This window comes from Carex rostrata, chromosome 35 (assembly GCF_964058835.1).
Source record: "Carex rostrata chromosome 35, lpCarRost1.2, whole genome shotgun sequence".
Classification (NCBI taxonomy): Eukaryota; Viridiplantae; Streptophyta; class Magnoliopsida; order Poales; family Cyperaceae; genus Carex; species Carex rostrata.
Genome location: NC_135952.1, coordinates 2,600,934 through 2,673,022, shown reverse-complemented (window position 1 = coordinate 2,673,022; position 72,089 = coordinate 2,600,934). Strand labels below are relative to the sequence as shown.

The 72,089-nt window shown below is 33.4% G+C and overlaps 2 protein-coding genes, 4 long non-coding RNA genes and 1 pseudogene across 6 annotated transcripts; 2 read left to right on the top strand and 5 right to left on the bottom strand.

Moving 5' to 3' along the window:
- The first annotated feature begins 5,798 nt into the window (after nucleotides 1-5,798).
- On the top strand, nucleotides 5,799-6,404 carry LOC144549603 (uncharacterized). The gene is made up of 2 exons (XR_013509724.1): nucleotides 5,799-6,019; nucleotides 6,206-6,404. It is a non-coding gene; the product is annotated as an uncharacterized LOC144549603 (long non-coding RNA).
- A 6,334-nt stretch (nucleotides 6,405-12,738) lies between these two features.
- On the bottom strand, nucleotides 12,739-16,421 carry LOC144549339 (putative disease resistance protein RGA3; annotated as a pseudogene).
- Nucleotides 16,422-24,638: 8,217 nt separating this feature from the next.
- Nucleotides 24,639-28,499, bottom strand: LOC144549281 (putative disease resistance protein RGA3). Its single transcript, XM_078298001.1, has one exon. The coding sequence runs from the start codon at nucleotides 28,443-28,445 to the stop codon at nucleotides 24,639-24,641; it is 3,807 nt and encodes a 1,268-aa protein (XP_078154127.1). The 5' UTR covers nucleotides 28,446-28,499.
- Nucleotides 28,500-36,813: 8,314 nt separating this feature from the next.
- LOC144549481 (uncharacterized) lies at nucleotides 36,814-37,412 on the bottom strand. The gene is made up of 3 exons (XR_013509693.1): nucleotides 37,268-37,412; nucleotides 36,975-37,076; nucleotides 36,814-36,943 (listed from the first exon to the last, which is right to left on the bottom strand). It is a non-coding gene; the product is annotated as an uncharacterized LOC144549481 (long non-coding RNA).
- Nucleotides 37,413-38,227: 815 nt separating this feature from the next.
- Nucleotides 38,228-39,378, top strand: LOC144549585 (uncharacterized). Its single transcript, XR_013509715.1, has 2 exons — nucleotides 38,228-38,631; nucleotides 39,178-39,378. It is a non-coding gene; the product is annotated as an uncharacterized LOC144549585 (long non-coding RNA).
- Nucleotides 39,379-45,036: 5,658 nt separating this feature from the next.
- LOC144549338 (disease resistance protein RGA2-like) lies at nucleotides 45,037-48,920 on the bottom strand. The gene has a single exon (XM_078298048.1). It carries the CDS (start codon nucleotides 48,652-48,654, stop codon nucleotides 45,037-45,039), a length of 3,618 nt encoding a protein of 1,205 aa, XP_078154174.1. The 5' UTR covers nucleotides 48,655-48,920.
- Nucleotides 48,921-65,043: 16,123 nt separating this feature from the next.
- On the bottom strand, nucleotides 65,044-67,566 carry LOC144549633 (uncharacterized). Its single transcript, XR_013509738.1, has 3 exons — nucleotides 67,179-67,566; nucleotides 66,277-66,392; nucleotides 65,044-65,307 (listed from the first exon to the last, which is right to left on the bottom strand). It is a non-coding gene; the product is annotated as an uncharacterized LOC144549633 (long non-coding RNA).
- Between the last annotated feature and the right edge of the window lie 4,523 nt (nucleotides 67,567-72,089).

The window sequence follows — 72,089 nt, the reverse complement described above, 5'->3', positions numbered from 1 at the left end:
TCAGCTGCAGTAATATTAATGCCTGTAATTTGTTACCATTAGAGATAAATTCTGACACATTAGCATTTCAAACCCTATAGATTATAAACCCTGACTTCACAAATTCTGACACATTAATTCAGATCAGAACCATTCAAAAGGACTGCAAAAAAATTAAATAAAGAAAACAGAGGACCAAGTAAGTGTAACAAAAGATAAAGATTCCACCTACATAGAAGGTATTAAATGAATAATTTTTTTCATAAACCATAATTAATTAATTCAATTTTACTGAACCAGCATGATTGCGTTTTTTTTTTTTCAAAAACCATAAAGACTGAATTGGCAATTCGGTCTGCCCCTTTTTTTTTTCAGTTTTTTTAACTTTCCGCATGTGGCTGTTCGTGTAATAACTTTTTCCTATACACCGAAATGGCTATTCGGTCTGTGAGATTTTTTTTCCTCCAGACCGAAATGGCCATTCGGTCTGGTTTTTTTTTTTTTTTTTTAAATATAAATATTCTTCTCTCCCCACGTCTAATAGAAACTCAGAAACTTATTCTTCTCAAACTCTTCTTCCATTTTCAGCTGAAAATCAAGTTTCAACGAAAGATTGTGTTTTTACAGATCAGCCTCTTCATTGTGTTGGTAGCTTTCATTTAAAGATTGTAGTAAGTTTTTTTTTTTCAATTACTGTCATAATTTAGGTTGTAAAATTAAAAATAATATCGACAATTGATTGTGATTGAAATTGTTTGATCCACCTATAATTATGCTGCTCTTCATCGAGCATTCCTGTCAAATTGGTACTGATAGTGCAATAAGATGCACTTCTCCATTTTTATTTAGAACCCCCTCAGCAGTACTCGTATTTTTATACGAGGTCAATTAAAATATATCTAACTTTGAGGCAATTTAGATGGCAGCCACAACCCACTCTCTAATAGTATAAACATCAAACTTGTAAATATCAATGACAAGTGGGACCCACTTAGAATAAACAACACCCTTTGTAAACTTAATCCAGCATGTCAATATCAATCAATCTGTTAAAAAACTATGGCAGCCGGTCTGGAGAATTCAATTGTCAAGACCCTCTGCTACTTTCGGTCTTCAGAATTAAATTATCAGACCCCTTGCTCCATTCGGTCCCATGAGTTGTGGGATTTTCTGTGGCCGTCTCACATCGAAAGTTAAAAAATTAGTGAGACCGAATTGCCAATTCGGTATGAGGGAAACGCATATGGGCAGACCGAATTGCCAATTCGGTCTTTATGGTTTTTGAAAAAAAAAAAGCAATCATGCTGGTTCAGTAAAATTGAATTAATTAATTATGGTTTATGAAAAAAATTCTTAAATGAAGCATATAATGAAGCATTTTTTTTTTCTTATATATGAGTTGAACTAACGTGCTCTTAACCTCACCAAGCTTTTTGTGAGCTTAACTCCAAAATTTATTGAAATGAATTTAAATGATAAATCTCCAAAATTTATTGAAATAAAAGTTATCTACAAAGCTCAATAACTAGTTATTTAACAACGTGCTTTCCTATAACTAGTTTATTCGGAACAACAATATAAACATAACTGAATTAATCCACACAAATATATCAGAATATGCACGCATATTTAACCAGTTGGGTCTAGGTTTTAATATTCCACAGTACTCACACAGTTAAATCTCATGAACAATTTCAAATTCCTAGACTCTCAATCCCGTTAAATATACCCTCATAATCCAAAATAAAGATACAATACAGTTCTCATTATTCCAACAGATCAAAACAAAAACAAAAATTATAGAGAAATTTGATTACCATATAACAATATTCGAGAAATAAAATTAGACTTTAATTAGCTGTTCATGAATTTCAATCGGATGGATTACAATATGTTTTTTTTAATTTTCTATTTCCCTTTTCTATCCTTATTATTATTTCCCTCGGTTTCCTTCTTCTTTTTTCCTCTCTTTTACCAAGTGTTAAAAAAAATGAGGAGAGATGTAAACTTTTATAAATAGATTACGGTAAAACCAAGAGGAAATGGAATTTGCATGAATGAATATTTTTATATTCCAATTTAATGAATAAATTCAGAAATTAAGTTTCAAAATATAATTAAAATTGTCTAATACTATTAATTTTATCGGGTGTTACAACCTTAAAAGTAACTTAAAAATCTTTTTTTTTTTTGGTTTTATACGAATTGAATTTATACTAAATTAAGTTCAAAATTTATAAACCCAGAAGTTCAAAATTTATAAACCCAGTGCTTTGAATTAGCTAATCATAATTATACAATCTCTCTCTTGCACTTGACGCCTTTGAAAGAACTACCAAATGATTTTCTTGAAGAAAGGGCAAGCCAAGCCCTGCTTAGGTCCATTATTTTTGTGCCAACCAAGTGAAACAAAAAAGGACATGTATAGGGCATGCTTAAGTAGCATACACAACACTATTGAGTTATTAATGTGGGCTTCTTTGGGCTAATATTGGGCTGCTCTTAGTAGGCCGATTTTTTTAAAAATATCAATTTAATAAATAAATTAAATTAAATTAAAATGCCCAGATCTGAGCTGAAATTTTAAAAATACCCAAACCGCGGATTTTTTCCGCGCTCCGGAATTTTTATTCCGGGCCGCGGAAAAAATTCGCGCCCCGAAAAAAAAAAAAAATTAATTTTTGAGCCCGAGCGCGGATATTATCCGCGGGCCGGATTTAAAATTATTATTATTATTATTATTATTATTATTATTATTTTTTTTTTTTTGGAGAAAAAAAATTATTTTTTTGGTCCAACTTTACACCTCTGGTTAACATATCAAAACACCTTCAAAAATCATGAAAATTTACCGACATGCATTCTTGACTTCATAGAATAAGACTGTAAAGTTTCATACAAAATCTCAAAACAGATTGTGAGATATCGGCTGTCAAAAATTGCCCGAACTGCTGAAGGAGTGCTTCTGACCCCAACTTTGCACATCTGATTAACATACCAAAACAACTTCAAAAATCATGAAAATTTTCCGACATGCATTCTTGACTTCATAAAATAAGACTATGAAGTTTCATACAAAAACTCAAAACAGATCGTGAGATATCGGCTCTCAAAAATTGCCCGAACTGCTGAAGGAGTGCTTCTGACCCCAACTTTGCACATCTGATTAACATACCAAAACAACTTTAAAAATCATGAAAATTTTCGGACATGCATTCTTGACTTCATAAAATAAGACTGTGAAGTTTCATACAAAAACTCAAAACAGATCGTGAGATATCGGCTCTCAAAAATTGCCCGAACTGCTGAAGGAGTGCTTCTGAGCCAAATTTTTTTTGAGAGCCGATATCTCACGATCTGTTTTGAGTTTTTGTATGAAACTTCACAGTCTTATTTTATGAAGTCAAGAATGCATGTCCGAAAATTTTCATGATTTTTGAAGTTGTTTTGGTATGTTAATCAGATGTGCAAAGTTGGGGTCAGAAGCACTCCTTCTGACGTTCGGGCAATTTTTGAGAGCCGATATCTCACAATCTGTTTTGAGATTTTGTATGAAACTTTACAGTCTTATTCTATGAAGTCAAGAACGTATGTCGGTAAATTTTCATGATTTTTGAAGGTGTTTTGATATGTTAACCAGAGGTGTAAAGTTGGACCAAAAAAATAATTTTTTTTCTCCAAACTAAAAAAAAAAAAAAAAAAATTAATTTTAAATCCGGCCCGCGGATAATATCCGCGCTCGGGCTCAAAAATTAATTTTTTTTTTTTTTTTTTTGGGGCGCGAATTTTTTCCGCGGCCCGGAATAAAAATTCCGGAGCGCGGAAAAAATCCGCGGTTTGGGTATTTTTAAAATTTCGGTTCAGATCTGGGCATTTTAATTTAATTTATTTATTAAATGGGTATTTTTAAAAAAATCGGCTTAGTAGGCTCCATCACTAACCTTTTTGATTTAAGAGTTTTGTAGCTAACAAGTGACAGGGCTATTCATAGTGTCACTGTTTTGGATAAAATGTCACAATGTATTAAACATCAGATGTTATTTTTTACAGTACGTATACAATGGATTTCAGACCAGCTGTCTAGAATTTTCTGTAGTTCATCTATCTATTCATGCTTTTTATAAGAAAAAAGGCCTTATGACTTATGAGAAAGCTGAAAATTGGAGATGGAGAAAAAAATAGGGTAGATCCAAACAATGAGCAAAAATTGGCACAAAATTGTCTATTGTCTTACTAAATCATTCTTAAGAGGAGACAAACTGAAGAAAAAAAAACAGTATTTATAGGGAAAAAAAATACAAAATCAATGAAAATATATATGCCACCATAAGCAAAGAAAATTCTTATGATTTATTCATTCAAAATTTTTTTTCTTAAGATTTATTACAAATCATATAATAAATTGAATAGTAAATTCATTTCTATTGAGGGTTTATGAGGGGATTTCGTACTGTTCCTTGTGTGTGAAGAAGACATCATTGAAAAAATCTGTAAAATAATTGGAGAAGAGCTTATTTAGCAGCAACAAACAACTAGTATAGAAAAGAAATGTTCATCAGTACGTTGACAAATCCTGCCAAACCTTATTTTTACAGAAAAGTAAAAAAAAGTTCAGTGCACTAAATTATAATTTGATTACAAACCTGATTTGATTGATTGCCAATGTTTAATTTCAAGGTAATTAGGACAGCCACAACCACAAACACACACATAACATGGTCCAGATGGAATCAATCCATCTGGAATTACACAAAGCAAACCACAGTTTATGATTTTCAATTCTGTAAGTCAGGAAATGCTTCGTCGGCTGATACCAAATGACACGGTCCGGCAACGGAGAGATTCACAAGGACACCAGCGAGTTCAACTAAATATCACTCAAGAGGAGCAAAGTTCAACCCAATAGTGGATAAGAGGAGATAAACTCAACTCAAACAATAAAATTCGTATATATTCAATAGTTGTTTTACAAAATAAGCATGGCTTCTCTTATAGCCTTACAATGACCTCCAAAAGTCACCTAAACATTAATACAACTTCAACTACTTTTTATAATACCAAAATGCAATTAATAAACTCCTAGAAACACTCAAAAGACACTCCTAAAATCCCACAAAATAAAACTTGAAAACAGAAAACAATTTATAACTCTCACAGACTCCAACCAGATCAGTTGACTTAACACGCCCTTTAGACCAAGATAATTTATTTTTCTGGAATAAGTCCCAACATGAAAGTTGTAGAAAATTCTCTTATCTTTCCACAGAATTTTGAATCACCTTAATTGGACCTCGTATGAAGGAGATATGGCCCAAACACTAAAGCCTGTTTTTCTGTCCAGCAAGCTATCAAGGAACGGGCTTAGTTGTGACTCGGGCCAGGATCGTCTTGGTCCAGAGAAGGTTGACAGGACCCTTGTTGTTGAATGGGTCCATTGAAGCGTCCCATATGACATGTCACTGAATGATGAGGCCTATACGCTTCAAAAGTTTTAGAACGGTGCAATTCGGGCGGTGTCAATATGTGGCATGTCATTCATTGGAGGAATCATTGAAGGCCACAGATGAGTCCACCAACTGCCATCCATCCATAGTTAGTGATTTTAGGGCTTTGCAGAAAGAAATTTCTAGTGCAACTAACATATCCAAACTCCTAATCCAGTAAACAACTCCATGTGGTGATATGAAAGAATCCATAATTTTTCAAGCTGGGAGGGCAGCTGCTCTACCAGCAAGACTCGGATTCTTGAACTGTTGAACATTCGTCAATCTTGAGGCTTGAACTGTTGAACATTCGTCAAATTACGTTTGGCACTACTTAGTGACAGCTTAGTTGGCACTACTCTTGGTTCACCGGAAGATATTTCCAGTGAGCCAAGTGTTCAAAATCTGAAAATCAAAGCATTAGAAAATTCAGTCAGTACCAGTACTTCATCAAATGGAGCTGCTGGTACTGGCTCAATGGAGAACGATTCCCCCTTCTATCAACTGAGAAAAGAAGCGACAGTGCTTGTCGCAAACACTATAAAAAGAGGAATTAGGTAACTAATGGGCCTACTTATACTAACTGATATTACATGATAATTAGATAACATAAAATTGTCACTTTAATTTAATAATTTAGTCTCTGGCAATGTGCATGACATGAGACTTGCTACAGTGATGATAGTCTATTGCTAATAATGATATCCAATGTTATAGTGGAAACCTTTTACTTTCTTGTTCAGGTTGATGTATAAATATGCTAACTAATGCAAAAGTTGGAGATGTAAATGTCGAGCTTTTCAAGGTTTGCTTTCATATGCAAATGTGTGGAGATTGTTCCGACAATATACACACCAAGCATAGAGATTATATTGTAATTAAACAAGTGCTTGATGTTGCTTAAAATTAGATCAAGTACAGAAATCCAAGACCTTTTAATTATGTTGGTTTTACTTTCTTTTTATTTTCAACAAGTGCTTAATGTAACTAAACGATGTACTGCATTGATATGTAAATTGAAAGCCTAAGGGCATTTGTTGGCCAAATTTTTTTTATTTTTTGTTACTTTTGGTGGCGTTTTAGAAGCACCCGGAAAACATTTTTAATTTTTTTTTAATATCAAGACTTCTGGTAGCGTTTCTGACACGCCGGTAATGGTCCTTCCAAATGTCGGGAAAAAAACGCTGCGCTTGGTAAACGCCGAGAATTGTAATATCACTACAACAAAGTAGACACTTTTTGCGAGGGAAAAAACGCTTTTATGACGGTCATCCATCGCAAAAAGAAAAAACTGAATAATAAGAGTAGTCCGTCGCAAAAAGTCACTTTTTTATCCTCGCGAAAAGTGTCTCATTCTTGTTGTGTATCCAGATGGCACTTTGGAAACGCTGGGAAAACATAGACAAAGTGCTAGGAAAGACCTTGAACAGTTGTGTTTCAAGAGGCGTATTGATCTTCTAGAAGGTCATAATGGACAAAATTGTCAGTTGTAAAAAAAAAAAAAATCTTGGATTTGAGGTTTAAATGTTGGAACGTTATAATTTAAATGATAGGTATCAGATGTTTAAATGGTTTGAAGATAAAAATGGACAAGAATGAACAATAATGATAAAAAAAAAACAATGGGTGAAATGAATCTATTCTTCTTTGACTTGAAGATAAAAATAGTTAGAAGTTAAAACTATTCAGATTCAGGATTTAAATACTTATAAATAGAGGTTTAACAACTTGCGAGTAGCATTGTAAAATGTTATAAATAAAATTTTAAAAATTTGAATATAAACGTTGAAAATAAAAATTGGACATTAAATACTTGAGAGGCACACTTGGAGATTTGTTTAGTAGGCAATTATCAGACCCTTTTTAAAATTCAAACTATATAATTTTGTTTACTTAACATTATGTCCATATGCATTAATGTTGATCGTCCCTGATTTTACAATTAATTTTTTAAATATATTTTACGTTCATAGTGTCCATCGCCCGGGCAACAAACTTTACAATTTAACTAATCGAATGATTAAAAAATAATTATTTATTTTGTATATTGACAATTTACATAATATTTTTGAATTACTTAAAGTTTTTTTTTTTAATTATGCATTGTGCTTCATTAGAATTGATAAATGTTTAAGTGCTTAAAATTCCCGTCGTTCTTTCTTCTTCTTCTTAAAGTTTAACCAAAAAAAATATATATATATATATATGATTTATATCAATTTTCACATAACCATGCAAAAATATTATTCATGTATGTGGATATTTTTTTCATACTCTTGATTCCTAACAAATCTTGTTAAGTTCGATCTATAACCTATTTTAATGATAAAAGGAACATCTATATATTTTTTTTACTTTTTATTTAAATAATAGTTGTAATATTGATAAAGATACCAACAAATAATGAGGCGATGATACTACGAACAAATAATAGGCCTGATATTTTTTGTGAAACCAAATTTACATTTTTAAATATTTTTTGAATATGAAGAAATCATTGATATAAAAATTTAGACGTTCTTATTCAAAAGTCATAAAAAGGTCTTAAAATTTTTATAATTTAGTTTCCTACAAGATTTATATCATAAAACCAAATATATGAAATTGAAAGTACAGCCCAAAAGCAAATTTCATCCAGAAAATTAGATTGTAATGGGCCTAAATTCAACGGAGAAAATTGGGCCCTAGAGATCCAATTCTATATAATGGGCCGAAATCATGTATTTTCAAATTTGAACAATACTTTAATCAGAGTAAATATGTTTGGAGGTCTGATTTATTCTCTCATCTAGTGGGAAGCCCTGCGACCATTGATGTATCTAACAATGTTATCAGAAACGGATCGCACGTTGATCCGGCAAAGCTTCGGGTCAGTGGTTTATTTGTCGGACTGGTGAATCAATCGGTTCAACCGCTAATTTTTTAAATAACATATATTAATAAGATATGAAGATTGTGTATACATAAATTTATAAATAATTAAACAGCATGCATGTTGAATGATGCATTACGCATGACATGTATAAATAAATAGAAATTTTAATAACTAACAAAGTTATAAAAGCTACAATTTAGAAAACTCCACACACCTGTTTTAAATTGCATGACTGTGAAAACTAATTCAATTCTCAAGCAGGCCTTAATCATTATATATACATATAAAGCAGAGCTAAAACTGAATTAACGCAAGATACAAAGCGAGATCTGATGCAGTTAGTACGCTATTCAAAAACATTAAACATGGTTTGATGTAGTATTACTCGATTAGTTGTGATTCGGACATTTCATCAAACAGTTTGAGAGCATTGCAATTGTTCAATCCCATAAAAGAATTGATAGTTTTGATTTGGACATTGCATCAAACAGTTTGAGAGCATTGCAATTGTTCAATCCCATAAAGAATAGCGCTGGGTTCGTTAAGATTTAATACCAGACCTTAAGTGATATATATAGAAAGGACTGTAGACTCTGTGTTGTTCTTTCGTTCCTCTAATTTCTCATTTTCACTACTCAAATATAAGAAGTAGAGCACCCGTAGAGTCACCCACTTCTCTGCTCTCCCTAGGCACCAAATTGCTCCCCTCAATTAGAGCCTCTGCTCAGGCTCCTTCTTCATCAAATTCTAACAAGTCACAGAAGATTTGCTTGTGCTGCTGAGGAGGATCTGGAGAGGCTCGTGTGAATTCGAAGCGGATCAAGGCCATGGTGAGGAGAGGAAGATCAGGAACTGATCCATCAAGCCTCTGCTCAAGCTCCTCTCTCTGACTCTATGTACTATGGAGTCGCCCTAGTGGGATTTTGGGGGGTGATTCCCGATGTTATTTGAAGAAAAAAAAAACTGAATCACACTTGTAGAAAACGGGGTTTATATGTGTTGCACGGTCCACAGTTTTCAAGAAAAACCGGTTCTCGTCGGTTCAGCAACATAAGTGGTCTATCTGGAGAGTCAAACCGGAAAGATATCCGGGTCCAGTTTTTTTTCGGTTTAACTGTCGGTCCGGTCCGGTTTTAATAACACTGGTATCTAATACGCGTAGTGTGTTGTGCCGTGCCGTAATGGTGTCGTTCCGTGACAGAACCGGCTCCACCGTGCCATTTCCCACCCTAGTCATGATTCATATAACATCTGATGCCCTGCGACTGGGGTCCGCGTTTAGTAACATACCCGTGACCATTGAAGGCAACAAGTCACTAAGGGAAGGGCCCCACTTCGCCAGAACAGGAGAAGATATGCAAGAAGAAACTGGAGAGCATCCATTAAAACAGATGAGCGTATTCCGCTGATTTGGCTGCTGATCTGTCGTGTCGCTATTGATTTGGAATATTCAGATAACCATTTCTAATGATGGTTGTTTCTTAGTTTCGTCAGCATATAGGAAATCCTGCGATTGAATTTCTAATGGAAGGGGTACTGTGTACTCAGACTCATTAGAGATTGTTTCCGCACTCAAAAAAGGCCTACCAAAAATCAGTGACTGGAGAACCTATGAGCATATCTGGACAGCTTGGAAAATTCAATCGCAGGATTTCAACTGCCTCAATGCTATTCATTGCAGTAGACAGGATTCAAGAATAGAAATAGCTCGTAGGTTAGCACAGCAGGGGAAAATATATGGTTGGGATACCGGGGGTAGTACTGAACCGATTTTTGATTTGCAGGAATTAATGTAGGCCTACGGGTCATGTAAGAACCCAAAAAAATATATATATATATATAGGAAATCCATGTATGGATTCAGTTTAGTCAATTTTTTTTTTTTGAAAAAGTGGTATTTTACCACCGGTTTCATTATGAAACGAAAGAGTTCATACATCAAGTCCAAAATAGAACGCTAGCATACAATCCATCTATACCTAGCAAACAATAAAAGTGTAACAACAAATCAACATAACAAACCAAAATAACATCAAACATCAGAGGCATACTAGCAAAAACATCAGAGGCATACTAGCAAAATAAATGTAGTCAATTTAGTCAATTAATTACTAATTTTATTGTTTCACCTCAGATTTTAATAGTGACCGCGTTCCTGATTAATAAAAATTGATTCGATTCTTCAGTTATTTGTACAATTTACGAATTGCTGAGGGAAATTATGTCTTGAACCTAACAATGTATGTTTTGGTTAGCTCGCCAGAGATTCTTGTTTTTCTTATAATTTTCTTTTCTAATTTGAAATCCTCAAATTTCATCCAAAGTTCCAAAAATTCTCAAATTGCCACAAAATTGAAATTGGATTCATTACAAACACACTATGACACTATGCTTGGTGGCTATTAATTGCTAGAGGTTCACTGTGTAAGGTCATAATTAGGTCTCTCTATTCTTGATCTTGTTGTAATTTGTTTGAGTTGGTTTCAGATTCACTGCACCTGAACTGAACTGAATAATAGCAGTCAAAAACAACATGAGAATACACCAACTTTATATAACTTGATGTTCTTCTTACCTTATCAAAATTTGTAGTTCATCCCCACTTTGGCAGTTTTGTACTTGTATCCTTTAAAGTTTGAACTCAATACAGTCACACTGTATCTTTTAGTCCTTTTACTTGATCCTATCTAATATATTCATTAATGAAACAGATATCATTCCAGTTGAAATAAAGATTGATACTGTTAAAAATTAAAAAAAATTGGCATGGTAGACTATGCCAAAATCTGGGCCTGAGGTATTGTAAAAAGAAATTCAGTTAAGAATCACTGAAGATGTCTCCTAAAAAAACTACAAAACTTCAAAATGTAGTGACTGGTACAACTTCAAAATGACTGAAAACTGAATAAATTGTCATGTTACTAGATAAATTGGTCTCAAGAATTGAAAAATGATATATTGGTCTTAATAAATAAATAAATTGTATCATAGTTAAGCTCAATTCAATCTAAACTACATTTTGTAAACAGCCTCAAAGATTGGAGGATTCATCAAACAAAACTGGTAGCTCACCTATACCAGTAGAGTGGCAATCAAGCTGCAGTTGAGTTTGTGATTAAGCTGGTACACCATTTGTACCAGTAAGAATCCTTAAAAGCTTCATGGACAGGTACTGTGCTTTTAAGAATCATAGTTCATTCTGTGCGTAAAAGCTGGTACTGTGGTTTTTAAAGCAAGCAATACAAAGCAATTATGGAGGGAGAATAATATCATTGTCGACAATACAATTTATTCATTTCTAGACTACAACAGCATCGAAGATTTAATCTAGTTCTTCAAGATTTAAAAAAAAAAAAAAATTACGAAATAGATTTGCCCTAACTGCTAATTTAAATTGCAAAACTTGAAGTGAACAGTTTTGTAGTTCTCCGGCAAATCAAATAAACATTTATATGGCCAAAATATCCAATTAAGGACAAATCTGTAACCAAAAAGGATTAACAAAAACAATTCCAATGGACCTTAAATGCCCTCCACAATCTTAAATTAGTAAACCAGAGTACAATAACTCAACCTTGTACATCGACATGTACCACTAGGGAACAAAAAATGAAACAGAAAAGATCAGATCAAAAACATTTAGTCTAGTGAAAACAGGTTCTTTAACAGACAAATTGCACAACCTTATGTCAATTAGAGTTGTGCTTTAATTAAACCTTAACCCTTTCACTTTGGCAATTTTGCACATTGACCCTTTTGAATTGCAGATATTGTTTTTTATCATTTTGTCTCAATTGGTCAAAAACATCAAATATCCTATTGTTAAAACAAATGTTGTACCCAAATAAAACTTCAAATTTCTATTTCCAAATTATACCATACTTATCTTTCTTGTCATTTTTTTGTTTCACTGTTTCACATTGAATTGTTAATTATTCAATATACACTTTTCAAACTTTTTAAATAACCCTCCTCCTCTTGTCCGGGCTTGGGACCGGCTACATCATTTAGATATAGGCGGAGTTAAAAGTTTGAAATGTTAGTATCTCTCAAACTTAATTTAATTTACAAAGAAACATAACAGAAATTAATAATTGGCACAAGGAGAGATATATACCTTCATGAATAAAACGCAGTGGCAGTTATTTGTATCTCGTACATGGCATTTATGTAATTATATTTTTGCTTTGTGCTTAATGCAGTGGAGCTTCCATTATTTTATCCTCTGCTCCTCTGGAATTTCACACATATGCAACAGCATGCGCCACTTGTTGATGGGGCCACTGTTTGTGTATGCATGAGCCAACGGTAAGAAGTTACACTAATAATCAATTGTGAGGCCACGGAGTGAATTCAGAAGTTGGAAAAGCATAGCGCACGAAATAAGCAAAAACTAGGCATAATAAAATTATAATGATTCTTACATGAGGGTCGAGATATAGTCAGAGAGCTTAGCCCACGGACTTCTGCTTCCTTCCCAAAAATTATTAAGATCACGGCCCCTTATCTGTTGTAATGTTCTTATAAATCAGTGAAGCAGGCATTTCGGGGATTTCTTCCAGTGAAGTGGCTTTGTAAATGTTAAGTTGCTTAAGGGAAGTGAGCATCACCATTGTACCAGGCAATGACCGCAGTGAGTTTGCATTAGAGATGGTCAACCTCTTTAGGGTACTACTGTTTTGTAACAGCCATTCCTCGGGCAGGGCCTCCATCTCTGAACAGTTGCCAACTTGAAGGCAACTAACAAATCTTAGGCATTTGAGAGGCTCAATAAGAAGGAGACAGAGGTGATCAATTTCCAGATTACTAATCTTTAAAGAGACCAAGTTGTTTCCTGGGTTGACAGTGTGTGCTTGTTGCATAGATGAAAGTTCAATGAGCTTGTTGCATCTGAAGATATTCAGATTACTAAGTGAAGTAAATGCATTTTCGGAGGAAGGGATACAAGTAATATGTTCACTATTTTCAATATAAAGAGTTGCAAGTGCAGGGAGCTGTGATGCTGACTCTAGCAACGGCACATCAAGTTCACCACAGTTTCCCATTTTAAGAGATTTTAGTTTGATAGGCAGGAGGATGCTCTGGTTATCAACTATTACCAGATTTGGGATATCCATTATAGATAAGTGTTTTAGTGACACAAAGTTCCCAAATGCACCAGTTGGTAGCTGAACCAAATTCGTACAGCGTACGATGGTTAGATCCTTAACACCTTGTAAATCTAGGTTCTCTTGCTGCATAAATCCATTCAATGATGTTAATTTGGGACAGTTGGTAATATCTACTACTCCAAGCGATGATTTCATACATGACGGTGCTGGAGTTGTAATGCTAGAACCATGGTGCATATCTGGAAGGGAATTAATTCCCACATAACGCACTTCAAATTTGAAAAGAGAAGAAGGAATGGCAGGAAGTTTGGGCAGGTTTGGACAGCATCCGATTACAAGTTCTTTTAGATTTGGAAAGCCATAACAAATGTGTGCTGTTGCCCAGGATTCCCATTTTGTCATGTCGTAACAATATAGCTTTTCCAAAGATGGAAAAGCACAATCAGTTGTGCTATCACATGAATAGCCCACTTCTTTCACATTATTCATATATGAAAGAGAAAGTAGTTTTAGACGTGGTATTTGCCCAAGAAATGGTAATGTTTCCCAATTAGGACAACCAGAAAGTGTGAGGGATGATAGGTATAGATGAGATGAATCCATCATCCAAATTGGAGATATGTGGCCTGCATAATTCTTAATTATCAATTCCTTAAGATTTGAATGGGGTTGGAGGTTATCAATGACTTGCTTATGATTATCCGAATTTATCCTGGAACTCCAATTTAGAGAAAGAGTAATAAGACTTTCTTTTTTAGATAGGTTGGCTTTCTTAGCTTCAATTGGATCCCCTACATTCTCAATGTTTTCAATAGAAAGGCTTCGGAGATTGTTAAGCGTTCCGAGTTCATCTATATGACAACCACACTCTTGCCCAACAAAAAAATTTGACTTTCGGAGAGAGGTTAGCTTGTGCACTCCATGAATGTTTTCCATCACTTGATTGGGAAGGTCCATGTACCGTAAACTAACAAGATTGGTTATTCCCATTGTTTCAACCCCCTCATTATCTGAATTTCGTAAGCTAACAAAATTGGTCCTCCATGTTACATCATTACAGGTCAAGTCTAGCACTTGAATATGATAAAGCTTATAAATTGAATTAGGAATAAAAGCTTCAGATAAATGTGTCACAAATCTGGGATCGAACTTTAGAAACCGAAGGTGGATCAAACGACTAAACTCCTCTGGCAGTTCACATCTACCATGTATGACCAATAAACGCAAAGTTTCCTTAAGTGAACCATTTGGGAGAACAAATCCATCTCCATTATCATGTTCTCCAGATAAGGTTATTACCAAGGAACGTAAATTCCTAAGATTGAATATCCTTTGAATTTGGCTTTCACGAACACACCCATGTTGTGCAGTGCTAGGTATAATATTAGTTTTGCTTTCTGATTCTACTCTGGAACATTCTCCTTTCGATACATTTTGCGCTAGATCATGTAGCAAATCATGCATAACATACACATTGTTCTCGTGAGGATATCGCTCAAAGAAAGATTTTCTTAAAAGGTGATTGAAGTACTCTTCTCCAATATCTTCTTGCCTATCTTCTTCATGAAACTCTTGGCGTATGAATCCCAAGGCCATCCACATTCTGATCAAGTCATCTTTGTCGAATTCATAATCTTGAGGAAATATGCTACAAAATCTAAAGCATTATTGTAAATCTGCTGGTAAATGATAATAGCTCAATTTCAGCACATCTACCACATCCTTCGCTTGCTCTAAATTAATTAGTGAATCATAGCTCAAAATTCTTTTCCAATAATGGAAATCCATGTTAAAATTCAGCAAGCTTCCAATCACCTTTGCTGCTAGGGGGCTACCTCGGAGCTTCTTGACAATATCATTTCCGATATTTTGCAAATCCTTATAATTGTTAGAGTTATAATTATTAAATGCATGTTTATTAAACAATTCTAACAACTCTTGCTCTTCCAAGCCTCCCAACTGTATATTTTCTTGTTCCACATGTAGCACATGAGCAAGCATGTCAGCTACTGATTTCATTCTAGTTGTGAGTAAAATTTTGCTTCCTTGTTGTACAAATTTCAGGGGAGCAATAAGTTTTTCCCAATCACACATTTTGTCATCATTCCACACATCATCTAGTATAAATAGAATTTTCTTTGAAATTATTTTTTCCTTCAAGTTGATCTGAAGGCGATTTAATGATTCATTATCGTGGATTTTTTCTCCTAGTTCCTGTAGAATTTTTCTTGTTATATCTTCGACACTAAAGCTTGTTGAAACACAAATCCAAATTATTTTGTCAAAATGGTTATCTTTGCTAATCTCATCAAAGATTAACTGAGCAAGAGTGGTTTTCCCTAATCCACCCGGCCCCACAATACAAAAGGCGGAGATAGAATTGTGAGATACCGGTTTCTTTAACCAGTCAATTATGATGGCCTTCTCACTCTCACGCCCAAATACTTTGGTTTCAGTTAAAAGGGAAGTAGTTTCTCGACTAGAAGTGTAAACAGGCTTATTAACATCTAGTACAGTAGCTAATTTGAGGAAATGGCCAACATCAGTGGCAGCCCAATCTAATATTTTCACAGCCCCCCTCAACCTCTTCAAGGTATCATTACTAATAGCAGAAATAGTAAATTTTCTCTTCAGCGAGCCTATATTTTTTAATGAGGAAGATCCACTAACCTCATCTCGGTTTTTTACCATGTCAGCCAGCTCCCAGTACTTGAGTTCGTCAAGCACGTCTTCAGCTGCAAAGAACGCTTCCTTGAATTGCGCCAGCCAGGCATCTAAATTTGGGTCTTTCAACTTCAATGCCTCGGCCACACCTATTACAGTTGTGATCTTGGGAAGAGCTGCTTTCAGTCTACGTAGCTCGGATTCAATATCAGCTGGCAACATCTGCTCGGCCATGTAGGAATAAGCCGTGTCAACGAGTTTGCTAATGATAGCAGACCCGAACCATTCACCAACGGTTGAAAGAGCCATCTCGATGGAGATTTTTCTTCTTCTAATTTAAAGTCTCTCTGTTTTTTTTTTTTTTCGCTAAAGTATTGTAGTAGATTGTTGGAAAAGATGAATTGAGAAATTCAAAATACAAGAGAAAAAAGAGTTGTAAGAAGAAAGTGTAAGACAGGGATCGAGAGACAAAAATAGTTTTTCTGTAGATGGAAAAGAGATTCGAAGATAACAAAGATCGGTAACAAAGGAAGTAAATTATGAAAATACTGATTGTGTGAGAGAGAGAGAGAGAGAGAGATTGAGATGATACCAAAGATCGGAGAAACAGAGTGAAAGATAGTAAAGGTATGCAAAGAGATGATAAGCAATAAAGTTACAGAGATGATATACAAAGTGTGCTTTCTTAAAAGCAAAATGCAAAGAGATGATAAGAATTATTGGCGATCATAATCTATATGGCATTCAAAGAGTAAACATTATATGTAGCAAATAATTAATAAGCCTATCCACCTTAAGAGAAACTGAAAGTACAACGTCAGTGACCCGTTACACAGTAAATTAATGTTTTGATTAAAAAAAATCATATTCAGGTCAAACAAACGGTAACTATTGACTCACGGGATATACAAAGTGTGCTTTCCTAGAAATTAGGGTACATTTGTCCCTACTCCTTGTAGCAATTTCCTGCGGAATCAAATTGGGGTGCTTTCCACTCAATTTCTTTTTCTTTGTCAGTTAGAATGGCTAAAACCACACAGTCAAAAAAATTGAAAATTAATTTTATTTGAATCTGCATAATCTCATAATATCAAAAGCTTGTGTTAACGAATTATCATTATTTTATCACCAATAAAAATTATTAGATATATGAGACTATGTAAAATAATCAATACTTTTACAAGGTTCTGATGATAAAATTCTGTTTTTTTTTTCCTCATCTTATTCTTAGGACAATATATCGTGCAGGCGATGCTTAAATATTTAAATGAATTTAATTAAATTACAAACATTTGCTTTAATTAATAAGCATCATCAAAGAAAATTTTCAAAATAATTAGATTTTTTTTGCCTTTTTCAAATTACAATTAATTACGCAATAAAATTGGAATTCTCCAATTAAAATTTCCAGAAGAATAATTGCATAGTACATTAACCATCCTAGAAAATCATCGATTGATAAATAAATGGACTAATGAGTTATATCTTACAAAAATAAACATACCTACTCCATCCAAGGGAAACCCAATTATTTTAAAATGGACAGTGTGGACAAGCAAAAGAGCATAAGGACCTGTTCGTTTGTCACGGGATTATACGAGATGAAATTTGACGGGATCGGAAACCCACTTTATAATTTGCAGGATCCCATATTTATTGGTGTACATGGGAATAGATATAGGAATGTGTTGAATGAGTGTTCGGTTGTTCCATGGGTTTAGTTGTAGGAAATATTGAGATAGAATCTATTTCTATATGACATTTTTTTTAAATATGATTTTTTATTGCTACAATATAAAAATTAGCATTTATTGCTACAATATTTTAAAGATGTCACATATTTTAAGAGCTTTTGATACGTCTATTAATTTCATATAAAAAAATAATAATGGATGAGTAATGTTACCATGCTCTTTAAATTTTATTTATTTAATTAGTGACAAATAATCAAATAAATTTTTATTGTGTTATAATAATTTTTTTATTGACAAGATACAAAAAGAATAGAGATAGAATCAACTTTTATAAAAAAAAATTCAAAAATAATATTTATTGCTACAATATAAAAATTAGAATCTATTGCTACAATAATATATCCATTGAAATATGCTAGTCGTTGGCATCAAAACTTTTTATGTCAAATATAAATGTTCTTCTAGATCTAATTAGCATTTATTACTACAACAGCCTACTACTCGAAAGATAAAAAATGAATTTATATCAAGGTTCTAAATAGCGATTATAGCGGCATAGCGGGGAGACCAAAAAAAAAAGCTATTGCGAATAGCGTAGCTATAGCGGAAGCTATCACACATAGCGATTTTCCCTTTTCAAACTTTATATTCTATATTTCTACTAATTATCAACACAATCAATATTAGAGAATTGATGTAACAACTAAATGACAACTAATCTAAGTCTATACTTTTTATCAATTACGCAAATAAGAAGGAAAAAAATCTAAAAAATTACATTATTTAATAGTTTATACTTCATGGTATTACATATTATAATAGACAAAGGGCAATTAATTTTATAAGGTAAATGAAGTCAATATACATATTTAAACATTTTATAATTATAATAATAATCAAAATCAGCTTTCAATTGAAATGAACGATAATAATTTTACAAATGAATACTATAAAAAGAGTAATCAAAATGAAGAATTAGTATTTGAATATTTCTCGATATAGAATGATAGAATAAATCACAAATAAAAATAGAAGCATATAGTTTGGTTTAGTATACTTATCGTAGAATACCATGTAGCATTAGAAATAAGAATAGAAGTACAAAAGTCCATATAAATTGCAAAAAAAAAAACTATGTAGCATAGCGGTAGCTATAGCGGGTCTCATATAGCGGTAATAGCGGTCGTAGCTGAGTTAGCGCAATTTTATCTCATAGCTTAGCGTTTATGATCCGGAAAAGCTATAGCGTAGCTATAGCGCCGCCATAGCTAGCTATTTAGAACCCTGATTTATATCAAAGCTTTTTAATTTGTACAGCCTACAGAGTTTTAATTTTTTACTGATCCAAGCTTTAATTTGTACAGAGCTTTGTACACAGCTCCTCTGAAAAATATAAATGTGGGCCAAGCCTTTTAATTTCTACATAACTTTAATTTCGGATTGATCAGAAATTAATTTATATCAACTTCTTGCCTAACTATTGCACCTACCTTTTATCCATTCAATTTAATGAAGTATAGCTGTTGATAACTTTCTATGTATATATATAGACCAGATACAATGAAATGCCTCAACCAATTTTAATCATCCTCAAACATCTATTGTGCACGTTACAATACAAAACATAATACACATCTAAATCAATACTTCATATATTTCATGCATTTATTTCAAAAATTTATATCAAAACACTTAGATATTTGCACACCTTGCATAGATAAGTCAAATGATTTTTTTTTTTTTTTTTTGAGTTGAAATAGCCCATGGGTTACAGCAGCTCATACTAGTAACCCCAAAACATAATTAATTATACATATATATCTCTACTCCACCTTAAATTTAAATTAGAGGGTTTAAAAAGAGAATATAAAATAAGTCAAATGAATTAATCCTCACTTTGAACATAGTAGCATCAATCGTCACTTATAAACTTATTTAACTTGTATTTTATCTTTTTCATGGAGTAGATTACTTTCGGTGGAGTGGGGTTACTATGTCTATATGTTTTGATGCTTTTTTTTTGGAGAAATTGTATGTATGAGTGTTCATTGGGTCCGATTTAATCGGTTTAAACCGAACCGAACTAGATTGGATTAAACAGTTTGATTTTTTTAGTTTATTGGATCGGTTCAGTTTACTTTTTAGAACAGATTTAATACTTTGGTTCAGTTCGATTTGAAAATTTTCAGAACCGTTTCCACTAATCGAACAATCCTGCTTCAGTTCATTTCTTAATACAACTATACCCAGTAGGCAGCGTGAATGAATTGAACACAAAGTACCCAACCCGACTTCTCCAGTTCTTCTCGCACTCAGCACGCACGACTAGAGTCTAGCCGTGTAGGGCTTCACGCACAACCCCTTCACCCACTCCTCCTGTCCTGTCGCACCAAGCTTTATTCCAGTTTGTACTGAACCAATGAGGTTAAAAGCTCACAAACTTTCAGTCAAATAGGTTCACAGAATGTGAGCTCTTGTGTTTCTCGCGGGTTCACAAAACAGTCACTTTTACTTTAAGACTCACATGCATTGGTACTGTAGCCTGACACTACTCTTCATTCTTGTACGGATACATGAATGAACTAGGATGATTGTAGGAAGTTGCAATAATTGGAAATTTTGTTAAGGAAATTACTTCAGCTGCAATAATATTAACACCCACTATAATTTGTTACCATTAGAGATAAATTTGACTTGAAGAGGGCACATTAGCATTTCAAACCCTATAGATTATAAACCCTGACTTCACAAATTCTGACACATTAATTCAGATCAGAACCATTCAAAAGGACTGCAAAAAAATTAAATAAAGAAAACAGAGGACCAAGTAAGTAGAACAAAAGATAAAGGTCCCACCTACATAGAAGGTATTAAATGAAGAGTAAAGCTAGCGTGTGACATGCTCACCAAGAAAATTTGGTGACCATAACTCCAAAAGTATATCGAATCGATGTCAAATGTCAAATCCAAACCGTTGAAATCCATGTACTTCATGAGTGATGCATATACATGCAAAATTTTGAAAGTTTCGAGTTTATTTGCTACACGGTCAAGTGGTCAAAGAAATGAACATTTTATTATAAGTTATTTTATATATTCAATTTTTATTATTTCTTTGACCACTTGACCGTGTAGCAAATAAACTGGAAACTTTCAAAATTTTGCATGTATATGCATCACTCATAAAGTACATGGATTTCAACGGTTTGGATTTGACATTTGACGTCGATCCGATATACTTTTGGAGTTATGCTAACCAAACTTTCTTGGTGAGAATGTCACACGCTAGCTTTACTCTTAAATGAAGCATATAATGAAGCATTTTTTTTTTCTTATATATGAGTTGAACTAACGTGCTCTTAACCTCACCAAGCTTTATTTGAGCTTAACTCCAAAATTTATTGAAATGAATTTAAATGATGAATCTAAATTGTTGAAACTGGTCTACTTCACTAGTATTGTGTTTAGATTTTTAAAGTATAGATTTTGAAATTAAATTTAGCACAAAGTCAAGTGATAAAAAAAATAAATAAATAAAAGCATTTGTCATGCCCTAGTCCCCGATCGGGCATGTGCCGATAGATCGACATACTAGCATTCCTCCGATGGTCCATCAACCTATGTCGCAAACATGAAATAAAAGGAAAGTTATCTACAAAGCTCAATAACCAATTATTTAACGACACGCTTCCCTATAACTGATTTATTCAAAACAATAATATAAATATAATTGAATTAATCCACACAAATAAATCAGAATACATACGCATATTTAACCAGATGGGCCTACGTTTTCAGATTTCACAGTACTCACCCAGTTAAATCTCATGAACAAATTCAGATTCATAGACTCTCAATCTCGTTAAATATACTCTCATAATTCAATATAAAGATTCGAAACAGTTCCCATTATTCCAATAGACCAAAACAAAAACAAAGATTATTCCAATAGACCAAATAATTAATAAGCCTATCCACTTTCAGAGAAACTGAAAGTACGACGTCAGTGACTCGTTACACAGTAAATTAATGTTTTGATTAAAAAAAATCATATTCAGGTCAAACAAACGGTAACTATTGACTCACGGGATATACAAAGTGTGCTTTCCTAGAAATTAGGGTACATTTGTCCCTACTCCTTGTATCAATCTCCTATGAAATCAAATTGGGGTGCTTTCCTATGAATTTCTTTTTCTTTGTCAGTTAGAATGGCTAAAACCACACAGTCAAAAAAATTGAAAATTAATTTTAATCAGTGACATGCAAAGAGTACATTTGTGACATCTAATGGTTTATTCAAGGTCAAAAAACTAAAAGTACAACGTCAGTGACCCGTTACACAGTAAATTAATGTTTTGATCAAAAAAATCATATTCAGGTCAAACAAATGGAAACTTTCCTAAAAGTGTGCTGATCTATTGGTTCTGATCTATTTTTCTCCCTCTAGACATTTGATTTGTAATTTGGGCTAAATTTACAGTTAAAATAAAAAAAAAAATTGAATTATGATTGGTAATTATAGTTATAAGTTAAAGAATCGGAAATTACAAGTCAGAATATTGAAAAGTATAAGTCAAAGCATTATTTTTTCTCGAGTACCCAATTAGTTAATGAGATTAAACCTGATTCGATATTTTTTTTGTTCCTCTCTGACGAAAATTCTAGATCCGCCCCTGCAGAGAGAGAGAAAGAGATGAAACACAGAGTGAAAGATAGACAAAAAAAAAAGTTCAGACAGCATTATTGGCAATCATTTTCTATGTGACATGCAAAGAGTAAGTAGCAATGAATTAATTAGCCTATCCACCTTGTGAAAAAGAACTAGAAGTACAGCGTCAGTGACTCATTACACGGTAAATTAATTGTTTCCTAGAAGAAAGATGTATATTAAAAAACTCATTGTAGCAAACTCTTATGGAATCAAATTGGGTTGCTTTCCCTCTAAAATGCATATTTTTCTTTTTCTTTTCTTTTTCAATTAGAATGGCTTGAAGCACGCAGTCAAAATAATTGAAAACTAATTATAATTCATTCTGCACTGAATTATCATTATTACAATATCTTTTTGTTTACAACTTACCATTATTTCATCAGCAATAAAAATTATTAATACGAGAGTATATAAAATAATTACTAATGATAAAATTCTAGCTTCTTCTCTCATTTTATTCTTAGGACAATCGACGACTAGAATATATGGCCATCAATCGTGCAAGTGAGTCCCGAATATATGTATTTATTTATTTTTTAATTCATTAATATAACAAATATTTGTTTCAACTAATAAGCCTCACTAAAAAAATTATCACTAAACTACATTTTGTAAACAGCCTCAAAGATTGGAGGATTCATCACAAAGAACTGGTAGCTCACCTATACCAGTAGTGTCAATCAAGCTGCAGTTGAGTTTGTGATTAAGCTGGTACACCATTTGTACCAGTAAGAATCCTTAAAAGCGTCATGGACAGGTACTGTGCTTTTAAGAATCATAGTTCATTCTGTGTGTAAAAGCTGGTACTGTGCTTTTAAGTTTCATGGACAAGTACTGTCCTTGAGACCTTGAGCAGATTTTTTTGGTGTCCCATTTGCTAAAGAGTTAAAGCAGGCAATACAAAGCAATTATGGAGGGAGAATAATATCATTGTCGACAATACAATATATTCATTTCTGGACTACAACAGCATCGAAGATTTAATCTAGTTCTTGAAGATTTAAAAAATAAAAAAAATTACGAAACAGATTTGCCCTAACTGCTAATTTAAGTTGCCAAAATATCCAATTAAGGACAAATCTGTAATAAGAAAGGATCACCAAAAAAAATCCAATGGACCTTAAATGTCCTCCACACCCTTAAATTAGTAAACCAGAGTACAATAACTCAACCTTGTACATCGACATGTACCACTAGGGAACAAAAAATGAAACAGAAAAGATCAGATCAAAAACATTTAGTCTAGCGAAAACAGGTTCTTTAACAGACAAATTGCACAACCTTGTATCAATTAGAGTTGTGCTTTAATTAAACCTTAACCCTTTCAGTTTGGCAATTTTGCACATTAGCCCTTTTGCATTGCAGATATTGTTTATTATCATTTTGTCTCAATTGGTCTTATATATATAAGTATCAAATATCCTATTGTTAAAACAAATGTTGTACCCAGATAAAACTTCAAATTTCTATTTCCAAATTATAACATACTTATCTTTCTTGTCATTTTTTTGTTTCACTGTTTCACATTGAATTGTTAATTATTCAATATACACTTTTCAAACTTTTTAAATAACCCTCCTCCTCTTGTCCGGGCTTGGGACCGGCTACATCATTTTGATATAGGCGGAGTTAAAAGTTTGAAATGTTAGTATCTCTCAAACTTAATTTAATTTAAAAAGAAATATATAGCAGAAATTAATAATTGGGCACAAGGAGAGATATATACCTTCATGAATAAAACGCAGTGGCAGTTATTAGTATCTCGTACATGGCATTTTTGTAATTACATTTTCGCCTTGTGTTTAATGCAGTGGAGCTTGCATTATTTCATTCTCTGCTCCTCTGGAATTTCACACATATGCAACAGCATGCACCACTTGTTGGTGGGGCCAATGTTTGTGTATGGACGACCCAATGGTAAAAAGTTATACTAATACCAACAGATGTAAATGACAACCTAATCAATTGTGAGACCATTGAGTGAATTCAGAAGTTGGAAAAGCATAGAGCACGCAATAAGCAAAAACTAGGCATAATAAAATTATAATGATGCTTACATGGAGGGTCAAAATATAGTCAGAGAGCTTAGCCCACAAACTTCTGCTTCCTTCCCAAAAATAATTAAAACAACTGCGGGTTATACTCTGTAATCATCGTATAAATCAGTGAAGCAGGCATTTCGGGTATTTCTTCCAGTGAAGTGGCATTGGAAATGTCAAGTCTCTCAAGGGAAGTGAGCATCACCATTGTACCAGGCAATGACCGCAGCGAGTTTGCATTAGAGATGGTCAAACTCTTGAGGGTACTTCTGTTTTGTAACAGCCATTGCTCGGGCAGGGCCTCCATCTCTGAACAGTTGCCAACTTCAAGGTCACTAACAAATCTTAGGCATTTGAGTGGCTCAATAAGAAGGAGACAGAGGTGATCAATTTCCAGATCACTAATCTTTAAAGAGGGCAAGTTGTTTCCTGGGTTGACAGTGTGTGCTTGTTGCATAGATGAAAGTTCAATGAGCTTGTTGCATCTTGAGATTTTCAGTCTACAAAGTGAAGTAAATGCATTTTCGGAGGAAGGGATACAAGTAATATGTTCACTCCCTCCAATTGAAAGACTTGCAAGTTCAGGGAGCTGTGATGCTGACTCTAGCAACGGCACATCAAGTTCACCACAGTTTCTCATTTTAAGAGATTCTAGTTTGATAGGCAGGAGGATGCTCTGGTTATCAACTATTTCCAAATTTGGGATATCCTTTATAGATAAGTGTTTTAGTGACACAAAGTTCCCAAATGCACCAGTTGGGATACAAGTAATATGTTCACTATCTTTAATAAACAGAGTTGCAAGTGCAGGGAGCTGTGATGTTGACTCTAGCAATGGCACATCAAGTTCACCACAGTTTCTCATTTTAAGAGATTCTAGTTTGTTAGGCAGGAGGATGCTCTGGTTATCAACTATTTCCAAATTTGGGATATCATTTATAGATAAGTGTTTTAGTGACACAAAGTTCCCAAATGCACCAGTTGGTAGCTGAACCAAATTCTCACAGTGTGTGATGGTTAGATCCTTAACAGTTTGTAAATCTAGGTTCTCTTGCTGCATAAATCCATTCAATGATGTTAATTTGGGACAGTTTTGAATATCTACTACTCTAAGCAATGATTTCATACATGACGGTGCCGGAGCTGTAATGCTAGAACCATGGTGCATATCTGGAAGGGAATTAATTCCCACGTAATTCACTTCAAATTTGAAAAGAGAAGAAGGAATGGCAGGAAGTTTGGGCAGGTTTGGACAGTTTGTGATTAGAAGTTCTTTTAGATTTGGAAAGCCATAACAAATGTGTGCTGCTGCCCAGGATTCCCATTTTGGCATGTCGTCACAATATAGCTTTTCCAACGATGGAAAAGCACAATCACTTGTGCTATCACATGAATAGTCCACTTCTTTCACATTATTCAACTCGATAAGAGAAAGTAGTTTTAGATGTGGTATTTGCCCAAGAAATGGTAATGTTTCCCAATTAGGACAACCAGAAAGTGTGAGGGATGATAAGTATAGATGAGATGAATCCATCATCCAAACTGGAGATATGTGGCCGGCATAACTATTAATTTCCAATTCCTTAAGATTTGAATGGGGTTGGAGGTTATCAATGACTTGCTTATGATTATCAGAATTTATCCCGGAACTCCAATTTAGAGAAAGAGTAATAAGACTTTCCTTTTTAGATAGGTTGGCTTTCCTAGCTTCAATTGGATCCCCTACATTCTCAATGTTTTTAATAGAAAGGCTTCGGAGATTGTTAAGCATTCCGAGTTCATCTATATGACAACCACACTCTTGCCCAACACAAAAATTTAACTTTCGGAGAGAGGTTAGCTTGTGCACTCCATGAATGTTTTCCATCGCATGATTGGGAAGGTCCATGTACCGTAAACTAACAAGATTGGTTATTCCTGTTGTTTCAAGATTGATCCTTGTATGTGTTTCAACATAACAGGCCAAGTCTAGCACTTGCATATGATAAAGCTTATAAATTGAATTAGGAATGAAAAATTCAGATAAATAATGTTGCACAAATCTGGGATCGAACTTTAGAAATCGAAGGTGTATCAAACGACTAAACTCCTTTGGCAGTTCACATCTACCACGTATGACCAATAAACGCAAAGTTTCCTTGAGTAAACCATTTGGGAGAACAAATCGATCTCGATTATCATATTCTCCAGATAAGGTTATTACCAAGGAACGTAAATTCCTAAGATTGAATATCCTTTGAATTTGGCTTTCATGAACACATACATGTTGTGCAGTGCTAGGTATAATATTAATTTTGCTTTCTGGTTCTACTCTGGAACATTCTCCTTTCGATACATTTTGCGCTAGATCATGTAGCAAATCATGCATAACATACACATCGTTTTGGTGAGGATATCGCGGAGGGTTTCGCTCGAAGAAAGATTTTCTTAAAAGGTGATTGAAGTACTCTTCTCCAATATCTTCTTGCCTATCTTCTTCATGAAACTCTTGGCGTATGAATCCCGAGGCCATCCACATTCTGATCAACTCATCTTTGTTGAATTCATAATCTTGAGGAAATATGCTGCAAAATCTAAAGCATTCTTGTAAATTTGCTGGTAAATGATAATAGCTCAATTTCAGCACATCTACCACATCCTTGGCTTGCTCTAAATTAATCAGTGAATCATTGCTCAAAATTCTTTTCCAATAATGGAAATCCATGTTAAAATTCAGCAAGCTTCCAATCACCTTTGCTGCTAGGGGGCTACCTCGTAGCTTCTTGACAATATCATTTCTGATATTTTGCAAATCCTTATAATTGTTAGAGTTATAATTGTTAAATGCATGTTTATTAAACAATTCTAACAACTCCTGCTCTTTCAAACCTCCCAACACTATATTTTCTCGTGGATCCACATGTAGCACATGAGCAAGCATGTCAGCTACTGATTTCATTCTAGTGGTGAGTAAAATTTTACTTCCTTGTTGTACAAATTTCAGGGGAGCAATAAGTTTCTCCCAATCACACAATTTGTCATCATTCCACACATCATCTAGAATAAATAGAATTTTCTTTGATATTATTTTTTCCTTCAAGTTGATCTGAAGGCGATTTAATGGTTCATTATCGTGGATTTTTTCTCCTAGTTCTTGTAGAATTTTTCTTGTTATATCTTCGACACTAAAGCTTGTTGAAACACAAATCCAAATTATTTTGTCAAAATGGTTATCTTTGCTAATCTCATCAAAGATTAACTGAGCAAGAGTGGTTTTCCCTAATCCACCCGGCCCCACAATACAAAAGGTGGAGATAGAATTGTGAGATACCGGTTTCTTTAACCAGTCAATTATGGTAGCCTTCTCACTCTCACGCCCAAATACTTTGGGTTCAGTTAAAAGGGAAGTAGTTTCTCGACTAGAAGTGTAAACAGGCTTATTAACATCTAGTGCAATAGCTAATTGGAGGAAATCGCCAACATCAGTGGCAGCCAGATCTAATAATTCCACAGTCTCCCTCAACCTCTTCAAGGTATCTTTACTAATTATAGCAGAACTAGTAAATTTTCTCTTCAGTGAGCCTATTAATGAGGAAGATCCACTAACCTCATCTCGGTTTTTCACCATTTCAGCCAGCTCCCAGTACTTGAGTTCGTCAAGCACGTCTTCAGCTGCAAAGAACGCTTCCTTGAATTGCGCCAGCCAATCATTCACCCCTGGGTGCTTCAACTTCAATGCCTCGGCCACACCCATGACCGCTGTGATCTTGGGAAGAGCTGCTTTCAGTCTACGTAGCTCCGATTTAATATCAGCTGGCAACATCTGTTCGGCCAAGTAGGAATAAGCCGTGTCGACGAGTTTGCTAATGATAGCAGACCCGAACCATTCACCAACGGTTAAAAGAGCCATCTTGATGGAGATTTTTCTTCTTCTAATTTAAAGTCTCTCTGTTTTTTTTTTTCACTAAAGATACTGTAGTAGATTGTTGGAAAAAATGAACTGAGAAATTCAAATTACAATAGAAAAAAGAGTTGTAAGACAGTGTAAGACAGAGATCGAGAGACAAAAATAGTTTTTGTGTAGATGGAGAAGAGATTCGAAGATAACAAAGATCGGTAACAAAGGAAGTAAATTATCAAAATACTGATTGTATGAGAGAGAGAGAGAGAGATTGAGATGATACCAAAGATCGGAGAAACAGAGTGAAAGATAGTAAAGGTATGCAAAGAGATGATAACTGATAAGCAATAAAGTTACAGAGATGATATACAAAGTGTGCTTTCTTAAAAGCAAAATGCAAAGAGATGATAATAATTATTGGCGATCATAATCTATATGGCATTCAAAGAGTAAGCATTATAGGTAGCAAATAATTAATAAGCCTATCCACCTTAAGAGAAACTGAAAGTACAACGTCAGTGACCCGTTACACAGTAAATTAATGTTTTGATTAAAAAAAATCATATTCAGGTCAAACAAACGGTAACTATTGACTCACGGGATATACAAAGTGTGCTTTCCTAGAAATTAGGGTACATTTGTCCCTACTCCTTGTATCAATCTCCTATGAAATCAAATTGGGTTGCTTTCCTCTGAATTTATTTTTCTTTGTCAGTTAGAATGGCTAAAACCACAGTCAAAAAAATTGAAAATTAATTTTATTTGAATCTGCATAATCTCATAATATCAAAAGCTTGTGTTAACAAATTATCATTATTTTATTACCAATAAAAATTATTAGATATACGAGACTGTGTAAAATAATCAATACTTTTACAAGGTTCTGATGATAAAATTCTGTTTTTTTTTCCCTCATCTTATTCTTAGGACAATATATCGTGCAGGCGATGCTTAAATATTTAAATAAATTTAATTAAATTACAAACATTTGCTTTAATTAATAAGCATCATCAAAGAAAAATTTCAAAATAATTAGATTTTTTTTCCTTTTTCAAATTACAATTAATTACGCAATAAAATTGGAATTCTCCAATTAAAATTTCCAGAAGAATAATTGTATAGTAGATTAACCATCCTAGAAAACCATCGATTGATAAATAAATGGACTAATGGGTTATATCTTACAAAAATAAACATACCTACTCCACCCAAGGGAAACCCAATTATTTTAAAATGGACAGTATGAACAAGCAAAAGAGCATAAGAGCATGTTCATTTGTCACGGGATTATAGGGGATGAAATTTGACGGGATCGGGAATCCACTTTATAATTTGCGGGATCCCATATTTATTGGTGTACACAAGAATAGATATAGAAATGTGTTGAATGAGTGTCGGTTGTTCCGTGGGTTTAGTTGTAGGAAATATTGAGATATAATCTATTTCTATATGACATTTTTTTAAAATATGATTTTTTATTGCTACAATATAAAAATTAGCATTTATTGCTACAATATTTTAAAGATGTCACATATTTTAAGAGCTTTTGATACGTCTATTAATTTCATATAAAAAAATAATAATGGATGAGTAATGTTACCATGCTCTTTAAATTTTATTTATTAAATTAGTGACAAATAATCAAATAAATTTTTATTGTGTTATAATAATTTTTTTATTGACAAGATACCAAAAGAATAGAGATAGAATCAACTTTTATAAAAAAATTTCAAAAATAATATTTATTGCTACAATATAAAAATTAGAATCTATTGCTACAATAATATATCCGTTGAAATATGCTAGTCGTTGGCATCAAAACTTTTTACGTCAAATATAAATGCTCTTCTAGATCTAATTAGCATTTATTACTACAACAGCCTACTACTCGAAAGATCAAAAATGAATTTATATCAAAGCTTTTTAATTTGTACAGGCTACAGAGTTTTAATTTTTTACTGATCCAAGCTTTAATTTGTACAGAGCTCTGTACACAGCTCCTCTGAAAAATATAAATGTGGGCCAAGCTTTTTAATTTCTACATAACTTTAAATGTGGGCCAAGCTCTGTACACAGTCCTCTGCACCTACCTATTATCCATTCAGTTTAATGAAGTATAGCTGTTGATAACTTTCTTTCGAGTTAGGCTAATATGACATTGGTGTTATTTCAAACTATATGACATTGGTGTTATTTCAAACTAAATAACACCACATCGTAAACCGTTAGATCTGCTTTAATATTCGTACAAAATAAAGTGCTTGAACAGTAAAAGCAGATTGTACGAATATTAAAGCAGATCTAACGGTTTACGATGTGGTGTTATTTAGTTTGAAATAACACCAATGTCATATTAGCCTAACTCCTTTCTATATATATTGAGTCTATGGTACTATGCATATTACAATTTGTTACCATGCTACGGCTCTATATTCGAGTTTTCAAATCCTAACGGTCGATCCGAACCGTTCATCTTGTTCTCCATATTAACATGTGTTTGGAGACCAACTTTTATATTTTTTGAAATTTTTTTACTATTTTTTTAGATTTATTGAAAATCACTGTTTTTGGATGGTCCAGAATTTTCAGATCAAGTTATTTTCTAAATATCTAAAAAAATAGTACAAAATTTTCAAAAAATGTAAAATTTGGTCTCCAAACACATATTAATATAGAGAACAAGACGAACGGTTCGGATCAACCGTTAGGATTTGAAAACTCGAATATAGAGCCGTAGCACGGTAACAACCCGTGATATGCATAGTACCATAGACTCACTCTATATATATAGACCAAATACAATGAAATGCCTCAACCAATTTTAATCATCCTCAAACATTTATTGTACACATTACAATACAAAACATAATACACATCTAAATCAATACTTCATATATTTCATGCATTTATTGTTAGAAATATATTTTGAAAACACAAAATTTATTTAAATAAATATTTATGTTAATATTAACGTTTTAATTTTATGAATTATGGAGCTAATTGTGAATTATTTGATTAAACTAATTTATACACGAAACTCACTATCCACTGCCACAGAAAATCAAATCAAATAGATATGGTAGAAAGCTAGCTGTGCGTGATGCAATTTCTAAATCTTGGCATTTACTCATAATCAATTGAATTAATTGCACCACCTTGCACAAGAAATAAAATCCAATTTCCATTTGCGCAGGATGTGATTAATTACCATTTATTCAAATATATATGACCGTTTCTTTGATTCACATTACATTGTTCAATTTATTTTAAAAGAAACGGTAATATATTGAATATTATTTTAATAGTCATGAATGCACAAATTGATTGATATCTATGGTTTTGCCTATAAATAGCACATACCATCTGAAGAGCAATCATCTAATAATCGATATACTCTCTTCTTCCTGTTAGCTCCATATTTCATAAATTCAATTTCTATTCTCCCTCAAATAAATATTTTCTTTATAGAAAACATATTATTCTGCTATCATTGTTGAAAGAAGCTACATCAACCTCTACCACAGTTGCGCCTGAAGGTAGAGGAATACCGGCGTAAGTTGGGGCAAGCTTAACCGATTAATCCTGCGCTTAGGACGGGAAGTTGTCTTAGGTCCGCATTTTGCAGCTCTGGGTAATAAAGTTTTAATTATATTCTTGATTCTATTTTTAATATAATTGTTATTTATTTTATTGATCAAAATTCAGATTTAAAATTAGTTTGTTAGTTCATATTTTTCCAACATTTATTTCAAAAATTTATGTCAAAACACTTAGATATTTGAACACCTTGCATAAATAAGTCAAATGAATTTTTTTTTTTTGAGTTGAAATAGCCCATGGGTTACAGCAGCTCGTACCAGTAACCCCCAAAACATAATTAATTATACATATATATCCCTACTCCACCTTAAATTAGAGGATTTAAAAAGAGAATATAAAATAAATCAAATGGATTAATCCTCACTTTGAACATAGTAACATCAATCGTCACTTATAAACTTATTTAACTTGTATTTTATCTTTTTCACGGAGTAGATTACTTTCGGTGGAGTGGGATTACTATGTCTATATGTTTTGGTGCCTTTTCTTTTTGGAGAAATTGTATGTATGAGTGTTCATTGGGTCCGATTTAATCGGTTTAAACCGAACCGAACTAGATTGGATTAAACAGTTTGACTTTTTTAGTTTATTGGATCGGTTCAGTTTACTTTTTAGAACAGATTTAATACTTTGGTTCAGTTCGATTTGAAAATTTTCAGAACCGTTTCCACTAATCGAACAATCCTGCTTCAGTTCATTTCTTAATACAACTATACCCAGTAGGCAGCGTGAATGAATTGAACACAAAGTACCCAACCCGACTTCTCCAGTTCTTCTCGCACTCAGCACGCACGACTAGAGTCTAGCCGTGTAGGGCTTCACGCACAACCCCTTCAACCACTCCTCCTGTCCTGTCGCACCAAGCTTTATTCCTGTTTGTACTGAACCAATGAGGTTAAAAGCTCACAAACTTTCAGTCAAATAGGTTCACAGAATGCGGGCTCTTGTGTTCCTGGCGGGTTCACATTACTTTAAGACTCACATTCATTGGTACTGTAGCCTGACACTACTCTTCATTCTTGTACGGATACATAAATGAACTAGGATGATTGTAGGAAGTTGCAATAATTGAAGATTTTGTTAAGGAAATTACTTCAGCTGCAATAATATTAACACCCACTATAATTTGTTACCATTAGAGATAAATTTGACTTGAAGAGGGCACATTAGCATTTCAAACCCTATAGATTATAAACCCTGACTTCACAAATTCTGACACATTAATTCAGATCAGAACCATTCAAAAGGACTGCAAAAAAATTAAATAAAGAAAACAGAGGACCAAGTAAGTAGAACAAAAGATAAAGGTCCCACCTACATTGAAGGTATTAAAGCATATAATGAAGCATTTTTTCTTATATATGAGTTGAACTAACGTGCTCTTCACCGCACCAAGCTTTTTGTGAGCTTAACTCCAAAATTTATTGAAATGAATTTAAATGATAAATCTCCAAAATTTATTGAAATAAATTTAAATAATGAATCCAAATTGTTGAAACTGGTCTACTTCACTAGTATTGTGTTTAGATGTTTAAATTATAAATTTTGAAATTACATTTAGCACAAAGTCAAGCAGTAAAAAAATAAATAAAAGCATTTGTCATGCCCTGGTCCCCGATCAGGCGCGCGCCGATAGAACAACATCCTAGTATTCCTCTGACAGCCCATCAACCTATGTCGCAAACAAAAAACAAAACAAAAGTTATCTACAAAGCTCAATAACTAGTTATTTAATGACGTGCTTCCCTATAACTAGTTTATTCAGAACAACAATATAAACATAACTGAATTAATCCACACAAATATATCAGAATATGTACGCGTATTTAACCAGTTGGGTCTAGGTTTTCAGATTCCACAGTATTCACACAGTTAAGTCTCATGAACAAATTTAGATTCCTAGACCCTCAATCCCGTTAAATATATCCTCATAATCAAATATAAAGATACTATACAGTTCTCATTATTCCAACAGACCAAAATGAAAACAAAGATTATAGAGGAATCTTGTTATCTTATAACAATATTCGAGAAATAAAATTAGACTTCAATTAACTATTCAATCGGTGACGTAGGCTCGGAATTTCAATAGGACGGATTACAATATATTTTTTTTAATTTTCTATTTTCGTTTTCTATCCTTATTATTTTTTTCCCTCGGTTTCCTTCTTCTTCTTTTCCTCTCTTTTACCAAGTGTTAAAAAAAAGGGAAAATTGTGAAAATGCCACTCCAAAACCTTGAAATTGGGAGAATGCCACTCCAAACTTTGAAATTGAGAAAATGCCACTCCAAACTTAATTAATTTGTGAAAATGCCATTTATACTGTATTAATCTTTTTAATGCCTAAAATACCCTTAATCAAAAAACACGAACCTAGCCTCCTTGGAGACACGCTCTCCCCTTCTCCTTTTTTCCCCCGCAAGAAAAATGTCGCTGCAATTATAGTGAAAATGTCGCTCAGATTCACCCTTTAATTACTGTCTAAATTAAATAATTTCAACTTTTTCCATCGATCTATTCTGATGCAAACTATTAATTTCAATATCTGAGGATTCAAATCTGGAATATTCAATTATTCTATTTCTTCAGGTCAATAGCTGGTCGGAGCCCACCGCCACTAGAGAGAGAGATGCCTTTTGAAAATTCAGTTTAATTATTAGCTCGACTCAGCAAAGGTGAGAAGCAATATCAAGTGACCCAGAAAATTGTTTTCTTTTCGTCCTGTTTAGCTGTTTAAATTGAAACATTACTTGTTATTGTTTGATCGCTTTTTTTTTTTTGATGAAAATCCCGTAGGCCTGTATTGCTTGAAATCCATACTCACTGTTACATTTTACCAGTACAACTTAGTCTAATTAACCGGAAAATAAAAACCTAATAAAAAACAAAAATCTAAAAGCTTGGAATTTAAATTGACATAATAGTAAAAAACATGAAATTTATTGTTAAAAACTAAAGCTATCTTGTGCCAGCAGATGGTAGATGTGCTTCCCTGCTCAGTACTGTAGCTATCTAAGAGTGGTGCTGTGTTCCTTCTTTGTAAAGGTTGTCAGCTCTGCTTTCCAAAGACAAACGATGTCTCCTCAATTTTCCCTCGTATTCCAATGCTCTCCCTGAAACCGTCGCTAGGGTAGCCATTGAACACCGTCTTGTTTCGTCTAGCCCAATTTTGATCGCTTGTTCTAAAAAAAAAAAGGTTTTAATTCAGCTTTCTTTAATTCTCCTGCGCCGTTTTGTTTTTTGTCTGAAGGTGGAAAGTTGTTTTGATCCGATTTAATCTCAGAGCACACGAATTGGTGGAAAGTTGAGGAATCGCCGGTTCGCACCAACGAGATTTGAAGAGGAGGCAATTTTGAATTGGAGGCATGCCGTGACAAATAACAAATTAATTGTATAAAGGGTATAATTGGAAATACAGAAATACATATATCAAAATAGTATAAGAATACCATATAAATGGCATTTTTACAAATTAACCAAGTTTGGAGTGGCATTTTTCCAATTTCAAAGTTTGGAGTGGCATTCTCCCAATTTCAAAGTTTTGGAGTGGCATTTTCACAATTTTCCCTAAAAAAAATGAGGAGAGAGGTAAACTTTTATAAACAGATTACGGTAAAACCAAGAGGAAATGGAATTTGCATGAATGAATACTTTTATATTCCAATTTAATGAATAAATTCAGAAATTGAGTTTCAAAATATAATTAAAATTGGAGTGAGTCTATGGTACTATGCATATTACGATTTGTTACCGTGTTACGGCTCTATATTCGAGTTTTCAAATCCTAACGGTCAATCCGAACCGTTCATCTTGTTCTCCATATTAATATGTGTTTGGGACCAAATTTTAAATTTTTTGAAATTTATTTACTATTTTTTAGATTTATTGAAAATCACTGTTTTTGGATGGTCCAGAGAATTTTCAGATCAAGTGATTTTCTAAATATCTAAAAAAATAGTAAAAAAATTTGAAAAAAATGTAAAATTTGGTCTCAAACACATATTAATATGGAGAACAAGATGAACGGTTCGGATTGACCGTTAGGATTTGAAAACTCAAATATAGAGCCGTAGCACAGTAATAACCCGTGATATGCATAGTACCATAGACTCACTCTTAAAATTGTCTAAGAATACTATTAATTTTATCGGGTATTAAAACCTTAAAAGTAACTTAAAAATCTTTTTTTTTTTTTACGAATTGAATTTAGACTAAATTAAGTTCAAAATTTATAAACCCAGTGCTTTGAATTAGCTAATCATAATTATGCAATCTCTCCCTTGCACTTGACGTCTTTGAAAGAACTACCAAATGATTTTCTTGAAGAAAGGGCAAGCCAAGCCCTGCTTAGGTCCATCATTTTTGTGCCAGCCAAGTGAAACAAAAAAGGACATATATAGCCCTGCTTAAGTAGCATACACAATAGTATTTACTTATTAATGTGGGCTTCTTTGGGCTAATATTGGGCTGCTCTTAGTAGGCTCCATCACTTACCTTTCTGATTTAAGAGTTTTGTAGCTAACAAGTGACAGGGCTATTCATAGTGTCACTGTTTTGGATAAAAATGTCACAATGTATTGAACATCATATGTTATTTTTTACAGTACCTATACAATGGATTTTAGACCAGCTGTCTAGAATTTTCTGTAGTTCATTTATATATTCATGCTTTTTAAAAGAGAAAAAAAGGCCTTATGAGTTATGAGCAAGCTGAAAATTGGAGATAGAAAAAAATAGGGTAGAAACAAACAATGAGCAAAAATTGGCACAAAATTGTCTATTGTCTTACTAAATCATTCTTAAGAGGAGGCAAACTGAAGAAAAAAACAGTATATATAGGAAAAAAAATACAAAATCAATGAAAATATGCCACCATAAGCAAAGAAAATTCTTATGATTTATTCACTCAAAAAAAAAATTTCTTAAGATTTATTACAAATCATATAATAGATTGAATAGTAAATTCATTTCTATTGAGGGTTTATGACGGGATTTTGTACTGTTCCTTGTGTGTGAAGAAGACATCATTGAAAAAAATCTGCAAAATAATTGGACAAGAGCTTATTTAGCAGCAACAAACAACTAGTATAGAAAGGAAATGTTCATTGGTCAAATCATAAATAGTTTAATTATCAGTTGACAAATCCTGCCAAAGTTTATTATTACAGAAAAGTAAAAAAGTTCAGTGCACTAAATTCTAATTTTTCAAATAATAATTTAATTAGAAACCTGATTTGATTGATTGGCAATGTTCAATCTCAAGGTTAGGACAGCCACAACCACAAACACACACATAACAAGGTCTAGATGGAATCAATCCATCTGGAATTACACAAAGCAAACCACAGTTCAATCCTGTAAGTGAGGAAATGCTTCGTCGGCTGATCATATGTGGCTTGTCATTCATTGGAGGAATCATTGAAGGCCACAGATGACTCCACCAACTACCATCCATCCATAGTTAGTGATTTCAGGGCTTTGCAGAAAGAAATTTCTAGTGCAACCAACATATCCAAATTCCTAATCCAGTAAACAACTCCAATAGAGGCTTAAGAAGTTAATCTTCACTAAGGATATGATCTCATGTTCGTGTGTGAACAGTTTTCTGTTACTAATTATTATGTTACTTATACTAATTATTATGTTTTGTTTTCGAGAAATAATCACAACCTATACTAATTATTATGTTACTTAAATTGAAAGCATTTTGATGACAAAAACATATCAAAATGTTATATATCAGAACAGTTTTCTGTTCAAGGTGTGGCCTATACCCACTACAACAAAAATACACATCTGATATACTTATTGATATTGAATGTAAATACTTGGTAACATGAGTTGAATTTTAAGACTTTTCAGTATTTTACTTTACGATTAAATGGACAGCTTTGAGGTAACCCATGTAATTCGACATTCAGGTACTTTTCAACATACCTTACCTTAGACTCCATTAAAAAAATCATCGAGAGAGTCTTAAATCGAACAGTTAAGATTTACTAATTAGAAATAACCTTCTTTTAGCTCTTATGATGAAATATATCTTTGCAAATCGATCTGACCCATTGTTCACTAATTATGTCTATTCTGATCAGTCGATCATTTCATTGAGCTTGAATATTGTTCTAGTTTTCTTCGTTTTCAACTATCATTTTTTATGTTGTTGGATTGCTGGGATATTTTCTCCTCGTGCAGAGACGAAGACATGTATCCTCTCCTTTTAGGTACTTCTCTTTACATTTCATCTCTAATTATCAGTATCTTTTATTTTCTATTAGTTTTTATTTCTCCAAATTGTGATTGGGTGATCCAAATCTTAGTGGAACTTGTCTCTTCCATCTGTACTCTCTCTTTCTCTCTTCCAGTTCTTAATGACAACTTAGTTGGCACTACTCTTGGTTTTCACCGGAAGATATTTCCAGTGAGCCAAGTGTTCAAAATATGAAAATCAAAGCATTAGAGAATTCAGCCAGTACCAGTACTTCATCAAATGGAGCATCTGGTACTGGCTCAATGGAGAACGATTCCCGCTTCTATCAACTAAGAAAAGAAGCGGCAGTGCTTGTTGCAAACACTATAAAAAGAGGAATTAGGTAACTAATGTGCCTACTTATACTAACTGATATTACATGATAATTAGGTAACATAAAATTGTTACTTTAATTTAATAATTTAGTCTCTGGCAGTGTGCATGACATGAGACTTGCTATAGTGATGATAGTCTATTGCTAATAATTGTTGGAAACTTTGCTGATTGCAGCAGCCTTTTCTGGTAAACTTGCTGGTACGAAAAACAGAGGACAGCTAAAATTTTCAACTATAAGCAACAACTTGATATTCCACACACTCGATTACAGAAGTTCAGTATTTAAAGTAATACAATATCTAAATTTAGAACAAACTACTACTACTACAGACAGCTATATTTAGATACCCACTAATCCCACTACAGAGCTATATTTAGAAACCCACTAATCCCGCTACTGCTATATTTAGAAATCCACTAATCCCACTACACACGTTCATGCTTCTAAAAACAACTACAACAGAATTCTAAATAGAGAAAGCTAATTTTGGATCAACTTTCAACAATAATGATATCCAATGTTACATTGGAAACCTTTTACTTTCTTGTTCAGGTTGATGTATAAATATGCTAACCAATGCAAAAGTTGGAGATGTAAATGTCGAGCTATTCAAGGTTTGCTTTCATATGCAAATGTGTGGAGATTGTTCCGACAATATACACACCAAGTATAGAATGATTATATTGTAATTAAACAAGTGCTTGATGTTGCTTAAAATTAGATAAAGTACAGAAATCCAAGACCTTTTAATTATGTTGGTTTTACTTTCTTTTTATTTTCAACAAGTGCTTAATGTAACTAAACGATGTACTGCATTGATATGTGAATTGAAAGCCTAAGGGCATTTGTTGGCCAAATTTTTTTATTTTTTGTTACTTTTCGTGGCGTTTTAGAAGCACCCAGAAAACATTTTTACTTTTTTTTTTTTAATATCAAGACTTCTGGTGGCGTTTCTGACACGCCGGTAATGGTCCTTCCAAATGCCGGGAAAAAAATGCAGCGCTTGGTAAACGCCGGGAATTGTAATATCCGGATGGCACTTTGGAAACGCCGGGAAAACATAGACAAAGTGCTAGGAAAGACCTTGAACAATTGTGTTTCAAGAGGCGTATTGATCTTCTAGAAGGTCATAATGGACAAAATTGTCAGTTGTAAAAAAAAAAAAATCTTAGATTTGAGGTTTAAATGTTGGAACGTTATAATTTAAATGATAGGTATCAGATGTTTAAATGGTTTGAAGATAAAAATGGACAAGAATGAACAATAATGATAAAAAAAAAACAATGGGTGAAATGAATCTATTCTTCTTTGACTTGAAGATAAAAATAGTTAGAAGTTAAAACTATTCAGATTCAGGATTTAAATACTTATAAATAGAGGTTTAACAACTTGCGAGTAGCATTGTAAAATGTTATAAATAAAATTTTAAAAATTTGAATATAAACGTTGAAAATAAAAATTGGACATTAAATACTTGAGAGGCACACTTGGAGATTTGTTTAGTAGGCAATTATCAGACCCTTTTTAAAATTCAAACTATATAATTTTGTTTACTTAACATTATGTCCATATGCATTAATGTTGATCGTCCCTGATTTTACAATTAATTTTTTAAATATATTTTACGTTCATAGTGTCCATCGCCCGGGCAACAAACTTTACAATTTAACTAATCGAATGATTAAAAAATAATTATTTATTTTGTATATTGACAATTTACATAATATTTTTGAATTACTTAAAGTTTTTTTTTTTAATTATGCATTGTGCTTCATTAGAATTGATAAATGTTTAAGTGCTTAAAATTCCCGTCGTTCTTTCTTCTTCTTCTTAAAGTTTAACCAAAAAAAATATATATATATATATATGATTTATATCAATTTTCACATAACCATGCAAAAATATTATTCATGTATGTGGATATTTTTTTCATACTCTTGATTCCTAACAAATCTTGTTAAGTTCGATCTATAACCTATTTTAATGATAAAAGGAACATCTATATATTTTTTTTACTTTTTATTTAAATAATAGTTGTAATATTGATAAAGATACCAACAAATAATGAGGCGATGATACTACGAACAAATAATAGGCCTGATATTTTTTGTGAAACCAAATTTACATTTTTAAATATTTTTTGAATATGAAGAAATCATTGATATAAAAATTTAGACGTTCTTATTCAAAAGTCATAAAAAGGTCTTAAAATTTTTATAATTTAGTTTCCTACAAGATTTATATCATAAAACCAAATATATGAAATTGAAAGTACAGTCCAAAAGCAAATTTCATCGAGAAAATTAGATTGTAATGGGCCTAAATTCAACGGAGAAAATTGGGCCCTAGACATCCAATTCTATATAATGGGCCGAAATCATGTATTTTCAAATTTGAACAATACTTTAATCAGAGTAAATATGTTTGGAGGTCTGATTTATTCTCTCATCTAGTGGGAAGCCCTGCGACCATTGATGTATCTAACAATGTTATCAGAAACGGATCGCACGTTGACCTGGCAAAGCTTCGGGTCAGTGGTTTATTTGTCGGACCGGTGAGTCAATCGGTTCAACCGTTGATTTTTTAAATAACATATATTAATAAGATATGAAGATTGTGTATACAGAAATATATAAATAATTAAACAGCATGCATATATATTGAATGATGCATTACGCGTGACATGTATAAATAAATAGAAATTTTAATAACTAACAAAGTTATAAAGCTACAATTTAGAAAACTCCGTACACCTTTTTTAAATTGCATAATTGTGAAAACTAATTCAATTCTCAAGCAGGCCTTAATCATTATATATACATATAAAGCAGAGCTAAAACTGAATTAACGCAAGATACAAAGCGAGATCTGATGCAGTTAGTACGCTATTCAAAAACATTAAACATGGTTTGATGTAGTATTACTCAATTAGTTTTGATTCGGACATTTCATCCAACAGTTCGAGAGCATTGCAATTGTTCAATCCCATAAAAGAATTGATAGTTTTGATTTGGACATTGCATCAAACACTTTGAGAGCATTGCAATTGTTCAATCCCATAAATAATAGCATTGGGTTCGTTAAGATTTAATACCAGACCTTAAGTGATATATATAGAAAGGACTCTAGACTCTGTGTTGTTCTTTCGTTCCTCTAATTTCTCATTTTCACTACTCAAATATAACAAGTAGAGTCACCCACTTCTCTGCTCTCCCTAGCCACCAAATTGCTCCCCTCAATTAGAGCCTCTGCTCAGGCTCCTTCTTCATCAAATTCTAACAAGTCACAGAAGATTTGCTTGTGCTGCTGAGGAGGATCTGGAGAGGCTCGTATGAATTCGAAGCGGATCAAGGCCATGGTGAGGAGAGGGAGATCAGGAACTGATCCATCAAGCCTCTGCTCAAGCTCCTATCTCTGACTCTATGTACTATGTAGTCGCCCTAGTGGGACTTTCGGAGGCGATTCCTAATGTTATTCGAAGAAAAAAAAAACTGAATCACACTTGTAAAAAAACCGGGTTTATATGTGTTGCACGGTCTACAGTTTTCAAGAAAAACCGGTTCTCGTCGGTTCAGCAGAGCCAAACCGGAAAGATATCCGGGTCCAGTTTTTTTTCGGTTTAACCGCCGGTCCGGTCCGGTTTTAATAACACTGGTATCTAATACGCATGGTGTGCCGTGCCGTAACGTAACCTGTATCGGTTCCGTGACAGAACCGGCTCCACCGTGTCATTTTTCCCACACTACTGTAACATCTGAAGCCCTGCGACTGGGGTCCGCATATAATAACATACCCGCGACAATTGAAGGCAACAAGTCACTAAGAGAAGGGCCCCGCATCACCAGAACAGGAGAAGATATGCAAGGAGAAACTGGAGAGCATCCATTGGGACAGATGAGCGTATTCTGCTGATTTGGCTGCTGATCTGTCGTGTCGCTATTGATATGGAATATTTAGATAACCATTTTTCATGTATGGATTCAATTTAGTCAATTAATTACTTACTATATTGTTTCAGCTCAGATTTGGCGTTTCGCTATTATTGTGACTGCGTTCCTGATTAATAAAAATTGATTCGATTCTTCAGTTGTTTGTACAATTTACGATTTTCAGAGGGAAATTATGTCTTGAACCTAACAATGTATGTTTTGGTTTGCTCGCCAGAGATTCTTGTTTTTCTTATAATTCTCTTTTCTAATTTCAAAATCCTTAAATTTCATCCAAAGTTCCAAAAATTCTCAAATTGCCACAAAATTGAAATTCGATTCATAACAAACACACTCTGACACTATGCTTGGTGGCTATTAATTGCTAGAGGTTCACTGTGTAAGGTCATAATTAGGTCTCTCTATTCTTGATCTTGCTGTAATTTGTTTGAGTTGGTTTCAGATTCACTGCCACCTGAACTGAACTGAATAATAGCAATCAGAAACAACAAGAGAATACACCAACTTTATATAACTTGGTCTTCTTCTTACCTTATCAAAATTTGGCAGTTTTGTACTTGTATCCTTTAAAGTTTGAAGTCAAGACAGGCACTCTGTATCTTCTAGTCCTTTTACTTGATGCTATCTAATATATTCATTAATGAAACAGATATCAGTCCAGTTGAAATAAAGATTGATACTGTGAAAAATTAAAAAAATTGGCCTGGGGTATTGTCAAAAGAAATTTAGTTAAGAATCACCGAAGATGTCTCCTAAAAAAAAAAATCAAAACTTCAAAATGTAGTGACTGGTACAACTTCAAAATGACTGAAAACTGAATAAATTGTCATGTCACTAGATAAATTGGTCTCAAGAATTGAAAAATGATATATTGGTCTCAAGAAATTAAATTGTATCATAGTTAAGCTCAATTCACACTATACTACATTTTGTAAACAGCCTCAAAGATTGGAGGATTCATCACACAAAACTGGTAGCTCACCTATACTAGCAGAGTGTCAATCAAACTGCAGTTGAGTTTGTGATTAAGCTGGTACACCATTTGTACCAGTAAGAATCCTCAAAAGCTTCATGGAAAGGTACTATGCTTTTAAGAATCATAGTTCATTCTGTGTGTAAAGCTGGTACTGTGCTTTTAAGCTTCATGGACAGGTACTGTCCTTGAGACCTTGAGCAAATTTTTTTGCTAAAGAGTTAAAGCAAGCAATACAAAGCAATTATGGAGGGGGAATAATATCATTGTTGACAATACAATATATTCATCTCTGGACTACAACAGCATTGAAGATTTAATCTAGTTCTTCAAGAATTAAAAAAAATAATAATTACGAAACAGATTTTCCCTAACTGCTAATTTAAGTGCAAAACTTGAAGTGAACAGTTTTGTAGTTCTCCTGCAAATCAAATAAACATGTATATTGGCCAAAATATCCAATTAAGGACAAATCCAGTGGACCTTAAATGCCCTCCACAACCTTAAATTAGTAAACCAGAGTACAATAACTCAACCTTGTACATCGACATGTACCACTAAGGAACAAAAAATGAAACAGAAAAGATCAGATCAAAAACATTTAATCTAGTGAAAAAAGGTTCTTTAACAGACAAATTGCACAACCTTATGTCAATTAGAGTTGTGCTTGAATTAAACTTTAGCCCTTTGGCAATTTTGCACATTGGCCCTTTTGAATTGCATATATTGTTTTTTTTATCATTTTGTCTCAATTGGTCTTATATAAGTATCAAATATCCTATTGTTAAAACAAATGTTGTACCCAGATAAAACATCAAATTTCTATTTCCAACTTATACCATACTTATCTTTCTTCTCATTTTTTTGTTTCACTGTTTCACATTGAATTGTTAATTATTCAATATACACTTTTCAAACTTTTTAAATAACCCTCCTCCTCTTGTCCGGGCTTGGGACCGGCTACATCATTTAGATATAGGCGGAGTTAAAAGTTTGAAATGTTAGTATCACTCAAACTTAATTTAATTTAAAAAGAAATATAACAGAAATTAACAATTGGGAACAAGGAGAGATAATATACCTTCATGAATAAAACGCAGTGGCAGTTATTTGTATCTCGTACGTGGCATTTATGTAATTACATTTTTGCCTTGTGCTTAATGCAGTGGAGCTTGCATTATTTCATCCTCTGCTCCTCTGGAATTTCACACATATGCAACAGCATACGCCACTTGTTGGTGGGGCCAATGGTTGTGTATGCACGAGCCAACGGTAAGAAGTTATACTAATACCAACAGATGTAAATGACAACCTAATCAATTGTGAGACCATTGAGTGAATTCAGAAGTTAGAAAAGCATAGAGCACGAAATAAGCAAAAACTAGGCATAATAAAATTTTAATGATGCTTACATGGAGGGTCGAAATATTGTCAGAGAGCTTAGCCCACGGACTTCTGCTTCCTTCCCAAAAATAATTAAGGTGACGACGGCTAATACCATCTAATGTTCTTATAAATCAGTGAAGCAGGCATTTTGGGTATTTCTTCCAGTAAAGGGGCTTTGTAAATGTTAAGTTCCTCAAGGGAAGTGAGCTGATCCATTGTACCAGGCAATGACCGCAGCGAGTTTGCATCAGAGATGGTCAACCACTTGAGGGTACTACTGTTTTGTAACAGCCATTGCTCGGGCAGGGGCTCCATCTCTGAACAGTAGCGAATTTTAAGGCGACTAACAAATTTTAGGCATTTGAGTGGCTCAATAAGAAGGAGACAGGGGTGATCAATTTCCAGATCACTAATATTTAAAGATACCGAGTTGTTTCCTGGGTTGACAGTGTGTGCTTGTTGCATAGATGAAAGTTCAATGAGCTTGTTGCATCTCAAGATTTTCAGTTCACTAAGTGAAGTAAATGCATTTTCAGAGGAAGGGATACAAGAAATATGTTCACTACGTTCAATGTAAAGAGTTGCAAGTGCAGGGAGCTGTGATGCTGACTCTAGCAACGGCACATCAAGTTCACCACAGTTTCCCATTTCAAGTGATTCTAGTTTGATAGGCAGGAGGATGCTCTGGTTATCAGCTATTACCAGATTTGGGATACCCATTATAGACAAGTGTTTTAGTGACACAAAGTTCCCAAATGCACCAGTTGGTAGCTGAACCAAATTCTCACAGTGTGTGATGGTTAGATCCTTAAGAGCTTGTAAATCTAGGTTCTCTTGTTGCATAAATCCATTCAATGATGTTAATTTGGGACATTCAATAATATCTACTCTTCTAAGTGATGATTTCATACATGACGGTGCTGGAGCTGTACTGCTAGAACCATGGTGCATATCTGGAAGGGAATTAATTCCCACGGAAAGCATTTCAAATATGAAAAGAGAAGAAGGAATGGCAGGAAGTTTGGGCAGCTTTGGACAGAGTTTGATTACAAGTTCTTTTAGATTTGGAAAGCCATAACAAATGTGTGCTGCTGCCCAGGATTCCCATTTTGGCATGTTCCAACAATCTAGCTTTTCCAAAGATGGAAAAGCACAATCACTTCTCCTATCACATGAATAGTCCACTTCTTTCACATTATTCATATCGGAAAGAGAGAGTAGTTTTAGATTTGGCATTTGCCCAAGAAATGGTAATGTTTCCCAATTAGGACAATCAGAAAGTGTGAGGGATGATAGGTATAGATGAGATGAATCCATCATCCAAATTGGAGGTATGTGGCCTGCATACTTATAAATTTCCAATTCCTTAAGATTTGAATGGGGTTGGAGGTTATCAATGACTTGCTTATGATTATCGGAATTTATCATGGAACTCCAATTTAAATAAAGAGTAATAAGACTTTCCTTTTTAGATAGGTTGGCTTTACTAGCTTCAATTGGATCCCCTACATTCTCAATGTTTTTAATAGAAAGGCTTCGGAGATTGTTAAGCGTTCCGAGTTCATCTATATGACGACCACACTCTTGCCCAACAAAAAATATTAACTCTCGGAGAGAGGTTAGCTTGCGCATTCCATGAATGTTTTCCATCGCATGATTGGGAAGGTTCATGTACCGTAAACTAACAAGATTGGTTATTCCTGTTGTTTCAACACCCTCATTATCTGAACTTCGTAAGCTAACAAGATTGGCCATTTGCCATATTTCAACATTATAGGTCAAGTCTAGCACTTGAATATGATAAAGCTTATAAATTGAATTAGGAATTAAAAATTCAGGTAAACGTCTCACAAATCTGGGATCGAACATTAGAAACCGAAGGTGTATCAAACGACTAAACTCCTCTGGCAGTTCACATTTACCTTGTATGACCAATAAACGCAAAGTTTCCTTAAGTGAACCATTTGGGAGAACAAATCGATTTCGATTATAATTTCCTCCAGATAAGGTTATTACCAAGGAACGTAAATTCCTAAGATTGAATATCCTTTGAATTTGGCTTTCATGAACACATACATGTTGTGCAGTGCTAGGTATAATATTAGTTTTGCTTTCTGGTTCTACTCTTGAACATTCTCCTTTCGATACATTTTGCGCCAGATCATGTAGCAAATCATGCATAATATACACATCATTCCCAAGAAGCTTTGGATATCGCTCAAAGAAAGATTTTCTTAAAAGGTGATTGAAGTACTCTTCTCCAATATCTTCTTGACTATCTTCTTCAGGAAACTCTTGGCGTATGAATCCCAAGGCCATCCACATTCTGATCAACTCATCTTTGTGGAATTCATAATCTTGAGGAAATATGCTGCAAAATCTAAAGCATTCTTGTAAATCTGCTGGTAAATGATAATAGCTCAATTTCAGCACATCTACCACATCCCTGGCTTGCTGTAAATTAATCAGTGAATCATAGTTCAAAATTCTTTCCCAATAATGGAAATCCATGTAAAAATTCAGCAAGCTTCCAATCACCTTTGCTGCTAGGGGACTACCTCGGAGCTTCTTGACAATATCATTTCCGATATTTTGCAAATCCTTATAATTGTTAGGGTTATAATTGTTAGGGTTATAATTGTTAAATGCATGTTTATTAAACAATTCTAACAACTCCTCCTCTTCCAAGCCTCTCAACACTATATTTTCCACGTGTAGCACATGAGCAAGCATGTCAGCTACTGATTTCATTCTAGTGGTGAGTAATATTTTGCTTTCTTGTTGTACAAATTTCAGGGGAGCAATAAGTTTCTCCCAATCACACATTTTATCATCATTCCACACATCATCTAGAATAAATAGAATTTTCTTTGAATTTATTTTATTCTTCAAGTTGTTCTGAAGGCGATTTAATGATTCATTATCGTGGATTTTTTCTCCTAGTTCTTCTAGAATTTTTCTTGTTATATCTTTGACACTAAAGCTTGTTGAAACACAAACCCAAATTGTTTTGTCAAAATGGTTATCTTTGCTAATCTCCTCAAAGATTAACTGAGCAAGAGTGGTTTTCCCTAATCCACCCGGTCCCACAATACAAAAGGCGGAGATATAATTGTGAGATGCCGGTTTCTTTAACCAGTCAATTATGATGGCCTTCTCACTCTCACGCCCAAATACTTTGCGTTCAGTTAAAAAAGAAGTAGTTTCTCGACTAGAAGTGTAAACAGGCTTATTAACCTCTAGTGCATTAGCTAATTGGAGGAAATTGCCAACATCAGTGGCAGCCCGATCTAATAATTGCACAGCGCCCCTCAACCTCTTCAAGGTATCTTTACTAATACCAGAACTAGTAAATTTTCTCTTCAGTGAGCCTATATTTATTAATGAGGAAGATCCACTAACCTCATCTCGGTTTTTCACCATGTCAGCCAGCTCCCAGTACTTGAGTTCATCAAGCACATCTTCAGCTGCAAAGAACGCTTCCTTGAATTGCGCCAGCCAGGCATCCACCCTTGAATCTGGGTGCTTCAACTTCAATGCCTCGCCCACACCCATGACAGCTGTGATCTTGGGAAGAGCTGCTTCCAGTCTTTGTAGCTCGGATTCAATATTGGGTGGCAGCATATGCTTGGTCAAGTAGGAATAACCTGTGTCGATGAGTTTGGTAACGATAGCAGACCCGAACCATCCACCAACGGTTAAAAGAGCCTTCTCGAAGGACATTTTTCTTCTTGTAATTTAAAGTCTCTCTTTTTTTTCTTTTTTTTTTCAACTAAAGTATTGTAGTATATTGTTGGATGAAAGATGAATTGAGAAATTCAAATTACAAGAGAAAAAAGAGTTGTAAGAAGAAAGTGTAAGACAGTGATCGAGAGACAAAAATAGTTTTTTCTGTAGATGGAAAAGAGATTCGAAGATAACAAAGATCGGTAACAAAGGAAGTAAATTACCAAAAGACAGATTGTATGAGAGAGAGAGAGATTTAAGATCTGAGAAAGAGAGTGAAAGATAGTAAAGTATGCAAATAAGAGATGATATATAAGCAATAAAGTTACAGTTCAAACAGAATTATTGGCGATCACAATCCATGTGGCATGCAAAGAGTAAACATTATAGGTAGCAAATAATCAATAAGCCTATCCACCTTCGGAAAAACTGAAAGTACAATTAACGTCAGTGACCCGTTACACAGTAAATTAATATTTTGAATTTTTGATCAAGAAAATCATATTCAGGTCAAACAAATGGAAACTTTCCTAGAAGCAACGTGTGCTTTCCTAGAAGGAAAATGTATATAAAAACAATGTATATAGAAAGTAAAATGTATATAAAAACAAGAGGAGGGTTCAAATGCCTCCATTTTTTGTGCCTCCATCATGCCTCCATTTTTAAAAACTTTAATAACTCAAAATTTAAATCTTAAAATTCAAAATAAAACCGTTAGATGTAATCTATGTTATTTTCTCTATCTACCCATAAAAAAATATCACATTTTGATTTTGCATTTATATGAATCAATAAGTTGAAAAATCAACGTCTAGAAATTATCCATATTTGTATACATTTTTACAAGCTCAAGATGACAATCAAAACAAAGTTGAAATGCCATAATTTTTTATATGTGCATAGATAAAATGATATAGTTCATATCCAACGATTTTATTTTGAATTTTAAGATTTAAATTTTGAGTTATTAAAGTTTTTAAAAATGGAGGCATTTGAACCCTCCTCTAAAAACAATTAGGGTCCATTTGTGCTTTCCTCGAAGCAACGTGTGCTTTCCTAGAAAGTAACATAAACATCATTGAAAAAGACATCTAAACTATTCCGGCCATTTTTATTAATATCCCTAAAAAAAAAGAAAATTTTAAAAATACCCCTGTGTAAATTTTTTTTTATTTATGCCCTGATCGCCAGATCCTGGGGCGCCCCATAAGGCTAGTGAGGCGCCAGCCCCCCGGGCGCCCCACGGTTCTTCAATTTTTTTTTTTTTATTTTTTTTTTTTAGAGATCTTAGTATTTTGATTTAAATAACTTTGTGAAGAAATTTTTTTCTTATTTAGAGTGTATGCCAAAAAATAAGACAATAGTTGATTTGAAGTATATTTTAAAAAACTAAATTATTGATTTGATTCCTTAAAATTTATATGCATACCAAAATCATTAACCATAGACAATAGTTGATATGTAATATAAACTCAAAAGGATCGAATCAATTAGAAGAAGGTTATATTATGGTTTCCACTAATTTTATGGCCTTCTTTTTCAGTTACTGCATTAGTTTATGCGTCAACTTTCATAGGTATAAATACTTGAGAAATAAGAGATTAATACTTGCAAAGAAAGATATTAATATTTTCATGCGTAACTTGATATGATGATCCTCTCTTTTCAGTCCTCCAATAGTCTCCTCGTCAATATTCCTCTAATGAAGTAGTGGGGATTGATACATGGACTAAAATGCAAAAGTAATTGCACCAGCATGTAGAGCATTCAAAAATACACAGAATTGATATAAATTTCAACTTATTTGGATTTTTCTACAGTTAGTTATGAATTTTCAAAGTTTAATTTTCGAAAAAACTTTAAACAGCCATAACTTTGGCTAGGAAACTCGGATTTACGATTACAAGCACTTTTCGGAAAGGGGAGGACGAGATGGATCCGATTTTGCCTGGGTGGTACACCAGGCATCGTCGTATCGGAAGCATCAGAATTTCAAAAAAATGTCGTTTAGTGCCTCAAAAATCCAGTTTAAGTTTTCGTTCGACGGTAGGTATTAAAAAACAGCGATTTTGAAACCATCTTAATAATATAGTAAAAAAATTCAAAAAAAATGTAAAATTTGGTCTCCATCAATACTTTAATATAGATTAAACATCTAACGGTTTAGATCGGATATTTGGACTTCGAAACTAGAGATATGAGCACGAATTAAAATGTCCCGTTTAATTCATGAAGTAGCATAACCTTACTCTACATGTATATATATGTACATGTATATATATGTACATGTATATATATGTATATGTATATGTACATATTTATACATGTATATATATGTATATGTATATGTACATATTTATACATATATACATATATTATAAAAAAAATTGTATATATGTATATAGAGATAGGATAATATGCTTTCGGTAGCATATGGACCAAAATACACACGGTCCAAATTTGAAATTTCAAAATCTAAACGGTCAATCCGAACCGTTCATCTTCTTCTCCATATTAATATCTGCTTGGAGACCAAATTTTACATTTTTCTGAATTTTTTTACTATTTATTAAGTATTTTACAAAATTGTTGATCCAACGGTGGCTGCACAAAACAGTAAAACCGTTGGATTAGCGATTTTCAAAGTGGCTTAATAAATAGTAAAAAAATTCAGAAAATTGTAAAATTTGGTCTCCAAGCAGATATTAATATGGAGAAGAAGATGAACGGTTCGGATCGACCGTTTCGATTTTGAAATTTCAAATTTGGACCGTGTGTATTTTGGCCCATATGCTACCGAAAGCACATTAGCATATCTCATGTATATATGTATATGTGTATATGTGTATGTGTATGTGTGTATATGTATATGTGTATGTGTGTGTATATGTGTGTGTGTGTGTGTATGTGTGTATGTGTATATGTGTATGTGTATATGTGTATATATTATACATATATTATAAAAATTGAAAAAAAAAGAGATCAACAAGTTGTTAAAAAAAAATACAACTATTGTCTTATTTTTTGGCATACACTCTAAACAAGAAAATTTTTTCTTCACAAAATTATTTAAATCAAAATACTAACATCTCTAAAAAAAAAAAAAAAAAAAAAAAAAAAAAAAAAAAAAAAAAAAAAAAAAAATAAATAAATAAATAAATAAATAAAATAAAATAAAATAAAATAAAATTGAAGAACCGTGGGGCGCCCGGGGGGCTGGCGCCTCACTAGCCTTATGGGGCGCCCTAGGGTCTGGCGGTCAGGGCATAAATAAAAAAAATTTTTACACATGGGCATTTTTTAAATTTTCTTTTTTTTTAGGGATATTAATAAAAATGGCCGCAACTATTCTATTGGGCCGCCTATCTATCCTTTGTGTGGATCACTCATAAATTATTCATTAGTTATAGAAAAAGAAATTTATATTGTTTTTTTTAGTAAAAGAAAAGTATATATAGTCGACTTGAGGAATTAATAGTCAAGTCGTATTTTTAGAGAGGGATAGGGATTGCATTTGAACGATTCCAGTGAATGTAGAATTCAAACTAAATTTGTGACCAATGATTTATTAATTAATTCAATCTTCAATTCAATAGCTAGTAATTAATTGTGGAACCAATCAATGCCCCAAATTTTTGATAGAGATGGATAGGGATCCAGTGGTTGGTATTATCGATCACTACTTCTATGAATGTGAATTTAATAATAGTCTTGGAAAAAAATTTATATATACAAGTGAACCAGCTGGATGCATTGAACTTAGTTGAATTTTTTCCAAAAAAATAGACCAGTCAATGAATGTGCGTCACATTATTAATAATCTACAAATATTCTTAAATTTATTTTATTTGAATCTGCAAAATCTCATAATTTCAAAAGCTTGTGTTAACAAATTATCATTATTTTATCACCAATAGAAATTATTAATACGAGACTATGTATTATAATAAATACTTTTACAAGCTTCTAATGATAAAATTCTGTCTTCATCCCTCTCATCTTATTCTTAGGACCGATTTTTTTATTTATATCCAAAAAAATATAAATTTGAAAAACTAACCAAACATCTTATTTATTTCGAAAACTATCCAAACCGGAAATTTTTTTTTCGGTTTCAATACCAATTTCCGGAAATTTTTTTTCCAGAAATTGGATCCTAAATCCGGAATAATTTTTTCCGGATTTAGGATTTTTTTTTAGGAAATTATTTTTTCCGAAATTTTTTTTTTTTTAGGAAACTTTTTTTTTCGGATTCTTTTTTTTTTTCATTTTTCATTTTTTATAATTTATTTATTTTTTGTATTGAAGTATTACAAATATTTAATATAATTTTAAAAAAATAGAAGGAATACTATATAATTTGATTTATTTGAAAGACTGCTACAAATAATCCGGATCAACATTTTTCATACCGGATTTTTTATGGCCGTAAAAAAAAATAATATAATATAATATATGTATATGTATATGTATATGTATATATAATATAATATATGTAGAGTTAGGCTGGGGTGCTATGGATAGCATAGTGGCCTCCCGTGCTACGGCTCAATATTCGAGTTTGCAAAATCCAAATGGTCGATCCGAACCGTTCATCTTATTCTCCATATTAATATCTGATTGGAGACCAAATTTTACATTTTTCTGATTTTTTTTACTATTTATTAAGTATTTTACAAAATTGTTGATCCAACGGTGGCTGCACAAAACAGTAAAACCGTTGGATTAGCGATTTTCAAAGTGGCTTAATAAATAGTAAAAAAATTCAGAAAATTATAAAATTTGGTCTCCAAGCAGATATTAATATGGAGAATAAGATGAACGGTTCGGATCGACTGTTTGGATTTTGAAAACACGAATATTGAGCCGTAGCATAGAGGCCACTATGCTATCCATAGCACCCCAGCCTAACTCAATATATGTATGTATATGTATATATAATATATGTATATATAATATAATATATATGTTAAAATTTTTATTCGACCCGAACCGTTCTATCCATCTTAAAAAATAGTAAAAAATTTTCAAAAATTATAAAATTTCATCCCTAACCATATTTTAATATGGACATCATGTTGAATGGTTTAGATCGACAATTTAGACTTTGAATATAAAGAAAATGAAGATATAAAATATGAGGTATGATGAGGTATAAAAAAAATGAGGCATTGGAACACTTGTTTAGTGCCTCAAAAATTCAGTTTAAGTTTTCGTTCAACGGTAAGCATTCAACGATCTGTATTTTCAAAGTTTTCAAAGTCCAAATAGTTGATCCAAACAGTTGAACATGATGGATATTTTAAAATGTTCTTGCAGATCAAATTTTACATTTTTCTAAATTTTTTTACTATTTATTAAGATGGGTACAAAAATTCATTGGTCTGAATATAGCAATTTTGTTAAATACTTAATAAATAGTAAAAAAATTCAAAAAAAATATAAAATTTGACACGCAAGCACATTTTAACATATATATTATATTATATATACATATATATACATATATTATATTATATATACATATATATACATAGAGATGAGCTACGGCGAGTTGCTAAGTAAAACGTGTTTCTACTTCATACCGTATTTTCATTTTGAAAAGTCCAAATGACCGATCCGAACCATTAGATGTGATCTCCATATTGAAATGTGCTTGGAGACCAAATTTTACATTTTTTGGAATTTGTTTACTATTTATTAAGCAATTTTGAAAATTGCTGTTTTGCTATGAACAGTAAAAAACAGTAAAAAATTCTGGACCATCTGATCAGCGATTTTCAAAATTGCTTAATAAATAGTAAACAAATTCCAAAAAATGTAAAATTTGGTCTCCAAGCACATTTCAATATGGAGATCATGTTGAGTGGTTCGGATCGGTCATTTGAATTTTCAAATCGCAAAATATGAGTGTGAAGTAAAATAGTCGCTTTACTTCGCAACTCACCGTAGCCTATCTCTATATACATATATTATATTATATATACATATACATATATGATATTATATATGAGGAGGGTTCAAATGCCTCCACTTTTTGTGCCTCCATCATGCCTCCATTTTTAAAAACTTTAATAACTTAAAATTTAAAACTTAAAAGTCAAAATAAAATCGTTGGATGTTATCTACATCATTTTCTCTATGTGCTCATAAAAAATTATGACTTTTCAATTTTGTTTTCATGTGAATCAATAAGTTTAAAAATCAACGTCTAGAAATTATCCACATTAGTACGTTTTTTACAAGCTCTTGATGACAACCAAAATAAAATTTAAATGTCATAATTTTTTACATGTGCATAGATAAAATGATGTAGATCACATCCAATGGTTTTATTTTGACTTTTAAGTTTTAAATTTTGAGTTATTAAAGTTTTTAAAAATGGAGGCATGGTGGAGGCACAAAAAATGGAGGCATTTGAACCCTTCTCATTATATATACATATACATATATTATATTATATATACCTATACCTATACATATACATATACATATATTATATTATATTAATTTTTCTTACGGCCATAAAAAATTCGGCATGAAAAATGTTGATCCGGATTATTTGTAGCAGTCTTTCGAATAAATCAAATTATATAGTATTCCATCTATTGAAAAAAAAATATATTAAATATTTGTAATACTTCAATACAAAAAATAAATAAATTATAAAAACTGAAAAATGAAAAAAAAAGAATTCGAAAAAAAAAAATTTCCTAAAAAAAAAAATTTTCAGAAAAAAAATTTCCTAAAAAAAAACAATCCTAAATCCGGAAAAAATTATTCTGGATTTAGGATCCAATTTCCGGAAATTTTTTTTTCGGAAATTGGTATTGAAACTGGAATTTTTTTTTTCCGATTTGGGTAGTTTTCAAAATAAAAAAGAGGTTTGGTTAGTTTTTTTAAATTTATATATTTTTTTGGATATAAATAAAAAATTAGTTCTTAGGACAATCGTGCAAGCGATGCTTAAATATTTAAATGAATTTATTTAAATTACAAACATTTGCTTTAATTAGTAAGCATCATTAAAGAAAAATTTCAAAATAATTAGATATTGTTTGCCTTTTTTCAAATTACAATTAATTACACAATAAAATTGGAATTCTCCAATTAAATTAAATTTCCAGAAGAATAATTGTAGAGTACATTAAGCATCATAGAAAGCCATCAATTGATAAATAAAGCTAATCAGTAATTGACTAATGGGTTATATCTTACAAAAATAAACATACCTACTCCACCCAAAATAATCCAAATTATTTTAAAATGGACGGTGTATATGGAAAAACATATTCAAATTGGGGTATGCAAAGAGATGACCCGTTACACAGTAAATTAATTTTTTGATCAAAAAAATCATATTCAGGTCAAAAAAATGGAAACTTTTCTAGAAATGGTAGCTATTCATGACTCACGGGATAAACAAAGTGTGCTTTCCTTGTAGCAATTTCCTGCGGAATCAAATTGGGGTGCTTTCCACTCAATTTCTTTTTCTTTGTCAGTTAGAATGGCTAAAACCACACGGTCAAAAAAATTGAAAATTAATTTTATTTGAATCTGCATAATCTCATAATATCAAAAGCTTGTGTTAACAAATTATCATTATTTTATCATCAATAAAAATTATTAGATATATGAGACTATGTAAAATAATCAATACTTTTACAAGGTTCTGAGAGTGAGTCTATGGTAATTTTCATCAAAATTCGTGCAGTAAACTTCGCTGGATCAAGCACTAACGGAGCAACTCTGTTGAACTCTGAAAACCTCCGTCTATTATTTCTCTCTCCATCACAATAAAACCTTCCTCTACTTTCTCCTCCGGAATGGCATCGCGTCGGAGGCGATCTCTCGCACGCGCTCGACTTGAATCTCGCCGAGGTCCCTCTCTATCGACCAAGGTCCGAAACGGCTCCCTTTCTTTTCCTCTCCCTCTGTCGAAAGGCTGCTCAACCCGCCACAGCCCCATCATCTTCTACGTTTCGATCTGATAATTGTGATCCCTCTTCACCTCTCTCTCTCTCACTCTATCGCTAAAAACTATTAATTTTAGGGGAAAGCTTGATTTTGCCACAAAATCTTAACTTTGTAGAGATATAATCCGATTCCATTCTTGTTTCATTTCAGTTTCGAACCATCCGTTTTTTATTTAAATTTTATCCCATTAGCGGCACTAGGTTCATAACCAGTGGATTTATGACCGGGAAAAAAAGGAGGTCAAATAACAATTTTTTATGAGCAAAATTTAAGATACCAGGAGAATTATGTAATTAAGCATTTTATATCTTTTCACCAATTGTCTTGACTGATTATATCTTTTAGCATCTTTTGAAAGCATGATCAGAGTAAATATGACAGCGCAACTTGCTTGTTGGAGTTTAGTGTTAATGTAGATACTATCGTGGTTATTTTTTTTGTTAACAACCAAACATTTGTGAGGGTTCTTGTTGGTACTGCTAAATTGTGCATATCTGATAAACATTTCAGTGTTTTATTGATAGTTCGTGATCAGTAATGGATGAAGCGCATATAGGATTGTACCTAGTTAAAGAAGGGAGATAATTGAATGGGTTTCTATGAATGTCGGTGCTAGTCAAGCTAAAGCAAGAGTTTCTGTTGAAGGGTGTGCTATGCTAAAGCAAGAATATCAGTGACCGACCACCCAAATATTCAAGACTGGAGAGCATACAATGAAATTTGTCAAGCTTGGAAAATGCTAAGAGAGATGATTGATCTGAAAGGCGTCTACTGTAACAGAGAGGATGACGGGATCGATATTGCTTATAATTATAAGGGTAGATTACAATGTTAGGATAGGAATGGTTTTATACATGTGTTAATTGATGGATGATTTGTATCAGGGCTTATGGTCTAATGTAAGAACCAAATTTTTTTTGTAGAGTTATAGTCTGATATGTAGGTGTGTGATTTTGTAAAAATATATATGTGGAGCAATATTTATGAATTGTGTGAATGTTTTTTTTTTTTTTTTTTTTTGAAAAAGTGGTGAACCACCGATTTTATTAGAAATCACAAAATTGTTTTGGCTTCAATCTCCAACTAAACTGGAGAGAGAAACACATACAGTATGAAAAAAAATAAAAAAACCACCTAGGCAATACACAGTATAATGCCTAGCCAAATAGTCAACACAACAAAGCCATGCTAATGTAAGCATCTAATAGCAAGAGACCGGAAAAAAAACCACAAACTAATCATTGAGGAACTCTAACTCAAGCATATGGATTAAATCTTCCTGTGCCAGCAGAGGGTGCTCTACCTCTAGCGCTGGATCCCCCTCGTGAACCGTTGCCCGTGGGCCTACTATAATCAAATCTTGAGAAGCCAAGTCATTAGTGTCCAAAGGCAAAATTAAAGATAGGTTAAGCAAAGAACCATTATTTAAAGTCTTACATCAGAATGTAACTAAAGCAATAATTTTGAACTCTTATAATGATTCATGTAGTAAGGGTACCAAATGTGATGCATAATCCACATGTCGTCGTGCATGGTTCAAATAAATGGTCTCCACACTAAAGCTGATTACTGGTATAAGAAATTCCACTACTGTTTCTTCCTTTTTTTTCCTTCGTTTGTGAGTTTTGTCAGTACTTTAAGCTATGGCCAATAAGAAATTCCAAGAACCATACCATGGTACAAGTACTAAAATTGTATAGCATTAGTTGGTACAATAGAGGTACTTAACTACTTACAATGCACACTATATGTCAGTGCATACATGTATATGGTACTACATATACTTAGAAGGGACCAACCTTGAACATAATTTATTTACCTTAAATTAGGTTGGTGCCTTCAAATTAAAGAAGAAACAAAATTGAGCACATCGCATAATAGTAACATTATCTTATGCCTATCCAAAATAGTTGAACTTTAGAAATGCTATTGTATTGGTACAATCCATTTCTGTACCTTGACAAAACTTAATTTGTTCAAAATTCCAAATAAACATAGTAGAAGGAACCAAATTTGGGAAAAGAAAAATGAACACAGACTAGTTTTTCAGGTTGCTCTGGTAAAATGTCTTCTTTCATGAAAACTCACCTAAAAATTCGCATTACACAGCAGCTTGGTGTTAAACCAAAATTTGCCTGTTCCCCCCAAAAATTAATAGTTTTCAGAGATAGAGTGAGAGAGAGAAAGGTGAAGAGGGATCGATGGCAATTACTAGATCGGAATGTACAAGATGAGGAGGCTGTAGCGGGTCGAGCAGCCTTTCGACAGAGGGAGTAGGAAAGAAAGGGAGCCGTCACAGACCTCGGGACCTCGCGGACCTTCGGTGAGGGAGCGTCGGCAAAATTCAAGTTGAACGCGCGCAAGAGAGCGTGACGACGCGATTCCATTCTGAGGGAGAAAGGTAGAGGAAGGGTTTTTCGCGATGGAGAGACAAATAAGAAGACGGAACATTTAAAACTTCAACAGAGTCGCTCCGTTAGTGCTTGATCCAGAGAAGTTCACAGCACGAATTTTGACGAAAATCCAAGAGCTCAGATTTTGTATTACACCTAGGACCGTAATATGCGTATTACCATAGACTCACTCAGGTTCTGATGATAAAATTCTGTTTTTTTTCCCTCAACTTATTCTTAGGACATAATTAGTGAACAATGGGTCAGATCAATTTGCAAAGATATATTTCATCATAAGAGCTAAAAGAATGTTATTTCTAATTAGTAAATCTTAAGTGTTCGAATTAAGACTCTCGTTTATTTTTTTAATGGATCAGTCTAAGTTAAGGTTTGTTGAAAAAAAAAAGTACCTGAATGTCGAGTTACATGGGTTACCTCTGAGCTGTCCATTTAATCGTAAAAGTAAAATACTGAAAAGTCTTAAAATTCAACTCATGTTACCAAGTATTTACATTCAATATGAACAAGTATATCAGATTTGTATTTTGTTGTAGTGGATATAGGCCACCCCTAACCAGCCTCCTAGGCATAAACATGCTTTGCTCCAGATTTTACACAAAAAAGACCTGTACCAGCAGCTATATCAAGTACCAGTTTGTCCTTGAACAGAAAACTGTTCTGATATATAACATTATGATATGTTTTTGTCATCAAAATGCTTTCAATTTAAGTATCATAATAATTAGTATAAGTGTTAAAAAAAATGAGGAGAGAGGTAAACTTTTATAAATAGATTACGGTAAAACCAAGAGGAAACGAAGTTGCATGAATGAATACTTTTATATTCCAATTTAATGAATAAATTCAGAAATTAAGTTTCAAAATATTATTAAAATTGTCTACAGGATGTTACAACCTTAAAAGTAACTTAAAAATCTTTTTTTTTTTTTTTACAAATTGAATTTATACTAAATTAAGTTGAAAATTTATAAACCCAATGCTTTGAATTAGCTAATCATAATTATGCAATCTCTCTCTTGCACTTGACGTCTTTGAAAGAACTACCAAATGATTTTCTTGAAGAAAGGGCAAGCAAAGCCCTGCTTAAGTAGCCTACACAACACTATTTGACTTATTAATGTGGGCTTCTTTGGGCTAATATTGGGCTGCTCTTAGTAGGCTCCATCACTTGCCTTTTTGATTTAAGAGTTTTGTAGCTGACAAGTGACAGGGCTATTCATAGTGTCACTGTTTTGGATAAAATGTCACAATGATTTAAACATCATATGTTATTTTTTTACAGTACCTATACAATGGATTTCAGACCAGCTGTCTAGAATTTTCTGTAGTTCATCTATCTATGCATGCTTTTTATAAGAAAAAAGGCCTTATGAGTTATGAGAAAGCTGAAAATTGGAGATGGAGAAAAAAATAGGGTAGATCCAAACGAGCAAAAATTGGCACAAAAAGCAATGAAAATATGTCACCATAAGCAAATAAATTCTTATGATTTATTCACTCAATTTTTTTTTTCTTAAGATTGATTACAAATCATATAATAGATTGAATAGTAAATTCATTTCGATCTATTGAGGGTTTATGAGGGGATTTCATACTGTTCCTTGTGTGTGAAGAAGACGTCATTGAAAAAAATCTGCAAAATAATTGGACAAGAGCTTATTTAGCAGCAACAAACAACTATATAGTATAGAAAAGAAATGTTCATCGGTCGAATCATAAATAGTTTATCAGTAGACAAATCCTGCCAAAGCTTATTATTACAAAAAAAGTAAAAAAGTTCAGTGCACTAAATTCTAATTATTCAAATAATAATTTAATTACAAACCTGATTTGATTGATTGCCAATGTTCAATCTCAAGGTTAGGACAGCCACAACCACAAACACACACATACATAACAAGGTCTAGATGGAATCAATCCATCTGGAATTACACAAAGCAACCACAGATTATGATTTTCAATCCTGTTAAGTCAGGAAATGCTTCGTCGGCTAATCATATGTGGCATGTCATTCATTGGAGGAATCATTTGAAGGCCTCCACCAACCGCCATCCATTCATACTTAGTGATTTCAGGGCTTTGCAGAAAGAAATTTCTAGTGCAACCAACATATCCAAACTCCTAATCCAGTAAACAACTCCATGTGGTGATGTGAAAGAATCCGTAATTTTTCAAGCTGGGAGGGCAGCTGCTCTACCTGCAGGGACTCGGATTCTTGAACTGTTGAACATTCGTCAATCTTGAGGATTAAGAGGCAGAGGCTTAAGAAGTTAATCTTCACTAAGGATCTCATGTTCGGCAATATAGATGGATTAAGAATGTAAGATTGAATGAGTAAAAAAATATTATTTATGTGAAACTGAACATAAAGATCAAACTACTCTCAATATATTTTTTTAACGTGTAGTAGTGATATAATACATCTGCATTAGGGAATTGACCGCCTGGGGACCGGGCGGTCCCCTATTTTTTATTTTTTTTTATTTTTTAGAGAAAGATCTTAATATTTTGATTTAAATAATTTTGTGAAGTTTTATTTTTCTTGTTTAGAGAGTATGCCAAAAAAATAAGACATTTGATAACTTAGATTCGATTTATCAGTTGGATATCACAAATCTAAAGATAAAACAAATTAAGGAGTTGGCCTTGATTCAAAAATTTTGAAGCTCTGACAGCTTGTTGATATTCTTATTTTTATTTATGGTACTAAAACAGTAGTTTAGAACTACTAAAATATGTTAAAACCTCAATTTAGATCTCTGTCCATGCACAAAGCACTCTAGACTGACCTCTGATATGGTATCAAGTCCAAACTCAACAGTCAAGCACTAAGCAAAGGCCACTGGTATAGTGTAATGCACTAAAGACATCAAATTTGACCTCTGCCGGTAAATCAGCAAGTCTGGACTGATATAGGGATCAAACTGCAAAAGTGATTACACCAGCATGTAGAGCATTCAAAAATACACAAAATTGACATAAAAAACTTTAAACAGCCATAATTTTAGCTAGGAAAGTTAGATTTGCACGTATGACCACTTTTCGGAAAGGGGAGGACGAGAGGGATCCGAATTTAGCTTTGAGGAAAACCCCTGAGCATCCAAAGCATATGAATTGCAAAAAAAACATCGTTTAGTGCCTAAAAAATTCAGTTTAATCAACGGTAGGCACGCAACGATCGGTATTTTGTTTAGTCAAAAGCTAAGAGATTATTCAAGAATTATCCATATAATTATTGTAAAATGCATTAACTATTTATTGTGTGCATTTGCCAATCTCCGAGCAAATGGTATATGTTGACAATAATCAACTAATCCAATTATTCTCTCTCTTGCTCTCCAATTATTCTCTAAAAAAAGGAAGAAGTTGACATCATTGAAGCAATCTAACTATATTTTCTTGTGTATATTTGAATAAAATAAATTATTAATAATTAAGGCCAAGTCCTTAATTAGTGTTATATTTAGATTTGTGATATCCAACTGACAAATCAAATCAAAGTTATAAAGAGTTACGGCATTACTTCATAAATATATCAAATGTCTTATTTTTTGGCATACACTTTAAACAAGAAAACTAAAACTTCACAAAATAATTTAAATCAAAATATTAAAATCTCTCTCTAAAAAAAAAGAGAAAAAAAGGAGGTCTGCTAGGATTGTGGGCCACCCGTGAACTTGATGATTTGGGTGGATTTGAAAAAAACAACTGAAACTGGAAGCACTTATGTAAAATACGTTTTTTTTGGTATTAAAAAAAATGGGCGATATTCAGGCAAACATCACTTGTGACTTGTCACAAGTTTTGCTGAAATATTTGACTAAATAATAAATTAAAAAAAATTATTAACAGTAGATGGTGATTTTGCACAGGCCCATTTGAACGGAAATTTTTAAAAATATCATATTCCCAAAAATGATAAATCAAAAGGCCACAATTTTATGAAATTTCAAAAAATAACATTTCCAAAATGTGACCATTTTTCTGGTGGCTGCATCTAGGGGATGCGACCATTTTTTTTTTTTTTTGCCTTCTCGTGTGGCTGTTCAACCTAAAGAAAAAAAAAAGGGTGACTGTACCACCTAGATGCGGCCCGTAAAAAGGTAGCCGCACCTAGGGGATGCAGCCATGCTATTTTTCAAAATTTTACAGAATCATGGTTTTTTGATTTATCATTTTTGAAAATATGGTATTTTTAAAAATTTCGGCCATTTGAATGCTAATACGGTTGATCCAAAAAAAAAAAATGCTAGCAGCAAATTAATTTACTAGTAACGATTAATGTTGACCAATTTAAGGACGCGGCCTTTTCCGAGTTTTTTAAAAATACTCAAATTTATTAATATTTTATTATAAATAACCAGATGTTTGGCAAAATTATATTTTTACCCAAACCGTAAGAAAAATCTTACGGTTTGGATTAAAAATTCAAACCGTAAGATTTCCTTACGGTTTGAATTTTTTTTTTTTTAGTCAAACTTTGCACTTCTGATTAACATACCAAAACATCTTTAAAAATCATGAAAATTTATCGACATGCATTATTGACTAACAAGTTTGTCATAATATGCATATCATGATATTACAACAAGTTTGTCATAATAATATTTCAAAAAAACAGAGATGTGACAAACAAGAATATTACAGTTAATGAATTCATCCCTCAGCTTCTATTATTTTTCTAAATTCCAGTGATAATCTTTCTCCTCTCCTTCTCCTCGACAATAGCCGAGATTGCTGGTCTAGCTGGTTATGACTACGTTAACACGGACCAAGTGGCATTTCTGACGCATCGCTACATCCATGGCCCCTTACACCAAGTAGCAGCCCTCTGCTTCAGCATCTCATAGGGTAGTTTTGCCGCCTGGGAAATGCACCCAAATACACTGATTGACCTTCCAGTTTTACATCTAATATCTCCTTTTGGCTTCATTCAACAGTATGAGCAGTCTCACACACGCCATGTGGCCAGAACCAATAGTAGGACACTACCATCTCGTCAGAGTTCGCACTACCATGTGCACATGGTGTCAGAGGGGTGATCCTTTAGAGATATCACCTGGCCTGATCTCCATGTCTATTACAACATAGTCATAGCCGGCTAGGACCGCAATCTCGGTTATTGTTCAGGAGAGGAGAAAGATGCCGTAAAGGGTTTCGCCTAAGGCTAATTAACGGGATTTTAGGGAGCGACAATGTGGGTTTAGCATAGAGATGTCTAGATTTGAAGAGAGGCCTTGAGCTTGGGTTTGGAATATGGATGGTAGGGTACTGGAGGAGAAAGGTGGTGGGGAGGTGGGTTTATGGTGTTGGGGGTGGAACTACAACTCTACAAGTGCTGTCTACATTTATAGCCACAGAATATAAATTATAACCACCTAATTAACACTAGTACAAAAAGTACATTCACTGACTGCTGAAATACCCCTATACCGACTGTTATAGCGGCGTCAGTAAAACCGGCGCCAGTGAAAGTTTCTTCTACTGACTCTTTAAAAACAGTCAGTACTGCTGGTCAACACTGACTCTTTGGCCAAAGCGTCAGTGTTGAGCACCAACACTGACTCTTTGGCAAAGCGTCAGTATTGAGCACCAACACTGACTCTTTACCAAAGCGTCAGTGTTGAGCACCAACACTGACGCTTTGGCCAAAGAGTCAGTGTTGAGCACCAACACTGACGCTTTGGCCAAAGAGTCAGTGTTGAGCACCAACACTGACGCTTTGCTAAAGAGTCAGTGTTGGTGCTCAACACTGACGCTTTGCTAAAGAGTCAGTGTTAGTGCTCAACACTGACGCTTTGCTAAAGAGTCAGTGTTAGTGCTCAACACTGACTCTTTGGCCAAAGCGTCAGTGTTGAGCACCAACACCGACTGTTTTTCAAAACAGTGGCATGGTTCTATTTAATTCTGGGCTAGCCTCCATATTTTTGCTAGCCATATATTACCATTCAACATTTATTGACATTAAAAAATTAATATGCCACAATCACAAACAAAAGACACCAAACAATTTAATTGCCATTAAAAATTATCAAATTACATGTTATCCAAATTACATGCCATATATCCACAAAAGACACCAAATTATCCAAGTTAATTGCCATCAAAAATCTATTTACTTGACTTAAATAAAAAATGCTTCTCTTTCTTGCAACCTATAACTAATATAAGGATAGTACCACCCGAGAAGAGATGACATTCAATTGACGAGGCCTATTCAACGCAATCAACCTCACATTGCCACTTCACCAAGTACAACCTACGGATAGCAATTAGTGAAAATTAGAATTTGTGCCATTAAATTTAATATAACAATGATAAAGTGTATGACAAGAGGGTAGTATGACAATATACCGTAGAAGTGTATTCACTCCATGCAAACTCACTCGGCAAATTATTCTTAAATTAATGCAAGCTCACCCATTAAGCAAAATTAAGAACATAAGCAATGTTGTTTTAGCAATTGAAAAGAAACATATTTAAAGTAGGAAGAGAAGATCGAGATATATCAATGGAAAGAAAACCAACCCAGATCTGAGTTTACTGCTGTCAGCCAATCTTTAAAAATTCATTCCGGACAATCTACAAAGTCAAATTTTTTGTTCTTTTTATAGAAATGTAAAGGAAAGTCTAAACTACATGCTTGCCAAGTTTCAGGATTTTAGTAATTTTCTAACTATTTTTAACAGATGCTTGAATGCAGGGGCAGATTGGTAAAAGATGCAGAGAACAGCATTTTTTTGGAGATTCAGAAAGCAAACTTTAAAAATAGCTAGTAAATCATAGAAAAATGCTATGAATGCAAAATTTGGGTCTAAAGTGTGTGTTTTTGAGTCCTCTATCTGACTGTTCATGTGGATTTTTGGTTTGGACTCCTGATCAGCCTGCACTGGCTGATCTGTCACAGAAGGTCATTTGGGGTTTTTGAGGTACCGGTAGAATTTCAAGGGTCAAACTTTAAAGCATTTAGTGAACAAAAATATATGCTTGCCAATTATTCAATGTTATGAAAGGTTGAACTGAACCAGCATTATTTAACGCAAAGGTACAAGCTTTCCAATTATTCAATGTCATCAAGCAAAATCAGCAAGCAATTCACAAAGGTGCAGATTTAACTCAACATGAGTTTAGATTTCAAGCCTTACAAGGCACAACAGAGAAGCAAAAAGAAAAACGCAAGGAAGCTAAATATAGTCCAAAAACTAAAAGGAAAAGAAAATTAGCATACTTTCATCTGGAATAAGTTGAAGAATTTTGTGAAACCTCTCTTCATGTTCAAAGAGTTTTTGAGTAGAAATCCATTTCTCCTCGAAGTAATGCTTGAGAACATCTGCATAGGCTCTTCTGAAATAAATGATATACTGGTCTATGTTACTATTTTAGTTTAGGAAAGCTAAAAGTACCAAAAATTTGGTCTGATTTAGTGGTGCCATAATATTGATGCTGGTTACCAGGAGGTACCAAATAGATAGAAACATCCTTTTTGTGTGTGTATTTGGTCTGAAATTCTCTCATGGCTTCTCCCACACCTTCGCTTCTAGAAGAGCCCCAATTAACAGAACATAGCACCGACACAATTTCAGAAATGCAATCAAGCCTGACTCATGTTAAATGTGCATCAACCAAGTTAAAGTACCTTTAACATGAATTGACCCTATTTTTTTAATCAAAACGAACCTAAACCTGTAATTTAGACTCAATTGAACAATGCCCTTAAATCGAGTTTGTATTACCTAAATAAATGGATCTGTGAGTGTGTAGCAAGAAGTGACTGCCTTGCTCACAAATTCGAATTTGTATTACCTAAATTGAATTTTGGGGTTCTTAAATCAAAATTTTATTACAAGCAGCATCAAACTTCCAAAAGGCAGAGCTGTAAACTAGCTAAATTTTGATAAACCTAACTTCAACCTAGAGTTTTAAGTTGTAATTTTACACAACGAGTGGTCATAAAAGAGATTTGTCTTTTTTGTTGTTCAGATAACCATTCCTTCTGTTAACCTTGCAGTTTCTCCTGAAATCTTAATTTTTACTTTTTACACTAAGAACCCTTGACCACCCCCACCCAAAAGGGGAACTAGAAGAACGAATTTTGGGGCAATGCCCTTCTTAAATCAGAATTTTTATTACCTTGTAGCAAGGAGGCGAACGGGAGGGGGAGAGCGGCGGTCACCATTGGCGGAGGAGGAACGACGGTCACCATTGGCGGAACAACGGCGGAGGAGGAACGGGGACGGACAGGGAAGAAGGGGAGAGGATCTCAACGGCAGCTCGAAGTAGCGTATACGGGCGCGCGATTTGGTATATTGAGCGGCTGAGGCGCAGGAGAGACGCGCACTGTGCGGCTGAGGCACGAGATACGCGAACTGTGCGGCTAAGCGGATTCTTTCCTTCTTCTTTTCCTTCGTGCAGGAGAGACGCGGCGGAGGCGATGAGAGATGGGTCGGGTCTGGCGGCTAGGTCTGGAGAGAGCGAGAGAGATGGAGCGGATCAAGATTTTTGTTTGGCGCTGAGAGAAATGCATCGCGGCTGATCGTAATTTTGAGTTACAAACCCGCGAAATGAAATTAACAGCGGTAAAAATCACCGACGGTTTCGCAAAAATAGTCAGTGTTTTTATCAACATCGACGGTTTCGCAAAAAAAGAGTCAGCGTTGCATATTAATACTGACTTTTTTTCACAAGAGTCAGTGTTGAAGCTAATACTGACTCTTTTTTAGAAGAGTCAGTGTTGGCTTAATAATTAAGAATAATAAGAGTAATTATTTAAGCCATTTCAACTTAAGAAGTAACTAAATATGGCATTTATACTTAAGAATATGGCCTTTATATTGCATGTTATAATTAATTAACATATTTTTATTTTCTTCAACATAAATTAAATTATCATATTATTTATTTATGTGCATACTTTCTTAACAACTAATTAAAATTTAAAAATATATTATAAATTTTGGAAGACTTAATTGTATTATAAAATATCCACAAATTACTTAATTGGATTCCCTTCTAAAATTTGTATTATATTATATATACATATATATACATATACATGTATTATATATGAGGAGGGTTCCAATGCCTCATTTTTTTCATACCTCATCGTACCTCATATTTTATATTTTCGTTTTCAAAGTCCAAATTGTTGATCCGAACCGTTCAACAAAATATTTATACTAAAATATGCATGGAGATGAAATTTTATATTTTTTGGAATTTTTTTGCTATTTTTTAAGATAGGTACAAAATCCCTGTTTTTTGAACCGTTCAAAAAACAGTGATTTTCTACCCATCTTAAAAAATAGCAAAAAAATTCCAAAAAATATAAAATTTTATCCCTCTCCATATTTTAGCATGGATATTATGTTGAACGGTTCGGATCGACAATTTAGACTTTGAATATGAAGAAAATGAAGATATAAAATATGAGGTATGATGAGGTATAAAAAAAATGAGGCATTGGAACCCTCCTCATTATATATACATATATTATGCATATATTATACATATATAATATATACATAGCCCATGCGGCGCATGCGGGCGCAAACCAAAATAAATTAATGTATTACATGTGTTCAATGAAATTTTCAAACCAAAATAATATATTTTTAATTATGATATTTGAAAAAAAAAATTAAGGAAAAAATGTAAAATAAAATGAAAAATGAAACAAACAAAAATATGAATAATAAATATAATTGTTAAATAAAATTCACCTAATACACATAAATTATTATTTTTAAATAAAATTCAACCCTAATAAATTATAAATACTGGAGCCAGACCCTCATCGTCTCTTCCCGGGAATTGAATTCCTTTTTATTTGAAGCTTTAGGAAAAGATGTCCAAAGCAAGCATGTTAGCATATACAGTTACTGTGATTGTGTTAATTATAAAGACATTTATAATCACATGTAACTTCTCAAAATATTTTTAAACAATTGTTTCAGTGTACTTTATTTACACAGAACATGAGAACTACACTAAAATGAAGTCACTGTTTTTTCAAAATTTCAGTGGCATTAAAAAAAAAATCACCGACTGTTTTTAAAAAACAGTCCGTGTTGGCATTCAACACTGACTGTTTTAGAAAAAGAGTCAGTGTTGGTACTCAACACTGACTGTTTTTAAAAAGAGTCAGTGTTGAGTACCAACACTGACTGTTTCTAAAGAGTCAGTATTGCTACTCAACACTGACGCTTTACAAAGAGTCAGTGTTGAGTACCAACACTGACTCTTTTGAAAAAGAGTCAGTGTTAGTACTCAACACTGACTATTTTTCAAAAGAGTCAGTGTTGAGTACCAACACTGACTGTTTCTAAAGAGTCAGTATTGCTACTCAACACTGACACTTTACAAAGAGTCAGTGTTGAGTACCAACACTGACTGTTTTTAAAGAGTCAGTATTGCTACTCAACACTGACGCTTTACAAACAGTCAGTGTTGAGTACCAACACTGACTCTTTTTCAAAAGAGTCAGTGTTAGTACTCAACACTGACTGTTTTTCAAAAGAGTCAGTGTTGGTACTCAATACTGACTGTTTTTCAAAAGAGTCAGTGTTGAGTACCAACACTGACTGTTTCTAAAGAGTCAGTATTGCTACTCAACACTGACGCTTTACAAAGAGTCAGTGTTGAGTACCAACACTGACTGTTTTTAAAGAGTCAGTATTGCTACTCAACACTGACGCTTTACAAACAGTCAGTGTTGAGTACCAACACTGACTCTTTTTCAAAAGAGTCAGTGTTAGTACTCAACACTGACTGTTTTTCAAAAGAGTCAGTGTTGGTACTCAATACTGACTGTTTTTCAAAAGTGTCAGTGTTGAGTACCAACACTGACTGTTTTTAAAGCGTCAGAGTTGGTAATCAACACTGACGCTTGAAAAACAGTCAGTGTTGGTGTTCAACACTGACTCTTTTTTGAAAAACAGTCAGTGTTGATAACCAACACTGACTGTTTATAAAGCGTCAGTGTTGAACAACAACGCTGACTGTTATTTAATAAAAGAGTCAGTGTAGTGTGAGCAACACTGATGCTTTGCTTAAAATAGTCGGTGATTAAGGGTCGGTGAAGGGGTTTTTTGTACTAGTGTAACTAACTAAACTTTTGTTAAGAATCCTAATCAATAGATTCAAGCAAATCTCCTTAATGACACTCATGCAGAGTTATGCATAGGGGTTTAATGGGCTGGCGGGTACGGGTAGGACAGGTACTAGGGTATACGGGTACGGGTATGTCGGGTATATTTTTCAAAAACCATACCCTACCCGTCCTATACCCGTACCCGTGTACCCTTGACGGGTAGGGCGGGTACGGGTATTTTTTATTTTTTATTTTTGCTGTTTTTTTTTTGTTTTTTTGTTTCTGTTTTTTTGTTGGTCTTTTTTTTGCTTTTTTTTTTTTTGCTGTTTTTTTTTTTCTGGTTTTTTTGTTTCTGTTTTTTTTGTTGGTTTTTTTTTTGCTGTTTTTTTTTAACAGTGTCGTATAAATGTTATTACGTGTTTATAATTCGACTTTTAAAATATGAATAATTCAATATCAAATAGTGTGTATATATATACATAAAATTATCAAGTCACATCTTCATAATTCCTAAATAATTAAAATTTGTAACTTATATATATAAATTATTCTTGCCAAAATTTGTATGTTTAGTCGGCTAACTACAAATGTATTTATTTATTTCTTTACACGAGTCATTTTATTTTATTTTTAAATTCTCGTTCTAATTATATAGTTTCATAATTTATTTATATCTCGAAATTTTTAAAACAATAAAAGTTACCCTCCTCCTTTATTCCGGGCTTGGGACCGGCTATGTAAAATAACATAGACGGAGTTCTAACTTTTTTTTTTGTTAGTAATTCTTCTTTAAAATGAATAATTTAAAAACTAATTGAAATATTTAGAAATTTATAATTTAAAAAATAACGATAAAAACTAAAAGAGGTTAGAAATTTATACCGACACTACCTATCTAGAAGTTCTCATTCCTATACCATTCTTTGCTCTCTTCCGCACCGTCTGAATCCGAATTAGCCTGGCACCGGGTGGGAGGGAAAAACAGAAATTTTGAATTTTGAATTACAATGAACAGTGGTCGGGTATCGGGTACGGGTACTCGGGTACGGGTATAGTCGGGTACGGGTATAGTCGGGTACGGGTATGGTCGGGTAAGGTATGGTCGTGTATTTGTCCAAAAAAATGGATCCGGTCCGGTTTTTGCCCTTACCCGCGTACCCGAGTACCCGACCCATACCCGGGCTCGGCCACGGATACCCCGGGCGGCGGGCACGGGCGGGTATGGTCGGGTATACCCGTTAAGGATATAATTAATACACTAGTTATGCACACCTGAAAATGACAAGCCTTTTCTCTCTCTTCATTTGAACGAGTAATTGTCCATCTTTTAAAGAAACCTTAATTATTACTTTACTCAACTTATTACTTTATGAGTGTATGTTGTTGTGTGTAGATCAGTGTTGTAAAACGGTATGCAATTATCGGACAGATAATCGGAAATAATCATATTAATCGTCCATAATTGTAAATAATTGACTAATTAATCAGGAAAATTCATAACAGTTTGATTACCGTCAATGACTAGCACTACTAGAATCTGAAGTATTTGCATGGGATAAAAAATGCTCATTTGCATGTGCCACCCATGCACTTGATACCAACTGCATGGGCACCCCATGCAAATGGGTGCATACAGTTGATATCGATGGAGATGACCCTTATTTGTATGGGGCCCATGCTATTGATCAAGTGCATGGGTACGCAACCCTTTTTTGCATGGGTTAATTTTTTTGGCGGCCCATGCAATTATATGGCCCCAAGCGCTGTTGCAATTGGTCTTTTGCATCGGTGTGTCGGTCACTTTTTGCATGGGTTAAAATTTTACGCTCCCCATGCAATTAGATGGCTCATGGATAGGGATGGCAAAAAGGCCCATTACCCGGTCGGCCTGCTCATACCCGGTCGGCCCATTACCCGGTCAGCCTGACACTGTAGCAGGTCAGGTAGGGCCG

Excerpts from the sequence above, each read along its gene's own strand:
- LOC144549281 (XM_078298001.1), bottom strand. The coding sequence starts at position 28,445 with ATGGCTCTTTTAACCGTTGGTGAATGGTTCGGGTCTGCTATCATTAGC.
- LOC144549338 (XM_078298048.1), bottom strand. The coding sequence starts at position 48,654 with ATGTCCTTCGAGAAGGCTCTTTTAACCGTTGGTGGATGGTTCGGGTCT.